We start from the raw sequence: 68,130 nt of genomic DNA, 5'->3' as shown, positions 1-68,130 counted from the left end.
AAAATTATGTTCTCAAAATAGGAAGAAAATTTTATAGGTTTCTCATTTCAGGGATAAATTGTTCTTGTAGGGGCGGTTTTTGGGGCCCAGGCCCAGCAAGTAAGTGGTTCTGGCTCAAAAGTCCCCAGACAATGAATTTGTAGAGAGCGGGTTATAGAACTAGGGCTAGACAAAGTGAACATCAATTAGATGTATGCCATGCAACATATTGAATGTGAGAATATTCCATTCTAGTTCACGGGATATCGATCCGAGGGGACGTATAAGTGCACCTCTTGCTCTGATTACAGATTACAGAATTCTTTCACCTTTCTCTCCTTTTTTTCCTAAATTCTCCGATCCCCACTTCATGGGGATTTCCTTCTCTTATATAGCACCCTCAAATTGATAAGGGCCTTACACTTGTTAACCATCTGGACTTTCACTTGAGTGCCTGTTCTATCGGATATCCACCTTATCTTTCCGTGAGTTGCATTGGCCAAGATAACACTATTCACCTGTCTTCTCTACATTAATGCGGCTGGAAAAGTAGCTTTCTTGCATTTAATGCGGCAGCTGTGGTTGCCTCCTGGACGTCTAACATTTTCCTCTTGCTTGGGATGGTTCCTCACTGTGTGCAGGGTGTATGTTGGACTCCCATTTGGTGTGTCCGAGGAGGCACTCCTCCTCGGACGCCCCTTAAATAAGTCCGGCCCAACAGGATTGGGCTGGAAATCTTCTGGCCCCGTTTCCCCTTCTTGTCATGGCTAGACTCCGCGCGGGGCCTAAAGCCCACTGTTGACTTGTAAATTTCACCCCTACAATAGCCCCTCAAAATTCCGGCTCCTTCTTTCTTGTCCGAGGAGGAAAGGCGGGATTTTGACATTCATAGGACGATTTACTGTGGATTCCTGCTTCACCCGTGCGGCGGTATGCTTCTCACGTGACTCATTAATGACGGAGGCGTTTAATGACCCAGGAGGCGCTAATTATTGCTTTTAGTGGTTTTATATCTTTTAAATCTGATGGCTGGATGTTAGATCAACGGTTGGGATCATTTCCGTTTCCCTAGGCGGGAGTATGTCTGTCTAGCTTCTCCCGGATACATAAGATTTTCGAAGGCATTTCCTTCTCATTTTTGGACAAGCATCCAAGCACTCTGCGCACTCCCGCACTTTCCCTTTCAAAGCGTTCAAGCCTTCGCAGTCGTCCCCTTGAAGATTTCCTGCAAGTTCCTCACCCGTAAGTGCGCACTCCTTTTTCCATTGCCTTTTCCGGCGTTATTCCTTAAGTAAATCGTCTTCACGTCACCTAGGATTAGGGGATGGGTAAGCTTGACAAATTGGTAGATTCCCCGGCCGGTATGGAAGGCTTCAGGGCCAAATACCGTATTCCGCCGGAGGTAGGTCTAGAGTATTGTTCTCTGGAGGAGGTTTTAATCAAGAGAAGAACGGGGTAGGTTGCCATTCCAGTGATAGCCTTTGTGGAAGGAGGAATGACCATCCCTATGGGGAGGATAACTAGGGATTATTTGCGTGGTCATAGGTTGGCCCCTCACCAATGCGTCGCAAATATGTTTCGGATCCTGGGGTGCATAGAGGTCCTGAACAGTCAGATGAACCTCGGCCTTACATGGCATGACGTGGTTCATCTATATGAACTGCACAGCCTCGGCGACTCATATTACTTGAAGTCCAGGTCCGATGAGGTGAGGTTGATATCCTGCCTTCCCAAGTCCAACAAAGGCTTGAAGGACGACCTTTTGATCGTCTCCGGACAGTGGCACGACGGTCTTCACTGGCCAGTCAAGGCAGGAAAACTAGGTGGGGCACCATAGAGTTAGATCCCTTGGAAAGGATCTTAGTTTTGATCTTTCCCCCCTTTTTTTTTATTGTTTCGATTCTGACTTTGCTTGTTTGCCTCCTCGGATTAACATAACCCTCTCTTTGGACCTTGCAGACAAGGTGCATACGACTCCTCGGCTAAGTTTGGTCAATGTCCAGGCACTTAATTTCCTTCTAAGGTCTGAGATTTACGTGAGTGCAGACGGGCAATTGCGAGCTGCGCCTCTGATTTTGGACTACGTGCCCCTTACTCGTGCTCTAGTGGAGCCCGGCCAAGCAATCAGGGCTGGTAGTCCGCGATTGGCACGGATCGACGTCTTCGTACCTGGTTTTCTTGCCTCGAGAGATTTACCTCCCGTCCAGCTGCCCGCTTAGTGTGCCTTTCCCGCAGTAGTTGTCCCAGCAGAAGAAGCTGGCTCCTCGCACTCGTCTTTGGAGGATCAGATAGACCAGTTCCACTTCGCCGAGGAGGGAGAGGTGTCGGCCAGGCCATTAGAGCTCTCGGATTCTGATTCAGACTTAGATCGCGCCTCGGCAGCCCCTGAACTTGGTTTAGTAACCGCACAAGTTGGTACCAGCCAAGAGCTTGAAGAAGAAGGAATGGACCTGAAACAAAGATCTGGTCTCAGGGGTCTCATTGGCAATAGGAACAAAGGGCAGTCCTCCAAGGATGTCCCGAAGGAGCAGCCGACCTCCAAGGCTCCTCCTCCTCCTCCTCCCACATCGGATGCGGCACTGCAGCCTATGCCCAATTTAAGGCGAAAAAGGCCTGTGGGAGAGTTGGAGGAGGGTGAGGTTGGCCAAGAAAAAACCAAACCTCAGAAGAAAGGCAAAGAGACCAAGGAGCCCAAAGAGAAGAGGACCAAGTCCATTGATAGCCGAGACGAGGCAGCTATTCGGAGGGAACAACGAATATGGTCGCCGCGGCTCGAATTGGATGGCGCTCCAATTTCTTGGGATGCAACCCTGTGGGAATCCCAACGACGGGAGGCGTCATTCTTGGCTGAGGCCCTGCAGCAGCCTCTTCTTTTGCCTCGCGACATGAACGGGCTCCGGGATACTCGGCAACCAGAACTCTTCATGTCGCTGAAGAGGGACATGGTAATGGTAAGTGAAAACTTTTACTATCTCGTTCTCTTGTTACGCATCCATTTATTCATCATTCTCTTTAATTAAGCCTTTACTTTTCTGGTGCAGGTCACTCAGCAAATCTTCGTTGCTGAGGAGTGGGCCAAAAAGGCATGTGAGGACCTTCATAATAAGGCTCAGTCCCGCTGTGCTGCCGAGAGGACTGCTGGCGACCTCAAGAAGGAAAAAGATGGCCTAAGCCATGAAGTAAAGGAGGCAAAGAAGGGTCGGGCGAGCGCGGAGGCCGGCCTTAAAAACGCTACTAAGCAGGCTGAGGATCTGCGCCTACAGCTCCGCCAGTCCGAGGAAAATCTCGTGACAGAGAAGCAGGCAGTTTCAGATCTCAAGGCTGAGCTTGCGAAGGTCAAGAGGGAGGCCTGTCTGGCTAGGGAGGCGGCCGAGAAAGCAGTAGCAACCTCTTATGATCGCGGGGTCAAGGACACGGAGGTCAGGCTGGCCGAGGAGGTGGCTGCTGTATGCAGGGAATACATTACCCTGTCTTGGGGTGTAGCCTTGGACCGGGCTGCAGTCCCAGCGGATTCCGATCTCAAGAAAGCTGAGAATGTCTTTTTTCCTGAGGACATTCGCGAGATCCCTGACGTGGTTGCGCCTGAAGAGCCTCTCCCAACGAAGGCTTTAACCTCGGACTCTGCTATGCCTGAAGCTGAGGATGCGCAGCCGGCCGTAAAAGACAAGTTGCTCGAGGATAGTCTTTAAATCAGGGAGGTTGTTGCACAGGCTAAGGAGACTGTTCCGAGGCCCCAACCAGCAGACGACCAACCCGGGCCTGCTCAGGGATCAGATTTAGGAAAATAGCGTAGGATTTCACTTGTTAAACCCTTCATATTTTGTTCTGTTTAATGGTTGTAAAAGAATCACTTTTGGGGATTTTAATGAAAGGTGTTGTTTCCTTTTATTCTTGTTGTCTTACTTTCTCTTTTGTTTTCATCATGAATGGATGTTTATTCTGCCATTAACTGTTGAAAACCAAGCATGAGTGAATGAATGTGTAAAAAATGATAGTCGATAATTAGACAAAATGGCAGCGATGCTAATTTCCCCCAAGTCTGTGGTCCGAGGAGTCAGGCAGAACTTGGGTTCTGTTTAACACTTAGTGAAAATCGCTGCGAGGTTAGTTTCCTCCAAGTCTGTGGTCCGAGGAGCCAGACAGGACTTAGATTCTGTTTAACACTTAGTGAAAATGGCTGCGAGGTTAATTTCCCCCAAGTCTGTGGTCCGAGGAGCCAGGCAGGACTTGGGTTCTGTTTAACACTTAGTGAAAATCGCTTCAAGGTTAATTTCCCCCAAGTCTGTGGTCCGAGGAGCCAGGTAGGACTTGGGTTCTGTTTAACACTTAGTGAAAATGGCTGCGAGGTTAATTTCCCCCAAGTCTGTGGTCCGAGGAACCAGGCAGGACTTGGGTTCTGTTTAACACTTAATGAAAATGGCTTCGAGGTTAATTTCCCCCCAGTCTGTGGTCCGAGGAGCCAGGCAGGACTTGGGTTCTGTTTAACACTTAGTGAAAATGGCTGCGAGGTTAATTTCCCCTAAGTCTGTGGTCCGAGGAGCCAGGCAGGACTTGGGTTCTGTTTAACACTTAGTGAAAATCACTTCGAGGTTAATTTCCCCCAAGTCTGTGGTCCGAGGAGCCAGGCAGGACTTGGGTTCTGTTTAACACTTAACCCAAGTAGCTGTACAGTAATACGGTGTCAAGGATGGTGTCTTTCATTAATAACAGTACCTTTTCATGTTATTTACATTCCATGGGCGTGGTACTACATGTTCATCCAAATCTTCCAAAAAGTATGCCCCTATGCCGGCTATGGAAGTGATACGGTATGGGCCTTCCCTGTTTGGTCCAAGCTTTCCCCATGCAGGGTTCCTCGCGGTGCCCAGGACTTTCCTCAGCACTAGATCCCCGGGCGCCAATGGCTTTGACTTCACCTTGGCGTCGTAGCCCTGTTTGAGCTTTTGCTGATAGTATGCTAGGTGGACCATTGCCCTTTCCCTTTTTTCTTCGAGGAGATCTAAGCTTTTTTCCAGAAGGCTGTTATTAGCAATAGGGTTGAAGGCAATAGTCCTCTGTGTTGGGAAGTTTATCTCCAGTGGGATGACAGCCTCGGCTCCATAGGTCAATGAAAAAGGGGTTTCTCCCGTGGACCTGCGAGGCGTGGTGCGGTATGTCCACAAGACGTGGGCTAATTCTTCAACCCACCTCCCTTTCGCGTCATCCAACCTCTTTTTCAGTCCATTCACTATGGTTTTATTGATGGCTTCCGCCTGTCCATTACCCTGTGGGTAGGCCGGTGTGGAGTATCGATTGATAATTCCCAGCTCATTACAGTATTCTCTGAAGGTTTTACTGTCAAACTGGAGGCCGTTGTCCGAGATCAGGGTGTGCGGGGTCCCGAACCTAGTGATAATATTTTTCCAAACAAACTTCTTGACATCGACGTCCCTGATGTTTGCTAGCGCCTCAGCTTCGACCCACTTTGTGAAGTAATCGGTGCCGACGAGAAGAAATTTCTTGTTCCCAGCCGCTTTGGGAAACGGTCCTAGTATGTCTAGGCCCCATTGTGCGAATGGCCAAGGGCTGGACAGCGGGTTAAGTTCTCCGCCCGACTGATGTATGTTCGGGGCGAACCTTTGGCATTAGTCGCACTTCTTCACATATTCCAGAGCCTCTTTATGCATGCTCAGCCACCAGTAACCCAGCGTCATGGCCCTGTGGGAGAGGGACCTGCCCCCCGTATGGCTTCCACAAATCCCTTCATGTAACTCCTCCAGGGAGTTCTGTGGCCTCTGGGTGCACACACAGCAGGTATGGCCCTGAGAACGAGCGTCTGTAAAGTTTGGAGTCCTCGGACAGCCAGAATCGAGAAGCCTTCCTCTTGATTTTGTCAGCCTCAACCTTATCGTCCGGCAAGGTGTCGTGCTTTAAGAACAGCACCAGAGGGTCCATCCAGCTAGGTCCTGCCCCGATGTTGTGTACTCGAATTCCGTTGGCCTTCTCTGTTGTTGGGTGACAGAGATCTTCAACTAAAATTACCCGCGGAAGGGGCTGAGCCGAGGAGGTGGCCAGCGTTGCGAGAGAATCAGCATGGGTGTTCCCACTCCTAGGTATATGCGTTAAGCGGAAGTGATTGAAATGGGTCTGCAGGTGTTTAGCCCGGGCAAGGTACTCTTGCATTCTTTCATCCTTCGCCTCCAATTCCCCGTTCATTTGTCCCACGATGAGTCTCGAATCCGAGGATATACTTACGCACTTTCCACCCAATTTCTGGATCATTGCCATCCCCTCCAACAGCGCCTCAACGACTTTTCTATGGTTATCCCTTCAGGAGAGACTAGAACGAGCCCCACCCCTGAGCCCCTTTGGTTCGCTGCACCGTCGATGTGTGCTTTCCACCAATTATGTTCATGCTGAGAGACTGTGCTGATAAGTTTCTCATTAGGACTTGGTGATCCCGACATTTCCGTTCCTTCTAGGGTGGGCTCCGCAAATTCAGCTACTAGATCAGTGAGGACCTGACCTTTTATGGCGGTGCGAGGCATGTATCTAATGTCGAAGGCGCCCAGGATCGTTCCCCACTTAGCAATTCTACCTGTGTAGTCGGCGCTGTGGAGGACGGATTTTAGCGGAAGTTGAGTTAGCACAACTACTGTATGTGCCTGAAAATAGTAGAGGAGCTTCTGCATGGCTTGTACGACGGCCAAGATAGCTTTTTCAAGGGGGAGGTACTGGGTCTCTACCTCCTGCAGCGATTTGCTCACGTAATACACGGGTCGCTGCATGCCGTTGTCTTCTCGGATTAGCACTAAGCTCACCGCATGAGAGGCTACTGCGATGTATGCGAACAACACCTCGTCGGCATCGAGACTGGACATGATCGGTGGTCGGGCGAAGTATTCCTTGAGCTGTTGGAAAGCTAAAGCACACTCCTTAGTCCACTCGAAGCCCTTCCATTTGTGCAATAGGAGGAAGAAAGGTCTGCATCTGTCCGCTGAGCGGGAGATGAAACGGTTTAAAGCAGCTATCATGCCGGTAAGCTTCTGGACCTCTTTGGGATTCCGAGGGGGCTGCAGGCTATGAATGGCTCTTATTTGGTCAGGGTTGACTTTTATTCCCCTGTGGGTTACCATATAGCCTAAGAACTTTCTTGACCCCACCCCAAATGAACATTTGGATGCGTTCAGTCGTAGCTTGTACTTTCTCAGAATTTGAAAGACTTCACCGAGGTCTCTGATGTGGTCGGCCACCAACTTACTCTTTACTATCACGTCATCTATATACACTTCAACGTTCTTACCCATCTGCTGTTCAAACATCCTAGTCATCATCCTCTGATAGGTCGACCCGGCATTCTTCAAGCCGAAGGGCATCACCTTATAATGATAGTTTCCAACTGAGGTGACAAAAGCGGTTTTTTCTTGGTCTTCGACAGCCAGGGATATCTGATGGTAGCCCTGGAAAGCGTCCAAAAAACTCATTTGGGGGTGTCCGACAGTCGCATCTACCAATCGGTCTATCCGTGGCATTGGAAAAGGATCCTTCGGGCAGGCCTTGTTTAAGTCTGTGAAGTCTACACAGACACGCCATTTCCCGCTCTTCTTCTTTACCACGACTATGTTGGCTAACCATTCGGGGTAGAATACTTCCTTGATAGCCCCAGCTTTCTTCAATTTTGCGACCTCTTCTCCCATAACGTCTGCATGTTCTTTTGACGGCCGCCGAGGAGGTTGCTTCTTTGGTGTTATAGCCGGGTTAACATTAAGGTGATGGCATATGAGATTTGAGTCAACCCCGGGGGCCTCATAGGGATCCCAGGCGAATACGTCCTCATTCCGTCGAAGAAAATCAATTAGCATTAACTTCTTCTGTGGCGGTAATTCCGAGCCGATCTGAAAAAACCTTTCAGGGTCTGATCCGACGAGTACTTTCTCCAGCTCCTCACAGCTCACCTCCATGGCCGGTCTTCCACTACCCGCAGTTGGGACCGAGGTCATTGATTGCTATAAGCCGTTCTCGGCTGAAGTGGAAGGTTCACTATTTGGTCGTCGTGAGATTGCCGACACCATGCATTGTCTAGCCATTCCTTGGTTCCCTATTATTTCTTTGACTTGACCTCCTGATGGATACTTCACTTTTTGGTGCAAGGTTGATGGCACAGCCCCTAGTGCATGAAGCCACGGCCGGGCCACAGTAGCTGTGTAGGGGGAGTATGCATCTACGACAATGAAGTTCATCTCTACCACGTCTGAGTCTGTTTGCATAGGTAGCCTAATCATGCCTTTCGGGATGATGATTTTTCCTTCAAAGCTGACCAGAGGGGAATCGTATGGCGACAGGTCTTCCGGCTTCAAGTTCAACCCCTTATACAAATCAGGGTACATTACCTCCACGGCGCTGCCTTGATCAACTAACACCCTTTTCACGTCATAACCTCCTATTCTGAGCGTGACGACTAGGGCATCGTCGTGGGGTTAAAGGGTTCCTTGCTTGTCTTCCTCCGTGAACCCGATTAATGGCGTGGCACTCACTTCGGCTCTCTTGGATTCCCTTCCGTCTGGCTCAGTCGGGAACCTGCCCACTAACATTACTCTGAAAGGGCCGGAACCGGTCCTCCCAGGTGCGGCAAGAATGACATTTATTGTGCCAATGGGTGGCCTCAATGTGCCTTGTCTGGTTCCGACATTTGACTGTTCCTGCCATCCTTCAGGGCGATGTAATAGATGCCTCAACTTCCCTTCTTGGACAAGCCGATCCAAATGGTTTTTCAGATTCCTACAATCGTCAGTGGTGTGACCTGGCTCCTGGTGGTACGCACAGTACAGATTCTGATTGCGTTTTAAGAGGTCGCCCGCCATCCTGTTCGGCCATTGAAAAAAGGGTTCGCACTTCACCTTCTCCAGGATCTTATGTAATGGTTCTCGGAACACAGCATGGACTGCCTGAGCCCTAGTAGGTCCGGACTGTTCCACGTAGTCTCTCCTCGGCCTGTTATTGCTGTTAAAGTGGTCTGACCTGAAGTCCCTCCTCTCTTGAGGGACAACCTTCGCTTTACCCTTCCCCATCTGCTGGTCCTCCTCGACCCTTTTGTACTTGTCAATTCTGTCCATGAGTTGGCGCACGCTGGTGACTGGCTTCCCAGTGAGGGACTTTCTTAAGCCATGTTCTGTCAGCAAGCCCCTTTTGAACGTACTAATGGTGACGTCATCGTAATTTCCTTTTATCTCGTTATACATTTCCCAGTACCTGTCCGAGTAGGCCTTTAGCGTCTCTCCTTCCTGTATGGACAGGGATAGGAGGGAGTCGAGGGGCCGAGGGACTCTAGTGCTGGTGATGAAACGGGAACCAAAAGCCTGCGTCAGCTGTTTAAAGGAATCTATGGAATTCGGTTGGAGGGCATCAAACCATCTCATCGCCATGGGTCCCAAGCTGGATGTAAACACCTTACACATTAACGCCTCATCCCTGGAGTGGACGGCCATCCTCTGATTGAATTGACTTACATGCTCTACTGGGTCGGTCCGACCATTATATATGGCAAATGTTGGTTGATGGAAACGCCGAGGAAGCACTGTCCTCTCTATTCTATGCGTGAACGGCGATTGGGAGATGCGATCCAGGGCCTTGCTCATGGCATCGTTGGCCAGGCCTTGGTAAGATGGGCTTTTGTGGCTGCGTTTGCGAGGCCGCTCTTCCTCATAGGAAAAGGTCTCGCTCGGAGGGGTTCTTGATCTTCGCCGGTATTCGTTATCCTCATCACTGCTAGTGCCCGAGCCGGGTGAAGGTCGTTTCTGCTGCGCTCGGCGCAGCTTCTTCTTCAGATCATCAATCTCTTGTTGTAAAGCCTTTCGATCGTTTTGCTTATGGGATGCATGATCCTTCCCTTTTGAGCGGCTTCTACTTATGTGAGAGGTGTTCACACTGCCCTCTCGTTGATTATCTTGGTCCTTCCCTCGTTCGAGATTTAAAAAATTGTCCTGCCGTTGAGAATCTGCACGTCCGGTTTGGCGCGGACTTGATCCTTCCATTTCTTACTGTTTCACTTGTCGAGACACAAGTTCTCCCCACAGACGGTGCCAATTGTAGGGGCGGTTTTTGGGGCCCAGGCCCAGCAAGTAAGTGGTTCTGGCCCAAAAGTCCCCAGACAATGAATTTGTAGAAAGCGGGTTACAGAACTAGGGCTAGACGAAGTGAACGTCAGTTAGATGTATGCCATGCAACATATTGAACGTGAGAATATTCCATTCTAGTTCACAGGATATCGATCCGAGGGGACGTATAAGTGCACCTCTTGCTCTGGTTACAGATTACAGAATTCTTTCACCTTTCTCTCCTTTTTTTCCTAAATTCTCCGATCCCCACTTCATGGGGATTTCCTTCTCTTATATAGCACCCTCAAATTGATAAGGGCCTTACATTTGTTAACCATCTGGACTTTCACTTGAGTGCCTGTCCCATCGGACATCTACCTTATCTTTCCGTGAGTTGCACTGACCAAGATAACACTATTCACCTGTCTTCTCTATATTAATGCGGCTGGAAAAGTAGCTTCCTTGCATTTAATGCGGCAGCTGTGGTTGCCTCCTGGACGTCTAACATTTTCCTCTTGCTTGGGATGGTTCCTCACTGTGTGCAGGGTGTACGTTGGACTCCCATTTGGTGTGTCCGAGGAGGCACTCCTCCTCGGACGCCCTTTAAATAAGTCCGGCCCAACAGGATAGGGCTGGAAATCTTCTGGCCCCGTTTCCCCTTCTTGTCATGGCTAGACTCCGCGCGGGGCCCAAAACCCACTGTTGACTTGTAAATTTCACCCCTACAGTTCTAAAACCCATTTTTAGTTTAATATTTTTTAGAACCGCCCCAATAATTACAGGCAGTTGTTCTAAAACCAATTTTGTATTTCTGTTCAACAATTTTATAATCGCCCGGATTACAGATAAGTTACTATATATAAACCATTTATTTTTAATTATTTTTTTCAGAATCATCCCTTTCACGGATAAGCAATTCTAAACCATTTATTTTTAAAAAAAATTTTAGAGCCACCTCTTTATAAATTTATTATTATTTTTTTTTTAAATCAAACTCTTTGAATCCCCCAAGTTGAAAAGTTCAGAGATTACTTTTTTTTACTGATAAGGTAGCATGCAACAATTCAGAGATTACAAAATGCATGTTGCTTCACAAACGTTCCCTTTCATGAATAAGAAGTTTATTGACATTGGTGTTCACTTTTGCAAGCTCCATCAATAATAAGCATTATATTTTTCTCAAATAATAATAATAATAAGCATTATATAAACACCCCATTTTACAATTATCATTTAACCTAACACTAACCAAGACAATAACATCACTTTAAGTTAAACTAAAAGGTAAAATCGTCATTTTGACGGTTGGGTAAAGAAGTGCTTAAACACTTCAAGTACTTAAATCGAACCACCAGATTTCAAGATCAAGCCACATCAAACTTTTCAATGAACAACACAATAATATCAGAGTTGGGTACATTATATAGTCAAAATGCAATAATCACTCAAATTATCATTAAAACAAGAGGGAAAAAAATAAATCAAAAGGGCACATAAATAGGATAGGGATCCTATGTCACAATCCTGATTGGGAAACAAATTGATCTCATCAACACTATGTGCCTCCGACGTGAAATTTTCAATTTTTGTTTTTTCCCTGTAAGGTTGAATTTTATCAACCATCTTGTTGGCTTTATTTTGTGCCAAATTTGCTTGTATTTTAGCAATTAGTAACCCTGTATTTAGGTGGGAAACATGTAAAGGTAGTGTGTGAGAGAGTGTGAAGAAATGCTCAAGATTGTGTAAAGAAGCAGGGACTCCTGACTCGATCTTGCGGGTGGCTCGCGGCTTGAAAGCTGCCATAAGTTGCACACGTGCCAAGCATGCCAGAAGTTGAAGTGTTATGCCAGCTAGAGCACTACAGGACAAAAAATACAGACTAGCTGTTTAGTTACCTCACGGCTTGAACTCGCGGCTCAGTCAAGTCGCGAGACCAAGCCGCCAGCCAGCTCTATTTTGAAAAAACTGACTTTTCGCATTCCTCTCTCGCCCTAGTATATATACCCCTTATACCCACAAAATGTAAAGAGCTTCCAGAGAGAATTTTGAGAGTGAAACCCTAGAGAAAAACAAGATTGACTCATCCCCAATCTTCACATAGAGACTCTTCAAATTCCTCTACTCTCACCCTCTCCATTGTTACATCCTTGAGAGGTACATTACCAAAACCTTTTCTCACCATACCCATATCTGTGAGAAGGCTATTTGGTACTTTGGGAAGCAATTAAGAAGGGACCAATTTCATATTGGTTGATGTTATGATTTATAGCGGAATCCAGTAAGCTAAAGAAGAAATAGGTTCGGCGTAACCTCGTTGGAGTAGGAGCTTGGAGGGCTTAGGTACACTGGGTAGATTAGGCTTGGAGGGTCTTCTGCTGTTCATGTATCCCAACTACATTCTTTAATGGATTATTTACCGCTTGGAGGGTGACGGAGAGGTTTTACACCGAGAGTTTCGGTTTCCTCTTCAATAACACATCGTTGTGTTGTCCTTGTGTTTGCATCTCTCTTCCCTTAATCTTTGCCATTTAATTTCTGTTATGGATGTGATTTTATTTAGTTTATATTGTTTATCAATTTTGTTTTAAACTTATGTTCATGTTCCGCACATTAATTGTTTGATATTAAGCTTGAATTGGTAATTTGTAAATTGGAGGTCTAAACGTTCAAGGTGTTTTATACACTAATTGAACATTCAATTGGTATCAGAGCGGGTTCACTTATATTGGTTTCATTACCTGAGTGTGATCCTTGACCCCATATTGAGATGGACTGGTCTCAATCCCTAAATGCACCTCCATATTTTGATGGTAGCAATTATGCATTTTGGAAGGTGCGGATGAAAGCATTTTTGTGTTCTATAGATGAGGCTGTTTGGGATGCCGTTGAAATAGGTTGGACAAAACCGGAGGCAGCCAAATCCACATGGGATAAGGCAGCCCTCACGGTGTCAAATGCTAATAGCAAAGCATTTAACGCAATTTTTTACTGTGTGTCCCTAGATGAGTTCCATTGGATTTCTCATATCACCGTTGCCAAGGAAGCATGGCAGATTTTGGAGACCACTTATGAGGGTACAAAGAAAGTTATCGACACAAAGTTACAGATGCTGACTACCCGGTTTGAGGAGCTCAGGATGAGCGAGGATGAGTCCTTTGACTCTTTCTATAGTAAGTTAAATGAAGTGGTCATCGACAAGTTTAACTTGGAAGAGAAAACGATGGACTTGAAAGTTGTACGAAAAATTCTTCGTTCATTGCCGCAGGGCTTCTGTGTAAAGGTGACTGCAATTGAGAAGAGCAAGGACCTTGATGAAATCAAAGTCCAAGAGCTGATTGGTTCTCTCCAAACGTATGAGCTTTCATTACCAAATCAAAGAAAGAGCAAATCACTTGCTCTTAAGACGATAAATGAAAGGGTAGAAGCTCACGGTTCATCGGATGAGAATGTAGTAAAAAAGGATGTTGCCTACCTTGCAAAGAATTTTTGGAAATTTCTAAAGTTCAAGAATAGTGAGAAATTTGGTGATAAATGGAAATTCATATGTTCCGGAAAGGAGAAGAAGGACTTCAAAAGGAGAGAAGGGAAGGAGTCCTAATCTACTCAAGAAGTCACTTGTTTTGAGTGTAATGGACATGGTCATTTCAAAAAGGAATGTCCTAATTACTTAAGATCAAAGGGCAAGGCATATGCCACCACTCTCAGTGACTCAAATTCCTCCACCTCTGATTCGGAGGACAGTTGTGATGAAAAAGGGAATTTCTCAGCATTCATAACTGTTGCTCATGTTGAGTCTTCGAAGGACTTGAATTTGCTTGTGGAAGAGCTTGGGAAGCATAGTGATGAGGAATCCATGGGAATTATAGAAGAATCAGATGCTGAAGAAGATGAAGATACAACTGGTCTTCAAGAGAACTACAATTCACTCCTTGAGAAGTCAGGAGAATATGCAAGGGTGGCCAAGGTAGCTGTGAAAAAGATGAAGAAAGTTGAGGAGGACTATAGAAGTCTCCTAGGGAGATATAAGGAGGCCAAATGCGAGATAGAGACACTAAATGGCGAGCTAACCGAAGCTTACACCAAGGTGAAATTCCTTGAGCTTGAGGTGGTTTAAGCAAATGCCAAGGTAGAGCAAGTATCCACAAAGAAACTTGATGATGTCCTTTCCTCTCAAAAGACCTTCTTTGACAAAACCAGATTAGGATACACCAGAGAAAGTAGTTCAGTTGTGAACATCTCCAAAGAAGTGAAGTTTGTGAAGGCCAAAGAGCCAGTTGTAGTTGCCCTTATTGTGGAGAAGGCAAATGTTGAGAAAAAGAAGAATGTAGCTGACTAGCAGGTGTTGAAAAAGCCTCGTAATCAATCTGTGGTCAGGTCTGAAGTTAGAGCAAAATCTCTTCCACGATGGCAAAGAGGTCTTAGAATGAACCATGTGTGTCATCATTGCGGACTTCAAGGGCACACCCGACCCAATTGTTCTAAGCTGAGAGCATTGAGGAATGCAAGTGATCAAAGGTCAAGAAGACCAAGAAATGACAAGAGGACTTGGGCTGTTGAGTCATCAAGAGATCGAAATGGTGATCCCGGAATGATGGACGTGATGAAGATGATTGGTGCATTCACCAACTGCTTGGAAAGCTTCATTAGAAGGTTTGAAAGTCCTAACTCTCGTACCCAATCCTATAGGGATATCACCCCAAACGCACGTGACGTGTGGGTGAAGAAGGGTACTCATGCATAAGCATTACAACATATCAATGCATTAATACTTCCTATGCTTTGTGATTATGCTTGATGGTTTGCTTATTGATTATGTGAATTGAAAATTGTTTGTTTGTTTTTGCATTCTTTTATTTAAAATGTTTTTACATTGTTGCTTTTGATCAATCTTTTCCTTCTTGTGTGTCAAAAATCCAAACACCACATAAAAAGTAGAAAATCCAAAAAAATTTGATCGATATTGTTGAGGTTTGTCTCAAAATATGTTTTACCTTGTACCTTTGTGCAAATGGCTTTGTGCATCTACGGGCATAGCTTGTTTCCTATGCACTCATATCATTGTGGGAGAAATTTTGAAATCTATATGACTGTTGTAAATAGATCTTCAACCTTGTCATAAATGACTAGTGAATGATTTTGTTGATCTTGAGACATGCATAAACTTATGCCTATATATCTTCTCACTCATTTATTTTATTGTTTTTACTTAAAAGAGCTCTCAAATGTAAATCTCCAAATGAAAAGAAATAATGAGCTGCAAAAGCTTGTCACACATACTAGTATTTGACTAGGAAAAAGGGAAAGCGACAAAAAATAAAATTGTATGATGCCCAAAAAGCCAAAAGCTAACTCATCAAAGTGAAATATCAAAAATTTCAGGCATCGATCTCACAATGAGATGTGTTGATTCCAAAAGATCAAATGATATGTTGAAGATGGAGCCAAATGAAAAGTTTCAAAGATATTATACTCAAGTTTATGTGGGAGGTCATATATGTATATTTCTATAATTGAGATGGGTCACATTATCTAGTGCTAGTTGTGTATGTCTTGATTGAATTGATCATTGAAGTTTCATATTAGACTAAGGACTATCTCATTTTTGACATTCTCACACAACACACATGTCTATGTTCAATGAATACCATATTCATTCGTGTGATTGTACTTGATTAAATGTATTTTCACATGCTTAATCTTTGTTGGTCAAACATAAAAAGATTTTTGAGTGTTTTAGTTGTTTTTGGAAAGTACTTTGTTTTTACAAAAACTATCAAAATTTTCAAAACCAGTGTTGCCCTGTTTTGGCGACTCAGTCGTGGGTTGGCCCAGTCGCGAGTCCATACAGAGATATTTCGCGACTCACTGGCAGGTAAATGCCCCAGTCATGAAAAATACTTAGAATATTTTTCAAAAATCTGGATTTTCATGTTTTTTGTGACTCATGTTGGCAACTTGTTCGCGGGTGGAAGGTCCAGTTGCGAGGGGTATATGGAGATTTTCACAGTTCAGCGCGCGACTTCCTCACGGGTAGACCTTCCAGTTGCGAAAAACGCTTAGAAAAATTTTCAAGAATCTTGTTTTCAAAGTGTTTCACGGCTTACCCTAGCAACTGGCTAGCGACTTAACTCAGTCGCGAAAATCGCGTGTTTTGCACAAATAGGTCAATTTTTAAATGTTTTCAGTTTTCCCTCGAACATTTCTGACTGTTCATTGTCTTCTCCATTTAAACTCTCTCTCAAACTCCTCGTATTATTCTCGAAAAACCTCCATTTTTGCATCATTTCATTCTCAAATCTTCAAGGAAAAGGTATGGGCTTTCTCTTTCTCACTTCATATTTCATGATTATGGTTTTGTTTTCTTGATTTGTGAGTTATTTTTTGTGATTTGAGTAATATAGTGTTCGAACATGGGTTTGGTTTATTTGGTTGAGTAAGTTTGATTGAGTGTTGGTGATATTGATTGAGATGTTTTCCTCAATTTTTTTCTGATGTTGTTTGGGTTCTGTGTTGTGCCTCATGACTGTGTTGCTCTGTACATATCATGTTCATGGTAGAGTGTCACAATGACAGTTATTTGTGACTATGTGATGCTCATTGATTACTTTGTTCTGAGTTGTAATTGATCAACCATCATCTTTGAACACCTACAAACTTCTTAAATATACAATCCATAAGTGTTGCTTATGATTACTTGATGCTGACTTGGTTCAAGTTCTGTGATTGTTTGAGTGAGTTCTCTCTCCGAATTTCATTTGGTTTACATGAATCTAATCAAGTTGATGTTTGTGTCTTCTGGTGTCGCATTTGGTTCTCTACTGTGTGTCTTGTCTTTTGCAGATGTCACACCGTTCATCTAAAGGAAAAGAGATTGAAATTGATGTTCCATCCTCTGTTGCTAAGCGGACTCGTCGCTCAACTCAGTCGTCTCAAGACTCAAACAATGAAAGATTCAAGACTCCTTTTGATTCACAAACCTACTCAAGCATTTTTATAGATGCTACTCCTATTGTGGAATGTGTAGTAAAATTTGATACCTTAGGAACAACATTTATTCCTAGGATTTTTGAAGCAAGAGATTGGGCTGATCTGGTCGGGAATTTCGAGGACCCAGTTGATGAATTAGTTAAGGAATTCTACTCTAATGCCAGATACACCGGAGTAGAGTTGAAATGTTGGGTAAGAGGAAACGAATTCTCCATTGACAACGCCCTAAAATGTATACTTGTTATATATTTATATGGGCGTTATCTCCTTATTACTATGCTTAATTTGTATAATTAAGCCATGATTTGCATTAGTCCCTATTATTTATCTTTACATAATTTCTTGAATAAGATGCTATTCATTGTGTGTAATTTTCTACTTTCAGGAAATCATGTGAAAAAGATGAATTTACAAGAATTTGTGAGAGAATGGAGGCCAAACTAAAATTAAAGTGGAGCTAAAGGACCATGCTTAAATGTTTAAGGTGGTACAGTTGGAGTGCTTGGATCGTCTACCATGATTAGAAGCTTCAAATAAGGAAAGAAATCAAAGAGGCAGAATCTGAAAAGGAAAAATCTGATTTGAGCACTGATCAGTATTTTGGGAGTATCTCTCTCCTCAAAAATCCAATTGATACAAGGCCAGATGGGTTGGAACCGTGACTTAAATATTTACAACTTTCCAGTTTTGAGTTTTTCGAAATTCTCAAGTTTTGAAGGCCGAAATTAACTCACAATTTACTGCTGTAAACCTGGGTGGAAATTAAAATAGAAAAAGTTTTATTTTCTTTGGACACTTAGACATTAGGGTTTTGAGAAGGGAGGCTGGGTGAGAACGAATTTTGGGGAGAAAACCTTGTATTTTCCTTTCTCTAATGGCAGTCTAAACTCTTTGCTAGGGCTAGGGGTTATGTTTTTTCTATACGGTATGAATATTCAATGTGATTCTTTCTAAGATTTTATCTACAACATATTTGATTGTTCAATTAGATTTCTTTTGATGTATTAGTTCTTCCATGCTTTCAATAAGTTCAATAATGTTTTTCTTATTGTTTAGATGAATTTCTAATAGTTTCAAATAGAAATCAGGTTTTAAAGTGAATGAGTTTTTTTGAAAACTTTTCTAACCGTATTATCAATCAAGGTTATCATGCGTTCTTGAATTGTCTTAGTTCAACCGAATCATAAGTTTTTAATTGTATAAGAACAATCAATTATGAAATAGATATTTTCTTAGATCACAAAGAATTTCATATCGATATAGGGAAACACCCCGATGCCCTAGTATTTACATTATTGATTTAAATCAGTTATTATTATTATTCTTGTTAACAATAACCAAGCAAAAATATTTTTCTTATTCACCCAAATTGTTATTTAATTACATTGTCTTTGAATTTACCCCGCTCCTTGTGATTCGACCTCGGTACTCCGAGAATTATATTGCTACGATCTCCTGCACTTGGGAGTAAGCAAGCATCCATCAATACAGAATACATTGCAAAGGTTCTTCGCATCACCAAACCAGCAAATGTGGACCTCACTCCGTATGATGACAAATTACTTCAAGTACAAGACATTCTCCAAATTCTTGGGCCTGATCATGAGATTAGAAGCAAAGAATCATCTATAGGCACTGCACAGTTTTCACCTGAACTGACGACTCTAAAACTGATCATGTTCTCCAACCTCTATCCACTGTCTAACACCGCTTTCATAAATCTTGGAAGAGCACAATTTCTGTGTGATCTCATTACCGAAGTTCCAATTGACATTTGTGCCCACATCTTTCAGACAATTGCGAAAACAGTGGCTCGATCGGCAGCACAAACTAGTATTCCTTTTCGTAGTCTCATCATGAAAATCATGCTTCTTGAAGGTGTCCGTCCACCAACAAATGGAACAATTATTTCACGTCCTCGACCAATTTCCATGATAACTTTCCATGCAAGCAAGAGTCACTCCTCTAAAACACCTAAGAGTGAGCCATTCTCCCATGCTACTCTATCTGGCCAAGATTTAGCTACACCTATGCATACCACAACTGTTTCCCCCATTCCTTCTGAGAAGCAAATAACTGGCACTCCATCTGCACCTAGCTCTCAAGATGATATATAAGCACTTTAATCGAGGGGCTATATCAGCGTATTTCCAAATTAGAAAGATCTCTCTACTCCACCAACAATCACGTTCAAATGCGTCTCACTGCAATTGAGACACAGTTAGATGCTATTCAACAAAAGCTCGAGGAAAGCCTTTAGCTATTCGTGCCAAAAAGGGGAGAGATAGCATATAGCAAGGGGGAGATAATGTTAGGTTTTAAAGTCTTAGGATTTTATGTATTTAGAACTCTAATTTGTATTGTTGGCAAACCATGATCAAAACAATGTGTTTAGAAGTGTTTTAGTCTAGCTCAAAGTTATGCTTTTATGTAAAGTTGGAATGGAGTTAAAGCAGGAAAGCATTGTGCCTTTCGGCCTGGCTCGATCGATCGAAAGACAGGCTCGATCGATCGAAGCTTGGGCAAAATGATTTTCTGCAGAATTTTCCGACTCAGCCCTAGTTGTTTTAAAACGTTTTTAGGGTTTCTTATTTGTCTTAAGTATAAAAGGAAAACCCTAGCCACGTTTTAGTGTTGCTCATAATTGCAGTTTGTGTAAATCTCTTGTGAGATCTAAAGGAGCTTTCCTTTACACAAACTTAGGGTTTTCAAGGAGAAGATTTATCTACGTCTTAATGATTAACTCAGTTGCTGCCATTGAAACTTAAAGAAAACACAAGCGGGTGTGCTTGTATCTGGTGGTGAATCCAAGAAAGAAGGAGTCCGTAGATTCGGAGCTTGCACGTGGTCGTATCATTAAGTTCTACTGGTTGGTAGCAATAAGAAGTCGAGCGTAGGGGCTTGTAAGTCTTATTGTATGAACTTCGATTCTTTCAAGATAGTGGATTCAAGTTTACTTTGAGGATAGTTAGGTCAAATCCTCCCCAGGTTTTTACCGGTTTGGTTCCTAAGTGATCATATCTTGTGTTATTTATTTTCCGCTGCTTTGCATGATATGATTTTTATTATTGTGATAACCTAGATTTGTTAAATTGGACTAAGTAACAACTTGGCTAATTACCTAGGTTAAATCAATTGTTTAAGGGGTCTAAAAACTATCAAGTGGTATAAGAACGGGTAGCTTTTTTGTTGTTGATCTTTTGATCACTGAGCTGATCCTTGACCCATCTTGTCATGGAACACAGACACTCTCTAGTTATTCCTCCTCACTTTGATGGGAATAATTATGCTTATTGAAAAGTAAGGATGAAAGCATTCCTGAAATCCATTGATGAGAGGGTGTGGAACTCCGTTGAATACGGATGGGAGAAGCCTACTACTCCTGTTAGTGAGTGGGAAACTTCTCAAAAAGAAGCAGCTACATTTAATAGCAAGGCTATGAATGCGATCTTTAACGCTGTTTCTATGGAGGAATTTAAGAGAATTTATAATGTTGAGGTTGCTCATACTGCTTGGAATATCCTCCAGATTGTGCATGAAGGCACAAAGGCTATCAAAATCAATAAATTGCAGCAATTGACTTCTAAATCTGAAAGCATTAGGATGTTTGATGATGAATCTTTTGATGAATTCTATGCTAAATTGAATGATATTGTTAATTCTGCTTTTAACTTGGGTGAAATCTATGATCAACCTAAAATTGTTAGGAAGATTCTTAGATCTTTAACTGAAGACTTTAGACCCAAGATGACTGCCATTACTGAAAGCAAGGATGTGAACTCCATCCCTGTTGATGAACTTGTAGGATCTCTTCAATCTTATGAGTTGGATCTACCCAAAACTACCAAATCCAAATCAATGGCTCTTAAGTCAGTTGATGATGTTGAAGGTGGTGGATTTGATGATGAGCTCTCTGCTACAGAGATTGCCTACCTTGCCAAGAACTTTAGAAACTTTCTCAGGAATAGTAATAGAAAGGCAAGAGGCACAAACACTGCTGAACCTAGAAATTTTAGGAAGCATGATCCCACTAAGGTTAACAACAATGATAAACCTAGAGAAAAAGTAGGTAAATCTTCCAATAATTCCTTGGGCTCTCAGTGTTTTGGATGTCAAGGGTATGGACACATGAAATCTAAATGTCCTACCTATTTGAAGTCTAAGGGTAAGGCTATGGCTGTAACTCTTAGTGATGGTGAAGTTTCTGATAATGAGTCTAATTGTGATGAAGATGGAAACTTCATTGCTTTCACCGCTACTGCTGTAGTCGATGAGAGCATATCTGTTGAAGAGAACCCTTCTGATGGGGAACTCTCTGAAGATGCAGATCTTCAAAAGGCCTATAATAAATTTTGCAAAGTTGCTGCAAAGGATGCTATGAATGTTGAACTTGGCCTGAAGAAAATTGAATCTCTTGAGCTTGAAAAGAAGAATTTGCTTGTTAAACTGTTTGATGCTAATGAACTTTTGAACAATGTGAAAACTGAAAACATGCTTTTACTTGATAAAGTTAAATCTTTGGAACTTGATTTATCTGTTGCTAGATCTGCTAGTTCTAAACTTGATCAAATGCTGAGTGTTCAAAAGTCATCTTCTGACAAAACTGTTTTAGGTTATGTTGAAAGCATCTCTGTGTCTGCTCCTCATTCCACAAAATTTGTTCCTTCATCTTCTTCTTCTGAACCTTCCATGAGTGAAACTGTCAAACCCCTGTGAGTGAGGTTGTTAAACCCTTAGAAGGTTCATCATCTAGGAAGATTAGGGTTGATCTGAAAGAGTCTAAGTCTAAGAAGCCTACCCTATCTAAGGACAAGACACATGATAAGCCTGCATGAGTTTGTCACTTTTGTGGAAAGTTTGGACACATCCGTCCAAATTGTTACAAGCTACAAGTTGCAAAGAGAGCAAACAAACCAAAAGTACCTGTGCCTCAAGCACTTGATCCTATGGTACTTATTGGTGATTTGGTAAAGGTTTTAAACCTTTATTCCAATCTTGGAGTTGGTAATCATTCTCATGTGAATAAGAACTCCAATGCTCATGGTGCATCTAAAAGGTTTTGGATGCAAAAGACTCGAACTAACTTGAGTCTTTTTGACATGGTCCTTGTGCTTCATTGCTCTACCCTTTGTGACCATTGTTCTTTGGTTGTGTTTTTTTTTTTTTTTTTTTTTTTTTTTTTTTTTTTTTTCTAGGATTTGTATAGCATAACATTCATGCATTTCATTCTAGGTGTTTTTTTTTTTAATAAAATAAAAATAAAAAAAAAAAGGAAGAAAAAGGAAGCAATTTTGTTTTGTACTATTCTTCTTGGTTTTTGAGAACAAGGTTGGTCAATTTATTTTCACATAACATGTCTTTTGTACCTTGTTTAGCTTTGATGAGCTTACTTATTGCACTTTACTAGTTGAAACTTTGTAGTGCATGTTGTGTGGGAAAGATGTTTATGGTTTTTGATTATTCTGTCTTAATCTTGAAGTCACATGTTTTTAAATGTTTGACTTGAACTTTTAGAGAAAGGCATAAATAACCATCTCACCACTGTTCACTAGCCAATCATGAACACCTTAGTGCATATCATAAGATTTTGTGCTCGAGAAAGTGTAGCACATGCACAAAAAGAATATAAGGTGAAGCCTCGGTTTAAATTGCTTAATACTTAAAATTGGTGTGTACTATTAGACTTGATGCCAAACTCACATGACTTAAAATTGGTATGTATATTATGAGGCATAATTCAAGAAACTTACATGATTGCAAGCTTATGATCTAAGAGATGTGGGAGTTATATGATGTAACTCTTTAGGTGATAGTCTCTTTTAAATTCTTTGTGATGAATTTTGTAGACTTTGTGATTAATTGCTATTCACATATGACCTCACATGTATCTCAAGCTTTTGCTAGTTGCACACACTACACAAGTTACTCTTTGCTAAACTTTGTACATGTTATTGTGTGTGTTTATGGTCTGATCAACCAAGTTTTGCAAATACTTTGAATTTTGTGCAAAATTAAGTTGTTGCTTGAAAATTTGTGGAGAATGCAAGAAATTTTGTTTTAGGGATTTTGGGCTTAAAATTCTTGTTTTGAAAATCATATCATCACATACTCATGCATTTTGTTCTTAAATTTCAATGCTTTGAGTTGATTCTAAATGTTTTTCAAAAAAACTATGTTTTTTCTCAAATTTGGTGAGCCTCTGCCCATTTCGATCGATCTATTCTATTTTTCGATCGATCGAAAATTTTTAAATATGTTTGTGAGTGTCTCTGCCTGTTTCGATCGATCGAGGTTGTCTTTCGATCGATCGAAACTCGTGAAACATGTTTTTTAAAAAGGTCAAATTGTCTTTTTCAAAAGGACTTTATCAAAAAGTTTTTCAACTTTTCTCTCTCTCTGACTTGGCTAAGGCTCCACCATAGATTTTTTGTCGTTTTCCTCCAAGTTTTTTGCAAGGTTTTTTGTCCTTGAAGGCTGGTAAGTCTCTTTTGCCCTTCCTTTTGCATTTTATTTCATGTTTTCATGCATTTTTCATGCATTGTTGTGGGTATTTTCGGCACTTTCTATATATTGGGGTTTTTGATGATTCAAACCGGTTTTGGTGAAATTGATCAATGGGTTTTTGTTCTCGGATGCTATAATGATGATTCTTGTAGTTTAATTTGATCAATTTTGTGGTTTTTGAAAAATTGGAAATTCTAGGGTTTGAATTTGATCCGAATTGGGGACTTTTGTCTAATTAGGTTAAATTGATGAAATTGGTTTGTCAAATTGATGTATTTGGTCATTATTTTTTGAATTCTATCATGTGTGATGATCAATTCATCAATATTTTTCAAATTAATCAAGTGGTTTTTCAAATTTTGGGGTTTTTGTGTTAATACTCAATGTTCAAGCCAATTTTGTGAATTTGAACTTTTTGGACTTAATTCATTGCATTAGAACATGCATCATTCCATTTAAAATTTGTCATGCATCATATAGATTTTAATTCTATATTTTTTCTGTGCTAACTTGCAGTCTGCCCTTGGTTTTGTGTTTTTGTTCTTTTGCTCTGTTTTTTTGGTCCTTATCTTAGCACCATGCCTAGGAAAACTAGAGCCAATAGGACCCCTTCCACTTCCTCTGTGTCTCCCTCTAGGGTTGAGGAGTTTAGGAATGATAAGTGCAGAGAGGCCTTTGAGACTTTGAACCGTAAGCGTAAGATTTGGGCTGAGCAGGCTGTTGTCTTAGATGAGCTTGATCTGGCCATTAGGGCCAATTTTGAGTCTAGAGGTTGGTTGCCTCTCTTAAAGATAGATCATCCACCCCCGACCGCCCTGATTAGAGAGTTCTTCTCGAACCTCTCTTGCCACGTCTATGATTCCAACACCCTTGTTAGGAGTTGGATACGAGGTGTTGAGTTCACCATTACCCCTAGGGTAGTGGCTGAGGCTCTTGGGGTTCCGGTTGTTCGGGAGCTTGACTATCCCTATGATGAATCACCCTTATTAGATGTAGTCATGTCATACATCACTGGGTCATCTACCTAGTGGGGTTCTGATCCTCGGATCACGTTCGCTGAGCTTACTGAGACAGCCTATCTTTTCTTTAGGATGGCGTGTCATTCATTGTTGCCTATTTCTCACTTCCACACCATCCCTTTAGAGAGATGTGTGTTTTCATATGCCTTTGTTTCTGGAGCGTCTATCAGTTTTCCTCACTTGTTCCTTCGTTCTTTGAACGAGGTTCATAGGAGTTTCGCCGTAGGGCATGCGCTGATTCATCCTATTTTCATTCATAGGATTTTGCTCTTTTTAGGTCTAGATGGTGTTAGGTTCTAAAGTGTAGGACTTTATGTATTTAGAACTCTAATTTGTATTGTTGGCAAACCATGATCAAAACAATGTGTTTAGAAGTGTTTAAAGCTAGCTCAAAGTTGTATGTCAATGTAAAGTTGGAATCGAGTGTAAAGCAGAAAGCACTGTGGCTTTCGGCCTGGCTCGATCGATCGAAGCTCGGGCAGATCGCTTTTCTGCAGAATTTTCCAACTCAGCCCTAGTTGTTTTAAAATGTTTTTAGGGTTTCTTATTTGTCCTAAGTATAAAAGGCAAACCCTAGCCACGTTTTAGTGTTGCTCATATTGCGGTTTGTGTAAATCTCTTATGAGTTCTAGAGGAGCTTTCCTTTACACAAACTTAGGGTTTTCAAGGAGGAGATATTCTCTACACCTTGATGATCAAAACAGTTGCTGTCATTAAAGCTTAAAGAATACACAAGCGGGGGTGCTTGTAGCTGGTGGGAATCCAAGAAAGAAGGAGTCCGTGGATTCGAAGCTTGCACGTGGTCGTGTCAGTAAGTTCTACTGGTTGGTAGCATTAGGAAGTCAAGCGGGGGTGCTTGTAAGTCCTTTTGTATGAACTTCGATTCTTTCAAGATAGTGGATTCAAGTTTACCTTGAGGATAGCTAGGTCAAATCCTCCCCAGGTTTTACCGGTTTGGTTTCCTGGGTGATCATATTGTGTGTTATTTATTTTCCGCTGCTTTGCATGATTTGATCTTTATTATTGTGATAACCTAGACTTGTTTAATTGGACTAAGTAATAACTTGGCTAATTACCTAGGTTTAACCAATTGTGTTTTAAGGGGTCTAAAAACTATCAAGTGGTATCAGAACGGGTAGCTCTTTTGTTTTAGATCTTTTGATTTAAGAGCTGATCCTTGACCCCTGTTGTCATGGATAATTTGAAGTGTCTTTCTGATCATGTTTCTGCTCATGCTTCTGTTGATTTTATTGATGCCTGTGAAACTCTTCGTAAGGAATTATTGAAATCTATGAAAATTGTTAAGAAATTCAAGGAAGAGTTAAATTTGGCTAATCTTGAAAAAGAGGAATTGATTGTTAGATTAGATGAATCAAATAAAAAGAATGAATTTTTGAGAAATCAAATTTCCTTTCAAGATGAGAAGATGAAAAGCTTGGAACAAGAGTTAGTTGAATCTAAAGCTAAAATTGAAAATTTGACTAGTACCAAGTCTGCTGTTGATAACAGAAGTGTTTCTGTTTCTCTTAAGCCTAAAACTGAGAAAGTTTATATCCCTCCTTTTAAGAGGAATAATAAAGAAAAGGCTTATTTTGCTAGGTTAGACAACGGTAAAAGTTCTGATGTAGACGCTGAAGTTTCTAAACCTATGTCTAAACCTACTGTTAGAGAGCATAATAAATCTGTTTTTGTGCCTACCTGTCACCTTTGTGGTGTTGTTGGTCATATTAGACCAAATTGTTCTTTGTTGAGGCAAGAACCAAAGCCTGTGACCGGAAACCCCACTAGGAATACTGATGTTCCTAAATTTGTTCCTGTTTGCCACTTTTGTGGTGTCCATGGTCACATTCGTCCTAATTGTCATAAACTGAAATTTAAACATTCTATGTTTCAGTTTAGGATTTGTGATGATATTTCTCCTGCCATAAGTCCATATAAATTGTTTCATATTTTTTTGAAAAATTTGAGCTTGTTGGCTTGTGAAAGGAATTTGCAGGATTTTAGTCTTTCTCATAAGATTGGTGTATTTCCTCAAATACACTCTGCTTCACACGAATTTTCACCTACAAAGCTGAAGACTCGTGCTAGATGGGTGAGAAAAGATTCTCCAAGGTGAGTGTTGCTAACTTGTCCCTAATTTATTTCTTTCAATTAATTGTGGACATGTTTTGTTTCTGTTTTTGGTCGTGTTTTTTTAGGTTGTTTTTTATTTAAAAAAAATCCAAAAACATTGAAAAATTTCAAAAAGACAAATATTTTATTTTGTGTCTAGTTTTTCTTTTTGAGGATTACATGAATTATGATATCTCTCTTTTGATTTAGAACATGCTTGACATTGTGGAGAAACTTGAATAGTATGTGTTAAATAAGTGCTAAGCTATTTCTGATTTTTTGTGAGTATGTACTAGTTTGTACATATACTCATGGGTTAATTAAGAAATTGATATTTCTTGTTTGTGTACCCTCTATAGCTTAGTTAAGCACTGTCATGCATTGCATTTGCATTGTTCATTTAGCATAATATGTGTTTTTTTGTTTTTGGTCATAAATTTTTTTAAACCAAAAAGATTTTTGTGTTTTGTATTTCACATCTTGGATTTATAATCAAGGATTGGCCATATTATTTTTACATAACAAGTTTATGTACCTTGTTTAGCTTTGATGAGCTTATTTATTGCACTTGACTAGTTGAAGATTTGTAGTGCATGTTGTGTGGGAAAGATGTGTATGGTTTTTTGATTACTATGTCTTAATCTTGAAGTCACATGTTTTTAAATGTTGGACTTGAACTTTTAGAGAAAGGCATAAATAACCATTTCACCACTGTTCTCTAGCCAATCATGAACACCTTAGTGCATATCATACGATTTTGTGCTCGAGAAAGTGTAGCACATGCACAAAAAGAACATAAGGTGAAGCCTCAATTAAAGTGCTTAATTCTTAAAATCTAATTAGTGTGTACTATTAGGCTTGATGCCAAACTCACATAACTTAAAATTGGAATGTACATTATGAGGCATAAATACAAGAAACTTACATGATTGCAAGCTTATGATCTAGGAGATGTGGGAGTTATATGATGTAACCCTTTAGGTGATAGTCTCTTTTAAATTCTTTGTGATGAATTTTATAGACTTTGTGATTGATTGCTATTCACATATCACCTCACATGTATCTCAAATTTTTGCTAGTTACACACACTACACAAGTTACTCTTTATTAAACTTGGTACATTATATTGTGTGTGATCTTGTTGTGGCCATCCAAGATTGAAAATTCCTTGATTTTGATGCAAAATATGTTTAAAGTTTGAGAATTAAGGACAATTTGATTGAAAAATTTTTAATCTCATACTCATGCATTTCATTCATAAAATATTGTGCTTTGAGGAGGTTTTGCATTAAATTGCTCTGTTCTTCAAAAAAATTTGATTTTTCCATGCATCATTTATGTTTAGGATTCACATGAATTGCATTGTTTTTGTATCCATCTTGCAGTTTTGCAGTCATATCTCTCATTGTTTTTCACACATAACATGCATACACTTTGCTACATTGGGTACTCAACTTGATCAAAATATTGATTGATTAATTTTTGAGTTATGTACTTTCTAGTATATGCTATTTTTATTTGTGAACTGTAGAAAATATTTTTCTTAAGAGATATGATGGATAATCAATGTGCAAATATTTTCTCTACTCATGCAACTGTTTATGGGTCACATAGTGCCATGTTTGCATTTTATTGAAAGAGAGAATATTTTTCTTCATGTGTATCCTCAACTTAGTTTTTTTTTAAAAACTTGGTTTGTGTCTTTTTCTTTATCTCTAACCCCTTTATTTTTCCCCAAAACTGTTTTTCCCAAAACTTGTTTTGTTTTTCCTATTTTTATAGGGGGAGAATTTTTTTTTAACCTTTGTGGTTCTTAGGGGGAGTTGTTGCTCTTCATAGGGGGAGTTGTCTCTATTTTCTCTTACTCTGTTGCGTATATTTTCTGTCTATCTTCTGATTAGGTAGTCTTTGTTAATACGTGACAAAAAGGGGGAGACATAGATGACCTGTTTGTTCTGTTTAGAGGGAGTTAACATTGTTTTTGATGTATCTAACTTAGGAGGAGAGTTAGATTGCATATTTGTTGATTTACTGTTTTTGTTTTTCTGTCACACATGCGTTTATGCGTTTGTTGAGTGTTTCAGGAAATATACAGGTTGATTCAATTGAGTTGCTGTCTACACTTGCAACTGATGGATAGTAGTTAGGATTGAATTTGGTTTATGAGCATTATTTTGTAAAGGGCTTTTCATTTTGTAAAGTTTGAGCTTCTAAGTTGTGTTTTGTCACGGATTGCCAAAGGGGGAGTTTGTTAGGTTCTAGAGTGTAGGAATTTATGTATTTAGAACTCTAATTTGTATTGTTGGCAAACCATGATCAAAACAATGTGTTTAGAAGTGTTTAAAGCTAGCTCAAAGTTGTATGTCAATGTAAAGTTGGAATCGAGTGTAAAGCAGAAAGCACTGTGGCTTTCGGCCTGGCTCGATCGATCGAAGCTTAGGCTCGACCGATCGAAGCTTGGGCAGAATTTTCCAACTCAGCCCTAATTGTTTTAAAACGTTTTTAGGGTTTCTTATTTGTCCTAAGTATAAAAGGCAAACCCTAGCCACGTTTTAGTGTTGCTCATATTGCGGTTTGTGTAAATCTCTTGTGAGATCTAGAGGAGCTTTCCTTTACACAAACTTAGGGTTTTCAAGGAGGAGATATTCTCTACACCTTGATGATCAAAACAGTTGCTGCCATTAAAGCTTAAAGAATACACAAGCGGGGGTGCCTGTAGCTGGTGGGAATCCAAGAAAGAAAGAGTCCGTGGATTCGGAGCTTGCACGTGGTCGTGTCAGTAAGTTCTACTGGTTGGTAGCATTAGGAAGTCAAGCGAGGGTGCTTGTAAGTCCTTTTGTATGAACTTCGATTCTTTCAAGATAGTGGATTCAAGTTTACCTTGAGGATAGCTAGGTCAAATCCTCCCTAGGTTTTTACCGGTTTGGTTTCCTGGGTGATCATATCGTGTGTTATTTATTTTCCGCTGCTTTACATGATTTGATCTTTATTATTGTGATAACCTAGACTTGTTTAATTGGACTAAGTAACAACTTGGCTAATTACCTAGGTTTAACCAATTGTGTTTTAAGGGGTCTAAAAACTATTAGATGGTTTTCCGTCTAGAGAGCCTGTTCATGTTGTTGCTCCCATAGGTGCCACCTTTCTTCGTCAGAGGGCTGCTCACTTGCGAGTTGCTCCTTCTCGTCCTAGAGGTGCGTCATCTAGTGGTGTTCCCCCTCCTCCCTCTTCTATAGGTGTTGATGCTGCTGAGACATCAGGTGCTGCTGCTGATGATGATGTTCCTCCACCGACTGCTTTGGATAATTCAGACATTTGTCGCACGTTGGATCATGTCTTGACCGTTCAGGCGGCTCATAGACAGATTTTGGTGGACATGCTCGATGAGATCTGTGCCTTGCGTGCGGAGTTGGCACAGTTTAGACCACCTCCCTTTTGATGATGGATTCTGTTTGCCCTTTGGCATTCCGTCACAAAAAGGGGGGAGTACTTTGTAGAGTTTTTGCTTTCAGGGGAAGTTTTATTTATTTTGGTTGGAGCTTGTGGAGTTTAGATTGTATCTAGGTGCTTCACTTTGTACTTTACATTTTTAGCTCTTGCCATGTTTTTGATGGGATATTCATGTTAGGAGGAGTTTTATGTTTTGTTGGTACTTTATATGTTTCTTGTTTCAAACTGCTTATTGATTTATATTTATGAGTTATTCATTGATATTTGTCTTTATTTGTGTGTTGTTTGAAATCAAGAAGTTAATTTGTTTACTTGTATTGTTTCCACACATGCGGTTATGCATGTTGTTTAGTGTTTCAGAAAATATACAGATTGATTCAATTGAGTTGCTGTTTACACTTGCAACTGATGGATAGTAGTTAGGATTGAATTTGTTTTATGAGCATTATTTTGTAAAAGGTATTTTATTTTGTAAACTTTGAGCTTCTAGTTGTGTTTTGTCACGGATTGCCAAAGGGAGAGTTTGTTAGGTTCTAAAGTTTTAGGATTTTATGTATTTAGAACTCTAATTTGTATTGTTGGCAAACCATGATCAAAACAATGTGTTTAGAAGTGTTTTAGTCTAGCTCAAAGTTGTGCTTTTATGTAAAGTTGGAATCGAGTTAAAGCAGGAAAGCATTGTGCCTTTCGGCCTGGCTCGATCGATCGAAAGTCGGGCAGAATGATTTTCTACAGAATTTTCCAACTCAGTCCTAGTTGTTTTAAAACGTTTTTAGGGTTTCTTATTTATCCTAAGTATAAAAGGCAAACCCTAGCCACGTTTTAGTGTTACTCATAATTGCAGTTTGTGTTGCTCATAATTGCGGTTTGTGTAAATCTCTTGTGAGATCTAGAGGAGCTTTCCTTTACACAAACTTAGGGTTTTCAAGGAGAAGATTTATCTACGCCTTGATGATCAACTCAGTTGCTGCCATTGAAGTTTAAAGAAAACACAAACGGGTGTGCTTGTATCTGGTGGTGAATCCAAGAAAGAAGGAGTCCGTGGATTCGGAGCTTGCACATGGTCGTGTCAGTAAGTTCTACTGGTTGGTAGCAATAAGAAGTCGAGCGTGGGGGCTTGTAAGTCTTATTGTATAAACTTCGATTCTTTCAAGATAGTGGATTCAAGTTTACCTTGAGGATAGCTAGGTTAAATCATCCCCAGTTTTTTATCGGTTTGGTTTCCTGGGTGATCATATCTTGTGTTATTTATTTTCCGCTACTTTGCATGATATGATCTTTATTATTGTGATAACCTAGATTTGTTAAATTGGACTAAGTAACAACTTGGCTAATTACCTAGGTTAAATCAATTGTTTAAGTGGTCTAAAAACTATTAGATAACAATGTGCACACTGAAAGGGGGACACTGAAAAGGGGAGTTGTATGCTCAAGAAGAGGAATCTGATACATATACACTCACATATACTTTTTTTTTTTTTAAAGTCTAATTTTTTTCGTTTTACTTGTTTATAGGTATTTGCTTGCTGTTTATATAAACTCTACTTTTGTGTGGATATGGTTCTAATAGTTTAGTTTAAACTCATGGTTGTTTTTATTAAAACTCTTGAATCTTATGGTACTTGTTTTTGGTACATTTTGTACCCATGCTTATATAGCTTATAATTTGTACCCATGTTGTTTTTGTAAGTTTTTAGGGTTTGTTTCCTTGTGATTTGTAGGCTTTTATGGTTTGTACCATGCTTATACAGCCTTTATACTTTGTAGCCTAGTACTTCTAGCTAAATGTTATGCATTTTCTTTAAGTACTTTTGCTCTTGTGCCCTAGTAGGATTTTGTTCCTAGATGCATATACTTTCTGTATTGTGCATTGGTTGAGTATTGGACATGCAAGTGATTTGTATTGAGCTTGTTAGTTTGTATGTCCGGATGTTCATTCCAAGTGTGAATGAGCATTGTGGTCACTATTTTATAGTGATTGCTTGTATGGTCAAGCCATAGTTTATTACTTAATTTCATTTTGCTTGATCGCATTGTGTTTGCCTCATATGCATTACAAGTTTTTCTACATACAATAATCATATTGTGTTATTGTGTTTTAGGAGATTCTTGTTCATATGATTCAAGAGCTACACAGATTCTAGAGTTAGGTGTGAGTGAGTTTTGTTCAACTGTTCCCAACTCACATGTTAAGTCTAGAGTTTGTTTTAGGGTTTTGTTACAAAATAGCCAAAGGAGGAGATTGTAAGGTTGAATTTTATTAACCATCTTGTTGGCTTTATTGTGTACCAAATTTGCTTGTATTTTAGTAATTAGTAACCCTGTATTTAGGTGGGAATCATGTAAGGGTAGTGTGTGAGAGAGTGTGAAGAAATGCTCAAGATTGTGCAAAAAAGTAGAGACTCGCGATTGGATCTCTCGGGTGGCTCGCGGCTTGCAAGCCGCCAGAAGTTGCACATGTGCCAAGCATGCTAGAAGTTGCACACGTGCCAAGCATGCCAGAAGTTGAAGCGTCGTGCCAACTGGAGCACTACAGGACAAAAAGTACAGACTGACCGTTTAGTTACCTCGCGGCTTGAACTTGCAGCTCAGTCAAGTTGCGAGGCCAAGCCGCCAGCTAGCTCTATTTTGAAAAAACTAACTTTTCGCATTCCTCTCTCACCCTGGTATATATACCCCTTATACCCACGAAATGTAGAGAGCTTCCAGAGAGAATTTTGAGAGAGAAACCCTAGAGAAAAACAAGATTGACTCTTCCCCAATCTTCACATAGAGACTCTTCAAATTCCTCTACTCTCATCCTATCCATTGTTACATCCTTAAGAGGTACATTACCAAAACCTTTTCTCACCATACCCATATCTGTGAGAAGGCTGTTTGGTGCTTTGGAAAGCAGTTAAGAAGGGATCAATTTCATATTGGTTGATGCTATGGTTTATAGCAGAATCCGGTAAGTTAAAGAAGAAATAGGTTCGGTGTAATCTCGTTGGAATAGGAGCTTTGAGAGCTTAGGTACACTGGATAGATTAGGCTTGGAGGGTCTTTTGTTGTTCATGTATCCCAACTATATTCTTTAGTGGATTATTTACCACTTGGAGGGCGGCAGAGAGGTTTTACGCCGAGGGCTTCGGTTTCCTCTTTGATAACACATCGTTGTGTTGTCCTTGTATTTGCATCTCTCTTCCCTTAATCTTTGCCATTTAATTTCTGCTGTGGATGTGATTTTATTTGGTTTAGATTGTTTATCATTTCTGTTTTAAGTTTTTGTTCATATTCCACACATTAATTGTTTGATATTAAACTTGAATTGGTAATTTGTAAATTGGGGGTCTAAACGTTCAAGGTGTTTTATACACTAATTGAACATTTATTCCCTAATGTGCTTGCTTCTCCAATCAACTTGAGTGAGAGCTTTGAGTTAAGATAGCTATGGAAACACGTAGTATGATTCAAAACTCCACTACCTTGAGCTCTCACCTCAATAATTGAGGGGTATCCCAACACAAAATGCACTACTATCCTCCTTACAGCACTCTCTAAAGGGTAGCTTTGTGACGAGACATTTGGTTGTTTGCATCTCTTTGCCATCGACAGTAGCACTCTCTACAAGAGCCATAGAATTTTGTGATCCAAATCCCTCTTTATTCATTCGAAATAATGACAGACTATCTTTATATTCTAAACGGAATATCCTATTTCAACCATCAAAAAAAGAAAAAGCACATCCTATTTTAAAGTCCTATTTCAGCAAATCAATCACATGCAATTTTAGTCACATGATCTTCTCAATAGTCATGTAACTTGTGTAAATGATTTAATGAATCATGTAATTTAGGATATGCGAACAATATCTTATAAATTTTCATGTAAAGGAATTGAGAATACCATTTAACCCAATTTAGGGAAAAGGTTTTCCTAAAAATAATGATCTAACATGATAGGATTCCGTCATATAACTTATGGTAATTTTTCATATTTTTCTTAACTATTCCATTTTTTAATTTTGATAAAATTTATGATTTATTTCTTAAAATTTTGAATATGAATTTCAATTATTCCATGAATTGTATGGTATATTAGAAAGCTTAATAAGATACAATTCCTAATTAAACTCAAATACATGGTTGATCATCTTATCCTTTTTCAAGGACAATTCAATGTATATAAATCTTTGAATTTAATTAGACAAGTCTTTGAATCTATTTGAACAACTTAATGTACTGTAATTAAGGAATTGTATCTAAGTTTTATTCTATTACATTTTTTTTTTTTAATGTCTACCTTATTACCCCCTTTTCTTTTTTTTTCTTTTTTTGAGATAACTGATAGAAATATTTTATTCATAGTAAGACCATTGTATACAAAGTAAAGAGGGAAAGAGAAATACTAGTCCCAGATACTGTGAAGTATCGCTAGTGAGATCAAGCCACTGTCTCTTCTAAACAATAAGTTTATGCTCATAGAACAGTGTACCGAATTTTTCATACATAACCTTTTCTTTTTTGCTAGATAAATGCGGGGGCTTGAACCTCCAAGCAATAGGTCTCTATATAGGCTGGGTACCAACTCACCTACATGGGGCGGTGGTTTCATACATACCTTTTGTGTTTGAGAAAATTCAGGAATACAATTTCTATCACAATTCTCATGCGATTGAAAAATGAAGAGTCTTTTCAATAGCTAAACAATGAGTTAGGTGAAAATGATCAAATCGATTTAGAAAATAACTTGCAAAATCCAAAATGGTGAGGCCCAAAATCCAAATAAAATCTGTTCTAAAATGTCTCGTGTAAAGTGAAAGGTACTACGTACATTTTCTCTTTGCGCTGGAAAGTGACAGGTATCTTTAACACGAGACAATTGTGCTAAAATGTATGTAGTACATCATCATTATTAAGCCTGCTAGTTCCATCAAATAAGAGATAAGTGCCAACCTAAGATGGAACGTGAAAACTCCTCCCAGTAAATGGCGCGGTCGGAAAAACGGAATTAGTCAGAATGTCCACCTGCCCTACATCTAACTATCGTTAGCTCACCCAATACGACAGCCCAGCGCAAAGAGAAAACCCGACCATTTCCTCCTCATACCCTATAAATATATCGCACACAATTTAGGACCTTATTCATTAGCAATTCTATCCCTCTCTAGTCTCTAGTTACTCTTTCAGCTTTTCTCTTTCTGCCTTCTTAGTTTCTTTCTACTTGTGACAAAAGAGAGAAATGGCAAAATCACTAGAGGTTGAGCACCCCAAGAAGGCCTTTGGCTGGGCTGCCAAGGATACTTCTGGGCACCTCTCGCCCTTCCAATTCTCAAGAAGGTTCTCTCTCTCTCTCTCTCCCCTACTACTACTCTTGTTTGTTTCATTTTTCATTTCAATCTATAATTTCGATTCTCAAAAAGTACTAAGAAAATGGAAAATAAAGTATTTTGTATTTTGTAATTAGGCTTTGATTTTTTTTTTTTTTTTTTGGTAGAGACTGTAATATGGGCTCCCTATGATTAATCTAAAAATAGGTATGTGAGTTGCAATTTTAAATGCGGTAAAAGATTTGAGTTTATCTTTCTCATCATTAATTGGTTTTAAGGTAGAATAACATAACTCATACTCCAACAAGTGTGTTTTCTTTATCACAAATTTATTTTGAGGTTAAGGGTCACAACTCAAAGTCCGACAATTTCACATTTAACCGTGTTCACACTTTTTTATTTTATGGATTAATTATGTACATCTCATATAAGACTATGAACATTATGTGAAACATTTTACTTCACATTAAGATTGTGAAGCAAGTTTCTATCTTTTATCTATATATATATATATATATATATATATAAAGAGTGTAAAACAATAATGAAATGTTAACAGATGTTCTATATAAAGTATTAGTTTAGGAAATTTTTTTAAAAACTTTTAATAGAAAAAAAAATTAACTTTTTTGATAGTATAAAAATAATATCAAAACTTTCCTAAATGATTTAATAACAACTATCCTGAAGCACGTCTTAACTATATAAACTCAAAAAAGGCACATCCTGTACGCTGTAGTCATTATTTTCTATCATACTTTATAAGGTAGCATGCCTGGGTCAAACTATAAACTCAGCCACAAACATGAACTTTCGAAGAAAATAGCGTAGTCTTCTTTTAATCTTTTTAAAGAGCCAGTCAAAATTAAACAGGATTATTTTATCTTAAAATTCATATAAAAATAGCACCCAAGTGCGAGATTATTCCGAAAGCTCATCTTATTTTATTCTTATTATCATTTCATGTTATTTGATAGTTGGGAGATTTTAGAGACGATATAACCAAAAAATCAATGAATTTATTTGATCAATTAAACATGGTGTGCATGGAGATATGTCCCCCCTTTTTTTTAGTTGAATTGGTGCTTATGCTTATGGTGATTGGTCAATAATTAACCAATAGTCTCCTATTGGTTTTATGGTTTTTTTTTTTTTGGGAATTTTATTTTATGAAGGTTTCATGGTATATATGTACTAAATTGATATTTTGGAACTGGCAGGGCAACAGGAGAGAAGGACGTAACATTTAAAATTCTATATTGTGGAATATGTCACTCTGACCTCCACATGGCCAAAAATGAATGGGGCATGTCTACCTACCCACTAGTTCCTGGGTAAGTTTTCCATGACTTTTAGTATTTCTTATTTTATATATATATTCTCAAAAATAAGGAGTTGAAAATATTTTGACGTATGTGTTCAGTAGATAAAAAAGTAAAAGATAAAATTAATTTTTATTACATAAAAAAAATTAATTTGGGTAAGATTTAAATTTCTTCTACTCTTGTATAAGAAAAAAAATCAAATTAGTAGAATGAAAACGGCTCAATCATTATTTCATTTTATTTCTTTACCTATCCATTTTATAAAAATAAACAGATCACAAAAAAGTAAAATTTTTATACCAATCATACAAAAAAGTAAATTTTTTATACCAATCATACAAAAATAATAATTTTTTCTACCAATCATAATTATTATACTAGACCTAATATTAGGCCTTATATATATATATATAGGCATTTAGCAAGGTCTCTTAGACGATATTAGTTATCTAGAGACTTTGGCTTTATCCATTCCCAAGTTTAATCAATCAATCATCATCTGGTGCTTTTATAGCCATACAAAATACATATGACCCATTTTGTTAGCGCACCACTTATTTGACTATTCTACAAATCCAAGTTTCTGTAGCCTCCACATTATCCGTGTAAGATTAGTCTACTACAAATGAAATGCACAACCAGATTTTTAATTTATATAGAAGCTGTGTGCTGCGGTTCTAGGATTGCAGTGAATAATAGAAAATTGTTAGTATTGAATTTACAGTTGGAGACGACTTGAAACTCATAAAATCATGGAATCAATTGCGGATGAATTAGCACTTATATTGCACTTCTCTCAAATCTTTCAATTCAACATACCAAAACATGCCAAGTTGGATGCTATTTCCTATGTGTCTGTTGGATGAAATCAGTGAATGGATTTTACTTAATTTCTAATTTTTTTTATTATCCCATATGGAAATCATGTGAACTGAATTCGACAATTCAGGCATGAGATTGTGGGTGTAGTGACAGAAGTGGGAAGCAAGGTACAAAAGTTCAGAGTTGGAGACAAAGTTGGTGTTGGCTGCATGGTTGGAGCATGTCACTCTTGCGATAGCTGTGCCAACGAACTTGAGAATTACTGCCCCGATATGATCCTCACCTATGGCGCCAAGTACTTTGATGGAACCATCACACAAGGAGGCTACTCAGACATCATGGTTGCCGATGAGCACTATGTGGTCCGTATTCCAGACAACCTTCCACTTGATTCTGGTGCCCCTCTCCTTTGTGCTGGGATCACAGTGTACAGTCCCTTGAGATACTATGGGCTTGACAAACCTGGTATGCATGTGGGTGTGGTTGGTCTTGGTGGTCTAGGCCATGTTGCAGTGAAGTTTGCCAAAGCTATGGGGGTTAAGGTGACAGTGATCAGTACTTCAGTTAACAAGAAGAAGGAAGCTTTGGAACATCTTGGTGCCGATTCGTTTTTGGTTAGCAAAGACCAAGATGAGATGCAGGTACTAATCATTGACAATTATATGTGAATGTAAGTTACTGTAATAATGTAATTTGTATCAAAGATTCTAACTTTATCGACCATATTAGGCTGCCCAAGGCACAATGGATGGTATCATTGATACAGTCTCTGCTATGCATCCCCTCCTGCCTCTAATTGGTCTGTTGAAGTTACAAGGAAAGCTCGTTATGGTTGGTGCACCAGAGAAGCCGCTTGAATTACCAGTCTTTCCTTTACTCATGGGTAAGAATGTGGCTTTTAACATTTTCTATATTCGAAAAGAAAAGGGCATATGGTATTGTTAATATAATAAGCATATAAGAAATTAAGAATCTATGTATAATTTATGACTGTGTTGTACAAGCCTAATTGCTGGCTTTAGTGCTTACTGATTGGAATTCATGTGGTGCTGTCATTTCATATTTTTTCATCAGCCCTCGTATGGCTGCTATATCTGTAGTTCCACTGAGAATTTTGTATTAATAAGTGTTATGGAATAACAGGAAGGAAGCTAGTTGGTGGTAGTTGCTTTGGGAGCATGAAGGAGACACAAGAGATGATTGATTTTGCAGCCAAACACAACATAACTGCTGACATTGAGGTTATACCAATTGATTATGTGAATACTGCCATGGAGCGTCTTGCGAAAGCGGATGTCAGATATCGATTTGTCATTGACATCGCGAACACATTGAAGTCAAGCTCTTGACTTTTTGCTGCCTAGCTTTTGAGTATGGCTCACTGACAAGTTGATGATATGTATTCAGTTGTCTCAGTTCCATTATTTCCCTGTCTTGCTTTTCTGTTTTTTGAACAAGGGATCAATGTATTAAGTCTCATTTCTACATAGATAATAATAAATTTGATTTGCTTGTTTGCGTTTTAAATAACAGGACGTTATTGTGTCCCTTGAAATCTCTTTCCCCATTTTTAGATCAAGAATATGATTTTATTTTATTTTTTGCGTGATCATTATGGATACATAAATTCTGAAATTCTGTAAAAGTGAAAGTTTTGTATGCCGAGTAAGAACAAAAACAACAACAAAGGGAGAACCAAACAAAACAAAATTCGTAGCCTAGATTTACTCATTTGAAAAGGACTCCTACCATTGAGTTAATATATTATTGTTGTTAAAACTGATGAAGTTTGCTCAAGGCTTAAGGATTTATCTGCTGAGACTAGTGCAGAACAGCAGTCTAATAGTGGTGCAGGACAACAGAGCAAAGAGTTGTGGTTTGTAGCATTACTGATGCTAGTACAAACATAGCAGCATCATCACTAGCAGTCAGCCACAGCAATAGTTCTAAGCAATTGTGCAGCAACCATTCAGCAGAGATATCTGATGCAGAGCACCAGTGGGCTTGCAAGGATGTACTAGAGACTATTGAGGCACTACCTTATCATGAGGTCTTCATACACAGCTTTGGAGACTACGATACACGTGGCTTATAATGATTAGACTGTCATGTAATTCGTAGCCTAGATTTACTCATTTGAAAAGGACTCCTACAATTGAGTTAATATATTATTGTTGATGACTCAATTTGTTTTCCCCGCGCTTTATGACACACAAACAAACAAAGTCCGAACGCATGGATTAAACTCATTTGTATCTTTTCTTGGTGAAGATAAAGCAGTTCAGGTTTGGAGGGCCTAAAAGGCATTTTGACACCCAACTTTGGGCTTCATGAGTAGCCTTCCAATAAGACTTGGAATGCTTGCAATCCCACGAGGGGTACAAGTGTATAAACTAAGTACAAGGAGAATCTCACTGACATATTAAATAAAATGATTTTTCTCATCAATCTTAAGACATTTAAAATATTGCAAATGGCCATAACCCCCAAGAATAAGACACCATGCAAAAACCAAACATTGCATCTATTGGGCGTGCATTCATCACTGTCAAACCTTGAAACTTTATTTGGTTGCAACTAAGGGAAAAGAAAAACTAACACTATGACTTAAAACTTTATTTGGTTGCAACTAAGGGGAAGAAAAACTAACACTTTGACTTTTCATGGCATGAAATTTACTATTTTGTTCAAGATTTTAAATTCATCTCTTTCAAATTCACGTGGATATAGAAGTAAAAAAGCATATGTATATATATATATATATATATATATATATATATCTTTTCATGTCCTTTCCCCTTAGAGCATTTGCAGCAGTAGAGCTAAAATTTTATCTTTTTAGCTCCACAAAAAGTTACTTTATCTATTTTACCTACATACATACTGCAGCAGTAGATCTATTTTAGCTTTTAACACAATAAAATAATATAAACATCACAATAAAATAATATATCCACTATAATAAACAACAATTACAACCACCTGTAACTACCACCGCTACCGTCGCCACCGCCACTGCTGCCGCTACCACCACTGTCGCCGCCGCCACCACCATTGTCGCCACCGCCGACTCTTCTACCGCCATCATTGCCACAGAAAATTCTAAAATACCGCTGCCGACTCTTCTAAAATTCCATACACACAGAAAATTCCCAAACTTACATTTATATCATAACTTAAAATACTTAGAATTATATTAATAGAACATGATTATGCATATCAAAACTCAAAACTTCCCTGCACACAGAAAATTCCCAAACGTACATTTATATCAAAACTCAAAACCAAACTAACAATTTCTCATTAAAATGACCACAAGAAATGTGTGCTCTATTTCTAGTTTTGTGCAACAGAACATATCCAACAAAATCCACCCAAATCAGAGCACACCATCTTACAAAATCCATATCACAAAATCCATAATCATCATCATCATCAATGAGAAACTACCGTATTCATCCATTAAGAACATTAATCATCATCATCATCACTCACACTTACCAAACCATAATCATCATCAATCTACCAAAATACCAAGCCAATAATCCAGAACAACAATAAAAAATCATATATCAAAAATAAAAACAAAGACATCCACATGAAGTGGATCCAAATCAAAAACCCAAAGTGGATCAGCGGATCAGCGGAAGAGTATACCCAAATCAAAAACCCAAAGCATCCACATGAAGATGACAGAGACTGACCTGAAGTGGATCGGCAGAAGAGAAGTGCGTTGAGGCAGATCGGCGGTGTGGGTCTAAACTTGACGATGGTCGAGCCGGTGACGTTGAGAGAGTGAGCTTGAGAGGCTTGAGATGAGAGCTGACAGTGAAATAGAGAGAGTGAATGAGACCGGATTTGAAAAAAAAAAGAAAAAAAAAAGAAAAAAAAGAAAAGCAAGTTGTACCGAAGTGAGCTTGAGGTGGACGGGCCGACGATGACAGTGAGCTTAAGAGGAGAGATGACAATGAGCTTGAAAGAGTGAATGAGTGCTCTGATCGAGAGAGAGTGAAATGAAAAAAAAAAAAAATGATGTACCGGCTGTGAATAAATTTTTTTTTTTTTTTTGCTCCAAGCTACTGTGCACATCTATAGATAGATGTGCACTGTAGCCATTCATCTAAAATTTTTAAGTATGGCTCCATTGTTGTAGGAGTTTTTTTGTGTTTTGGTGGAGCTAAAATATCATTATAGCTATTTAGCTCCACTGCTGCGAATGCTCTACAAACCAAACTTACGAAAGCATATTAATTATGTTATTTTCTTTTCTTATTTTCTTCTTTCCATTCTGAATGTTTAAAATGTGTATAAAATACCTTGAATGTTTAGACCCCCAAATTATAAATTACCAATTCAAGTTTGTTATCAAACAATATATGTGCGGAACATAAACATAAGCTAAAACAGAATTGATAAACAATCTAAACCAAATAAAATCACAACCACAGTAGAAATTAAATAGCAAAGATTAAGGGAAGAGAGATGCAAATACAAGGACAACACAACGATGTGTTATCGAAACGGAAACTGAAGGCCTCGGAGTAAAACCTCTCTACCGCCCTCCAAGCAGTCAATAATCCACTAAAGAATGAAGTTGGGATATATGAACAGCAGAAGACCCTCCAAGCCTAATCTACCCAGTGTACCTAAACCCTCCAAGCTTCTTGCTCCAACGAGGTTATGCCGAACCTTTATCTTCTTTAGCTTACCGGATCTGCTATAACCCATAACATTAACCAATATCAATTGGTCCCTTCTTAACTGCTTCCCAAGCACCAAATAGCCTCCTCATAATTATGGGTATGGTGATAAAAGGTTTTGACTAATGTACCTCTCAAGGATTTAATAATGGAGAGGGTAAGAGTTGAGGAATTTGGAGAATCAAAGGATGAAGATTGTGGATGAATCAATCTTGTTTTTCTTTAGGGTTTCTCTCTCAAAATTCTCTCTGGAAGCTGTCTATATTTCGTGGGTATAAGGGGTATTTATACGGAGTTAGAAAGGAATGCAAAGAGTCAGTTTTTCCATAACAGAGTGGACTGGCGACTTGGTCTCGCGACTTGACTGAGTTGCGAGTCCAAGCTGTGAGCTAACTGAATGGCCTGTCTAGACTTTTTGTCCTGTAGTGTTACAGCTAGCATGATGGTTCAGCTTCTCTGCATGCTTCACTCGTGTGCATCTTCGGGTAGCTTGGCTTCACTGCACAGTCTTGAGCATTTCTTCACACTCTCTCACACACTACCCTTACATGATTCCCACCTAAACACAGGGTTACTAATTGCTAAATTACAAGCAAATTTGGCATGGAATAAAGCCAACAAGATGGTCGATTAAATTCAACCTTACACATTCTTTTACCTTTATTAATTTCTTCTTTTCTTTCCCCTTAGTTGCAACCAAACAAAGTTTTAGTAGATCCAAAAGCCACAATTCCCCTTTTATAGTTTTATTAACAAACCAAATTGAGCTAGTTTAACCCGATTGTCTAGTTTGGTGCAAAATTAGATTAGTCCGTTCTCCCGAAAGTCCCTACTTGAGTTTAAAATATTCTTAATTCATCGAGACTCTCCAAGTGCTCTCTCATTTCTTAAACTGATCTCTTTTCATCTTTTATATTTCACTTTTTTCTTTTTTTTCTTTTTTTTTTTCTTTTTGAGAAGGAAGATGTTGAACTTTTATTAAGTAATTCCAGCTAAATCAGCTTGGAAGACAGGAAAACAATATGGTGGAATACTCTCCATCCACACAACAAAGTCAGAGATATGCTTAGCATACTTAGCTAGACTATGAGCAATCTTATTACCTTCTCTCTTCACATGAGAGTAACGTAATTGATTAAAAAACCTAGAACAATGACGCACATCCTTAAGTAGGACTCCACTATAGGACAGCACCTCTAAATTGTCAACCAACCTTTTCATTAAAATTTGCAAATCCCCGTCTAGGATAGCAACTCTAAAACCAATATTAGAAGCAAACTGAAGGGCTTTACACGCAGCTAATGTTTCAACCTCCTCTGCTGAATACTCCTGATTGATTTGCTACAACATTGAAGTGAGAACCTGGCCAGCACTGTCATGAACAACAACACCAATTCCCAATTTTTTCAGCTCTAAAAAATTAGCTCCGTCGAAGTTTATCTTCATCGCATCTGCCTGTGAAGGTTGCCAATGAGCTTGAGGTTGCGAAGGACGAGGTCAAGGCAAAGGATTTATGTCAAGGAACTCAGCCAAGTGGGCTTCACACTCTTGCGCCAGCTGCTACAGATTACAGCAAGGCTGTTGCAGTCGGGTTTTGTTCCTTTGAGTCCATATTGCCCAGACCATAAATGCAAACAAATCAAGCTTGTGGTGCTCCTTCATAATCCAAGAAAGTAACTCCTTAAAATCCAGAAATTGTGTGGACGTACGACATGCCTACAACTCAGAGTCCGACCATACTACATCAAGCGTTGGGCACAACCAAAGAGCGTGGAGAGTATGTTCATCAGTTTCACGGCATCTGTTACAGTGGGGGTCTTCAATGATTGTTCGGCGCATTAAGTTCAGCTTAGTTGGCAATGAGTTTCGGCAAGCTCTCCAAATCATTCTTAACCTTGTTTGGAACATGTAGCGACCAAATTACTTTCCATAGACTCGTGTCCAGCCCCTCGCCTTCATCCGAAACTACTAGCTCTGTCTCTTCCTTAAGGAAATGATATTTGGATTTACATGTGTAACTTCCATCCCTCGCCCAAGGCCAAAAACTGATATCCTCAGATTCAGCTTGTGCAAAAGGGAGTGATTTTATTAATTTAGCTTCTTGTGGAGCAAAAAAACCATCAACCATCCCATGATCCCACTGCCTTTTCTCTGCATCTATCAAAATGTCCACTGTTGCATCCTCCATTGAAGGGATTGGAGGTGATGACAGCAAAGGTGGATGTTTTCTTGGCAACCAATGATGCTGCCAAATTTTGACAGATTTCCCATTCCCTATCCACCACCTTGAACCTCTGAGAAGCACATCTTTACCCTGCAAAATGCTTCTCCAAGCATAGGAACCCGATCTTGAATGCTTCGCCTCCATGATTGAGCATGTGGGGAAGAATTTTGTCTTAAACACCTTATTAAAAAGAGAGTTTGTATTTTTTTTAACAATCTCCAAGCTTGTTTTGCCAACAAATAGTCATTAAATAAAGCCAAATCTCTAAACCCCATACCACCCACTAATTTTGAGTTTGTCAACACTTCCCACTTCACCCAATGAATTTTTCTCTGATCTCCATGGTGGCCCCAAAAATTTTTTTTGATCAAAGCTTCAATTTCATTGCATAACCCTAATGGGAGCTTGAAACAACCCATGGTAAAAGTCAGAATAGCCTGAATGACTGATTTTAAGAGCACTTCCCTACCTGCCTGAGAAAATAGTTTCCTTTCCCAACTGTGCAGCTTCCTCCAAATTTTTTCTTTTATAAAATTAAAGCTCTCTTTTTTTCTCCTCACCACTAGAGAAGGCAAGCCAAAGTATTTTTCATACTCAGTGATTTCTTGAAGTCCCAAAGCTGTTTTGATTGCTTGCTTTACAGAATCTGGTATGGCTTTGCTAAAAAGAATGGCTGTCTTATTTCTGTTAACTTTCTGACCCAAGGCTTGCTCATAGGATTCCAAGATTTGGAGAACCGTTTCACATTCTTTAGAGGCCCTGCAAAATAGAAGACTATCATCTACAAATAACAGATGGGTTAGTTCAAGTCCTTCTCTACACAACGAAAAACCTTTTATATCACCCCTCCTTGCTGCACTATTAATAAGACCATGCAGCCCCTCCATGCATAGAAGAGAAAGTGAGTCTCCTTGCCTGATTCCTTGCGAAGGATACACCATCCCCTTTGGTTCCCCATTGATTAAGACTGAATAAGATACTGTCCTAATGCACACCATTATTAGGCCAATCCAATTTTCACAAAAACCCATTTTCCTCATCAAGATTTCAAGAAAAGACCATTCCACCCAATTATTGGCTTTGGTCATATCAAGTTTGAAAGCCATAAAGCCATTATCTCCAAATTTATATTTTTTCATACTATAGAGGGTCTCAAAAGCCACTAGGATATTATTAGTAATAAGAAGATCTTTTGTAAAAGCAAATTGGTGTTCAGTGATGATTGTAGGCAACAACTTCTTTAATCTATTAGCAAGGACTTTTGAAAATATCTTATACAACACATTGCACAGGCTAATAGGGCGATACTCAGTAATATACTCTGGATTTTTTATTTTTGGAATGAGTGCAATAAAGGTATGGTTAACAAGATGAGGCAATGTACTTGAATTTAGCCAGGAAAGGATTGAATTGATAATATTCTGATTCACCATTTGCCAAAAGTGTTGGTAAAACAATGGAGGCATGCCATCAGGACTAGGGGCCTTAAGCGGTGCCATTTGTTTCAAAGCTACTACAACTTCATGTTCCATGAATTCTCTAGTTAGCGATTGATTCATCTCTTCAGTTATGACTTGTGGTATTTGATCCCATGTAGCGGCCTGATTTTCTGGAGTGGAGGTGAAGAACAAATTTTGGTAGTAATTTCGAATAATGGATTCAATATCTTCGGGGTTTTGTTTCCAAGAATTATGTTCATCCCTTATTCCTCCAATAGTATTTTTCCTATGTCTCTGGGTTGCTTTGGTATGAAAGAATTTTGTGTTGCTGTCACCATTAGACAACCAAAGGACATGAGACCACTGCTTCCACATCTGTGCTTCTCTATCTAGGAGAATGTTTATCTCATGCTTGAGTTCTCTAACTCAAAAATTTAGGCCACTACTCACTGCTTCCAATTCAGCTTAAACCAACATCTTCCTCTTCCTTTCTAATTCCAATTTGACATTCCCGAAAATATTCCTGTTCCACCAAGCCAAATCTTTCCCACACCTTTCCACCTTTTTAATAATGGCATCTTCACCTACTTTACTGATTGAGGAACACCAAGAAGCTACAACTGTTTCCCCACAACGATTGTCTGAAAGCCACATCTCCTCAAATCTGAAGCTCTTTTTCCTTGGTGGAGGTTCCAGGCTTGACAAATTTAGGAATAAAGGAACATGATCCAATGAATCACATCAGAGGTGGTGGACACGTTACCCAGAAATTTTTGGAACCAAGCATTATTCCCCAAACCTCTATCAATTCTTTCCCAGATTGAACGTCCATCTTCAAAGTGTCTACTCCAAGTGAATTTAGGACTGACAAATCCAAGGTCCATAAATCCACACTCATCTATCACATCTCTAAATAGCTGCATTTGATTACTGGATCGGATAGCCCCTCCCAATTTTTCATCTTGCCTTACTAATTCATTAAAATCCCCCGCACAAAGCCTTGGGGTATTTGGGTGGTGGTTTAAATTGCGTAAACTATCCCAAGCCTCACTTCTTCTTGTTGTTTTTGGTTCGCCATAAAAACCTGTAAATCTCCATTCTTGCACAGTATTCTTATCGATACATACATCAATATAATAGTTAGACAAATCTTCAATTGTTAAATTAATTGATGATTTCCAAAAAAGAGCAAGACCACCCCCACAGCCTTCCTTGGGAACCACCTTTTTTTTTTTTTTTTTTTTTTAATTTATTTATCAAAATCAATATCTTGTATCACTTTGTCTAGCCTTGTTTCGTCTGTAAGGGTACGTTTGGTACACTGAATGTGGATTACAACAGGAATGGTAATCTTTATTACTAGGAATAAAGGGTATTGTAATGGAATAACTAAACATATTCATTAGTTTGGTTGTGACTTGTAACATTAAAATAAAACTTATGATCTATTTTAGGAAATATCACATTCATACAAATATATTTCCTAGAAAATAATATATTTTAAATTTTAGAGAGATGAGTTACTTTTTGATGATTTTTTATTTCCACAATTGTTAGGTGGATATGGAAAGTTTATTTATTTGGAAATATATTAATGTTAAAAATTATTACATCTACTAAGAAATAGCTATTACAACCCTTTTAGAGAGGAATAGTTATTCCTCATTTTAAAGAATAGTTATTCATAAGGAATGACTATTCCCTGTAATAAAAACATAACCAAACTATTGAATAGCTAAACCATAGGAATAACTATTATATTACAGTGGCTATTACAGTCTACCAAACATGCCCTAAGTGTTTCAGCTATAAACACTACAGAGGGATCTTTTGCCTGGATGATGTCTCCAAGCTCCTTCCTTGTACGTAGGTTCTCAAGCCCATGACAGTTCCAAACAATAAGATTCATGAGTCTTGGCAGGGCTGGTTGCCAGCCTTCGCCAATGAAAAAAAATAATACTTCATCCTCCCTTAAAACCCACTTCTTCTTGCAAGGTAATTCAGAAGGATCACCAATCTGTGAAAAGGCTCTCTTCTCTGCACTTACTTTGTCTACTTTGCCCACCCCTCTGTTTTCTACGTTTTCATGTTTAACATTCTCCGTGTCTTTCCTTACCAATCGGGTCCACTTTCGTTGAAATTGTTCTAACTTAACTTACTCATGCTTCTCACGTGATTGACTAATGGCAACTTGGGAAATATTTCCTAATTTGGTTGGGTCATTAATGGGATCAAATTTACTCAGCGCCGAATCAATCTCATTAATTTTGACATCAAATAAATCGGATAAGGATACGGTCCCTTGAATCTTGGAGCAATGAATTCCCGAAATTAATGGGCTGATTAAAGAATCATTGATTGGACTTTCACTACATTCCCTTACGTTATGCGTTACTGTTGTGGAGTCCATAGTAACGGCTTCCTCCCTTAATTGATGGTGAGTAACGCGACCTGACTTCTCAGGTTTGTTTACCGCCACTAGATCAGAGTCAAGGATTGGGGATTCCTTGTTCATTATCATCAATTTTGCCTTCCCCTCAGTTTCCCGATGAACATTCTTCATAGGTGAGCTCAATTTGGATTTATAAAATCCTGGCACAGAGATAACAGTTTTCCATGACAGAACAAAAGGCGTAACTTGAAGAGTTGGACTGAACTGTTTTTGACCGTTAGTTAAACTGCCTTCGCTCTCCAACCAGAGGTCGCAGTCCCTATCATCATGTTCTAAATGTCCACACTAGTAGCAAATATTGGGAAGACGCTCATATTTGAACGATTTCCACATGGTTTTACCGCTCTCCATAGAAATCATCCAACCATGACACAGAGGTAGTGAGACATCCATCAGCACCCTTATCCTCATGAAGTTGCCTCCTTCAATTTCTGTAGGATCAGAGGAATGAATTACCTGACTGAGAACTTCATATATTTTTTCAGCAGCTTTGATATTCATGAAATGATACGGCAATCCATGAACTTGCACCCAAAACAATGTCTTACTGAACCTGAGTTCTTCCATCGCCTTACTTTTATCATAACGCTACATGATCACAAGGTGTTTGTCGAAACTCCAAGGTTCAGCCTTTAGCACCTTATCAACATCAGCGGCATTCTCAAAGATAAACATAACTTTATGTTCTCTGACATTGCGAACCTGGAGCCCATTTCGTAACCACCACAGAGGAGTAAACGTTCTAGCTATTGAATCAATGTTGAGGGCCCTCTTCGTCAGAAACTTTGCTGCAATGATGTGGTCTTGAGAACTAAGATCATTATCTAAACAACACCTTGGTCCCTCCCTCTCTGACAACATAAGTTTAGTCCAATTTTGTGTTAAGTCCTCCATTGCAAATGTATCAAGCTTGTAATCTCAGATCAAATAGGAGAAATTCAAAAAGAAATAAAAACTGTTTCCCAAAACCCTTGAAAAAAAACCCAACTAGTCCATGGATTAACACTGTTAATACGTGGAAAAACAACAAGCCTTCAAAGTGAAGGAACCACAATTCTACTACCTAAGAGAAGTTAGAGAACTTTCTTAGTGATAGAGAAACAGTTATATTTCACTTAATATCTCACAAGAGACAAACTCATGTTTATTATCTTTATTGAAGTTTCTTTAATTCTTTTGCACATTACTAATGTGACAATGACCAAGATCTAATTATAGTTGTTTTTAAACCAAGGAAGTCAATACCATACCGATACCAGATGTACTGAGGAGATATACCATACAAGCCATTAAATTGGTACTGATACTCCTCCAAAATGTACCGAAAAAAATACCGAGTTATACTAGCCTATTTTGGCTGTACTGACCTATACCAGCTAGTATTTGGCGTTTTGGCTAGTACAAAAAATATATTATTTAATCTAATATATTCGTAAATATACTTAAGCTAATATGTAGGCTTATAAAATATGTGGATTTTAAATTTTATGTTGATAATACATAAAAATTAATAACTTCTTACTCACATAAATAATAAAAATATGTATTTATGTATAGAAATATATAAATAGCAGTAAACTCGAAATAGTACAGCAGTATCAACCGGCACCGAAATATTTCGTTCATCTGGCCAAATCAAAATAACTTACATGATGAAATTGACTCCTTATGTCAAACACATTTGTTGGTATGAATCCTTAAGCTTGACATCTCGTCTCTATTTCTCGCATTTGTTTTTACAAAAGAAAGAAAGATGAATTATTCCTTATCCTTATCGGCACATGCAAGTAAAATAATTTTATCTCCCTTTCTATTTCACTTTTTTTATTTATTTCTTGATATCTTTGTTTATTACATAATATTGACTTTGATTTATTATTGAATATGCTTATCTATGCATTACCTAACACATTTTTTAAATCTTACTAATTGTATTTGTTTGGTCATCATGATAATACACTAGCATATATCTTCACCTCTATTTATATGTTTAAGAACCTAAATAACATTTTTTTTTTAATTTTAGCCAAAATAAATAAATAAGAAAATCCATATAACATTGACTTGAAAAAAAATCTCTTTTTCTTATAAATATTTTTTTTCCCTAGTTTATTGTTAAAGGGAAACAAAATAGTAACTGTCAACACACAACCCATTGGACTTAATTACCCAAAAAACTTAGGTCAAGCCCCTAACCAAAATGTGACATATGTCACAGCCGAAAAAAAAACATCAATTATTGAGCGAAAAGAAACACAATAGTAACTGTCAACAAACAACCCATTGGACTTAATTACCCAAAAAACTTAGGTCAAGCTCCTAACCAAAATGTGACATATGTCACAGCCGAAAAGAAAAAACATCAATTATTGAGCAAAAAGTTGTTTTCTTTGATGAGGCATCTGTATGGTGAGGCATCTGTACCTCATCTATAAAGACATTAGTTTTTTTTGATGTTATGAAAGTGGTAGTTGCTTAATAAGTTAAAATACTTAATACTAGAGAAAAAAGTTGATTTACTTAATATTAAGGGCAAACGTTTAATTAACACGGGGGATGGAAGAGGATCATTTATTTTTTTGGGGACAAATGTGGGTGTTCAGATTTCTTCGAGTAGTTGACTATTTTCTTGAGTGTATACAGTTCTTCCATTTCACACACACCGATTTATAATAAGGAGGAATTTCCTGAAGGAGATCCTAGAAGTTTCGAACTCAAGATCTCATAGATATCATGAGACCTTAAAAATCACTAAGGGTGTGTTTGTTTTGGGTGAAAATCACTTTCAGAAATGCTTTTCCGGAAATGCGGGTGTTTGGTTGATCCGGAAAATTCTATTTTCCGGAAATTGATTTCCGTTGACCCAAAAAAAAAGGCTTTGACTACGGAAATGAATTTCTGTTCCAATTTTCACTTCAAATGAATTCCGGAGAGAGAGAGAGAGAGAGAGAGAGAGAGAGAGAGAGAGGAAGAAGACCGAGCTCCAGTCCAGTCCGACGATCACCGGCGAACCCTGAGCTCCAGTCCAGTCCGACCGCGCCGTCGATCGCGATCGACGCTTCGCGAGATCGCGCCGTTGATCGTGATCTCGCCTTCGCGAGATCGTGATCTCAGATCGCGATTGACGGCGCGGTCGTCGGACTGGAGCTCGCGAAGCACCGCGCCGTCAAACCCAGTCGAGCGTCGATTGCGATCTCGCCCCTCGTCGAACTAGCCAGTCGAGCGTCGATCGTTGATGATTTTTTTTTCTGGGTTTTGTCTGTGTTTTTCTGGGTTTGTCTTTTCCTTCTTCTTTTCCAAACACCAAAAAATATTTTTCGGAAAATTTTTTGAAATGCAACCAAACACATGAAAACATTTTCCTTTCCGGAAAATGGAATATTTTTTCGAAAATACTTTTACATGAACCAAACACAGCCTAAGGCATTCCCTTAAGGAAGAGGATCATTTTGATGATTGAAAAATAAATCAAGAGAAGCAAGTGGAGGGACCAGCCTTAATTATCCCTTGCAAAATCGAAAGGAACAAGTTCCTCAAAAAAAAAAAAAAAAAAAAAAAAAAAAAAAAAAAAAAAAAAAAAAAAATTCGAAAGGAACAATGAATCTTAGCTAGATGCTTCGGTTTGGGAGTTGGGACAATATTTAAAGGAATGTAACAATTGGTCTTTGTTGTCATGGTGGAGGCCCAAGTTAGTAGCAGCTCGATCAGGAAGAAATAATGGCTTTAAATCAAAGCCTCTTACACATGTGATTTCAAAAAACGTACAACCACCATTATAAACTTTTAAATACACCGTACGTCGTTAGACACGTTCTAAATCTTTAACGACAGACAAAATCTTCACAATCAAACAGTTAAACAGTTCATGCAACGTACACATGTCTGTTGTCGGTGGCCACAGCTTGTTCAACGCATTTAAGAGGCAAACCCAACATTCAACGTTTCGGATGCCTCGGGGACCAAACATTTAAAACCTTTTAGGAAAAGATTTAAGACAGTTGGGAAGAGAAGTTTAAATAATGTTATTTGTAATTTTTTGAAATATGGGTAAGTGAATAAGGGTTGGTTTGGTTATAGAGTTTAAAATTTGTTGTTTAAAAAGATATGAAAATTGTATGTGGGGACCGATCCAGAATAACAAGTTGGCTGGGCCTTGGGCCTGTCCGAGAACCATTCTGTCCGAGAAGACGTCGCGGCTCATAACCCCTGCCCAAGCAAACTGGGGCGAAGAAAACACGTCCGAAAAGTAATTCCTCCTCGGACATTCCAAAGTCTAGGTCAATGACGCATCCCAGTTACTGTAACCCTCACTCCAAACACGTAAAAAGAAAGGAGGCTCAAAATATCCCAACAAAGGCTGTCACCACCACATTAAATGCACCACAACTACTCTCCTGGCCGCATTAATGAAGAGAAGACCCCTGAACAGTGTTACCTTGGTCACTGCAACTCACAAAGAACTGATAAGGACGTCTGATAGGACAGGTGCTCAAGTGGGGGTTTGGATGATCAACAAGTATAGGACTCAGATGATAAAAGAGGGCCTATATAATATGTAAGAGTCCCTCAGAAGAGAGGGACGAAAAAAGAGAGAAGAAAGGGGAGGGGAGTAAGGATTCACTGTATGAATGCATAAGCCATGAATAAAACTTCCACTTTCATGTCCATTTTCTTCATTCACGCTATTACGTCCACTAAAGGCATGCAACGGACCGTCTAAGCCAACTGGAACCAAGTTCTTCAGCCCATACTCTACAAGATACATTGTGTGGGACCTTTTGGGCCAGGGCCTGACCGTCCAGGACCGGGTTAACTAAAATCGTGTCCCTACAATTGGCGCCGTCTGTGGGAAAGAACTAAGGTATCAGCTAGCACAACGATCGAGCATGGCAGAGCTAAGTCCACACCAGGAGAATCCTCACCAGGCTAACTCTCAACAGACACAACCCATTGAATCCCAGAGGCAAAATAACCCTGCCAACCCAAGCGGCAGAGGGAATCGTGAGGGAAGCGTGCATACTATCCAAACGAGCCAGAGTCACACCCAGATAGGTAGTCATGTATCCCAGAGGCGAAATAGTCATCAGGCCATGCAACGAGAGATAGATAACCTGAAAAGGAAGTTACGACGTGTGCAGCGAAAACGATCTCCCTCTAGCTCAGATGAGTCCTCTAATGGGGAGGATGTGAGTTACCGACGGAGGTCAAGGACCCCCCTAAGTGAAACCTTTTCTTACGAAGGGGAACCACGCCCTGTACGGAAATATGAGAGCCCATCCAGTAAGGGTTCGGGAAATGATGCTATGAAGAGGGCGCTAGACTAGATTTCAAGGTCACCCTTCATGTATAGAATCGAAGGGGCTAAGCTGCCTCGACACTTCAACCAACCAGCATTCGCCATCTATAACGGCTGAGCAGACCCGGTAGAGCACGTGAGTCAGTTTAACCAAAAAATGGCTATCTACTCGCAAAATGAGGCCCTAATATGCAAAGTCTTCCCATCCAGCTTGGGATCAATGATGATGAGGTGGTTCAATAGCCTGAAGACAAATTCCATAGGCTCATACAAGCAGCTCACTCAGGCTTTCTGCTCCCGCTTTATTACAAATACCAAAGTCCCTTGACCCCTCAGTTCGCTATTGTCCTTATCCATGCACGAGGGAGAGACCCTGAAAGCATATTCGGATAGATATTGGGAGGTGTATAACGAGTTAGATGACAACCATGATGATGTTGCTATCAGCACATTCAAAAGCGGTCTCCCCACCAAGCATGGCTTAAGGAAATCTCTCACTGGTAAACCAGTTGCTAACGTTCATCAGTTGATGGATAGGATCGACAAGTACAAAAGGGTGGAGGAAGATCAGCCGCAAGGAAGGGGAAAGGAGAAGATCATTCCCCCCAAAGCAAATGATTTTAGGTCGGAATGATATAACCATAACCAGCCGAGGAGAGATTTTTTGCGACAAGCTGGACAGAGTAACACGCAAACGGTGAATGTCGTGTTCAGGGAGTCAGTACAATAGGTGCTGGAGAAAGTAAGGAACGAGCCCTACTTCAGATGGCCGGGAAAGATGGCTGGAAACCCTTCCAAACGTAACCAGAATCTGTGCTGCCACTATCATCAGGACTATGGGCATACCACTGAGGATTGCAGGAATCTATGGAATCACCTAGATCAGTTGTTTCGAGAAGGAAAGCTACGTCATCTTCTGCACCCCTCGAGCGGCCATCCCGGTCAAGCAATGCAAGAGCCTCGAAAGGATGTGTCATTAAGAACCCCACCGGAACGATACATGTCATCTCGCCGCACCAGAAAGAACTGGGCCACCCCCTTCCAGGGTACTAGCTGTTGGTCGGCTCCCCTCCGAGGACAGGCAAAGGGAACCTAAAAGGTCTAAAAAGGGGAGCTCTTTGATACTAGGATTCTCAGACGAGGATAAGAGAGGAACTATCCAACCTCACGACGATGCCTTAGTGGTTACGTTAAGAATCGGAGGCTTCGATGTGAAAAGGGTGTTAGTAGACCCAGGAAGTGCAGTAGAGATAATGTACCCTGATCTATACAGGGGGCTGAACCTGAAGCCGGAGGATTTGACAACTTACGACTCCCCCCTTATCAACTTCAAAGGGAAGACTGTTACGCCAAAGGGGTAGATCAGACTACCCATACAGACTGGATCGGAGGTGGTGGAGGTAAATTTTATCGTGGTCGATGCTTACTCACCCTACACAGCGATAGTTGCCAAGCCATGGATCCACGCCCTGGAAGCCATATCCTCCACACTTCACCAAAAAGTAAAATACCCATCCAGAGGTCAAGTAGAAGAGATTCGTGGAGATCAGGCCATGGCCAGGTAGTGTATGGTGGCTGCCATCTTACATCGGTCTTATGCCGAGTCCTCGGCCCCTGGGAACTTATAGCAACCAGCCGCCTCGGCAGGGCAGGACAATGAGCTAGCCGAGGAGATAAGGTGTGAAAGTTTAGAAAAATTCACTGTCAACAACGACCCGGAGAAATTTTTCCAGGTTGGCTCCGAGTTGCCTTCTCAAGAAAAAGAGGAACTAGTCGGATTTCTCAGAAGAAATGTCGACGTGTTTGCGTGGGATGCCTACGACGCCCCAGGAGTTGATCCAAGCCTTATTTGTCACCACTTGAATGCTAACCCATCTTCCACTCCGAAGAAGCAACCACCCTGACGCCCCTTAAAGGAACATGCTAGTGCCGTAAGAGACGAAGTAGCAAAACTAAAAAAAATAGGGGCTATTAAAGAGGTCTTTTACCCCGAATGGTTGGCAAACACGGTGGTGGTAAGGGAGAAAACAGGGAAGTGGAGAGTCTGCGTGGACTTCACGGACCTAAACAAGGCGTGCCCGAAGGACCCATTTCCCTTACCTCGAATTGACCGATTGGTGGATGCAACCGTGGGCCACCCTCGAATGAGTTTCCTGGACGCCTTCCAGGGCTATCATCAGATACCCTTTGCGTTAGAAGATTAGGAGAAGACGGCTTTCATGACACCCATCGGAAATTATCACTATAAGGTGATGCCGTTCGGACTAAAGAACGCAGGGTCAACCTACCAAAGGATGATGACCAGGATGTTCGAGCCACAGCTGGGCAAAATCATTGAGGTTTACATAGACGATATGGTTGTAAAAAGTAAAATAGCGTCCGAGCACATGAAAGACCTTGAAATCATCTTTGCTATCTTAAGGGAGCACAAGTTGCGACTCAATGCTTCCAAATGTTCATTCGAGGTCGGGTCCGGGAAATTCTTAGGGTATATGGTAACCCACAGGGGAATAGAAGTAAGTCCCGATCAAATTAAAGCAATTAACAGCCTACAGGCTCCTCGGAATCCGAAAGAAGTACAGAAGCTCACTGGCATGATCGCAGCATTGAATAGGTTCATATCACGATCAGCGGATCGATGTCGACCTTTCTACCTCTTGATAAATAAGTGGAAAGGGTTTGAATGGTCGGAGGACTGTGTTCGGGCCTTCCAACAACTTAAGGAATACCTGTCCCGACCACCTATCATGTCCAGCCTTGAGGCAAACGAGGTGCTGTTTGCATACGTAGCTGTAGCTCCCCATGCTGTAAGCCTGGTACTGATACGGGATGATAATGAGGTGCAGCGACCAGTTTACTACGTGAGCAAATCATTACATGAGGCCGAAGTGCGATACCTACCTTTGGAAAAAGCAATCCTGGCGATAGTACACGCCACACGGAAGCTCCCTCACTACTTTCAGGCGCATATAGTCATCGTTCTAACCCAGCTTCCCCTTCGAGCGGTGCTTCGAAGTGCCGACTACACAGGAAGGATCGCCATGTGGAGTGCGCTTTTGGGGGCCTTTGATATTAAATATATGCCCAGATCCTCCATCAAAGGTCAGGTCCTCACAGACTTGGTCGCGGAGTTTGCTGAACCCTCTGTAGAAATAATAACCGAGAAGAAAGACATGGATGGAAAATCGGTTGGTACAATTTCAGCAGGGGGGACCTTGCATTGGAAGGTCTACGTGGATGGCACGGCCAACCAGAGAGGATCTGGAGTTAGGATAGTTTTAATATCGCCGGACGGTGCTGCCATTGAAAAATCACTGAGACTCGGGTTCTCGGCTACGAACAACGAGGCCGAGTACGAAGCCTTACTTCAAGGGATGACGATGGTTCAAAGATTGGGTGGAAGGGTAATAGAAGCATTCTCGGACTCTAAATTGATCGTCGGCCAAGTGATGGGTGAGCTGGAAGCTAGAGATGCTAGGATGCAAGAGTATCTAGGACGAGTCAAACGCCTACAGTCGAATTTTGAATCCTTCAATCTGACACACGTTTCCAGGAGTGTAAACACCCATGCAGACTCGCTGGCCACTCTCGCCACGTCCTCAGCGCATAATTTGCCGCGAATGATCCTTATCGAAGATCTAGTCCAAGCGAGTCCCATTAGAAGAGACCCAGCTCAGGTCCATCAGATTAGAAAGAATCCCAGCTGGATGGATCCTATAAGGAACTTCCTCCAAAACGATACCCTTCCTGAGGGAAAGTTGGAGGCCGAGAAGATACGGAGGAATGCTCCCCGGTTCTGGTTATCGGAGGACCACAAACTGTATTGGCGCTCCTACTTTGGGCCATACCTACTCTGCATACATCCAGAAGAATTCGAGTCCTTACTTGAAGAGTTACACGAGGGGATTTGTGGAAGTCACACCAGAGGGAGGTCGCTAGCACACAGGGCACTCACCCAAGGATACTGGTGGCCGAATATGCAAAGAGAGGCCCAAGAATACGCCAAGAAGTGTGATCAGTGCCAGAGATTCACCCCAAATATCCACCAACCCAGAGGGGTCCTCAACCCCCTCTCCAGCCCCTGGCCGTTTGCACAATGGGGTCTTGATATTGTCGGTCCTTTCTCCAAAGCTGCGGGGAACAAGCGATACATAATAGTTGGAACCAATTACTTCACCAAATGGGTGGAGGCTGAACCTTTGGCCAACATTAGGGACGTGGATGCCCATAAATTCATCTGGAAGAATATTATTACCCGCTTCGGAATTCCACACACACTCATTTCAGACAACGGTCTCCAATTTGACAGCAAGAACTTTAGGGAGTATTTCCGCGAGTTTGGGATCATTAACCGATACTCCACTCCCGCCTACCCCCAAGGAAATGGGCAGGTCGAGGCCATGAACAAGGTCATAGTGAATGGATTGAAGAAAAGGCTGGATGAGGCAAAGGGGAGATGGGTAGAAGAGCTCCCACACGTCTTGTGGACCTATCGGACAACGTCGCGACAGTCAACCGGCGAAACCCCCTTTTCGATGACTTATAGGGCTGAGGTCGTGCTCCCAATCGAGAACAACTTTCCCACACTGAGGTCTAACTCATTTACCCCAAACAACAACGACGAGTTATTGGGAAGAAGTTTAGACTTAGCTGAGGAAAGAAGGGAAAAAGCAACGATCCATATGGCCTATTATCATCAGAAGCTGAGACAAGGATATGATGCCAATGTTAAACTACGACCTTTAGGTCCGGGTGATCTCGTGATGAGAAAGATTCTCGGCAACGCAAAAAACCCCTCTTGGGGCAAGCTGGGGCTCAATTGGGAAGGACCGTATCGCACCACATCTGTGGCCGGGATAGGTGCTTATTATCTAGAAGATTTGGATGAAAAAACTATACCTTGACCATGGAATGTAAATAATCTAAGAAGATACTATTATTAATGAAAATGGCTTTGCCCATGTTTTGTTCCGTGATTATCCTGTGCCCACTGGATTATTTCCAACTATTCAAAGTTTAAAACAAAACCTAATTCCTGCATGGCTCCTCAGACCACACACTTAGGGGAAATTATTACTTATGCAATTTATCCAAGTTATAAACAGAACCTAAGTCCTGCCTGGTTCCTCGGACCACAGACTTAGGGGAAATTATCACTTAGGGCAACTATTTAAAGTTTTAAACAGAACCTAAGTCCTGCATGGCTCCTCAGACCACAGACTTAGGGGAAATTATTCCTTATGCAATTTATCCAAGTTATAAACAGAACTTAAGTCCTGCATGGCTCCTCGGACCACAGACTTAGGGGAAATTATCACTTATGACAACTATTCAAAGTTTTAAACAGAACCTAAGTCCTGCATAGCTCCTCGGACAACAGACTTAGGGGAAATTATTACTTATGCAATTTATCCAAGTTATAAACAGAACCTAAGTCCTGTCTGGTTCCTCGGACCACAGACTTAGGGGTAACTATCACTTAGGGCAACTATTCAAAGTTTTAAATAGAACCTAAATCCTGCATGGCTCTTCACCACAGACTTAGGGGAAATTATTACTTACGCAATTTATCCAAGTTATAAACAGAACCTAAGTCCTGCCTGGTTCCTCAGACCACAAACTTAGGGGAAATTATCACTTAGGGCAACTATTCAAAGTTTTAAACAGAACATAAGTCCTGCATGGCTCCTCGGACCACAGACTTAGGGAAAATTATTACTTATGCAATTTATCCAAGTTATAAACAGAACATAAGTCCTGCATGGCTCCTCGGACCACAGACTTAGACAAATTATCACTTATGGCATCTATTCAAAGTTTTAAACAGAACCTAAGTCCTACATGGCTCCTTAGACCACAGACTTAGGGAAAATTATTACTTATGCAATTTATCCAAGTTATAAACAGAACCTAAGTCCTGCATGGCTTCTCGGACCACAGACTTAGGGAAATTATCACTTAGGGCAACTATTCAAAGTTTTAAACAGAACCTAAGTCTTGCATGGCTCCTCGGACCAAAGACTTAGGGGAAATTATCACTTATGCAATTTATTCAAAGTTATAAACAGAACCTAAGTCCTGCATGGCTCCTCGGACCACAGACTTAGGGGAAATTATCACTTATGGCAACTATTCAAAGTTTTAAACAGAACCTAAGTCCTGCATGGCTCCTCGGACCACAGACTTAGGGGAAATTATTACTTATGCAATTTATTCAAAGTTTTAAACAGAACCTAAGTCCTGCATGGCTCCTCGGACCACAGACTTAGGGGAAATTATTACTTATGCAATTATCCAAGTTATAAACAGAACCTAAGTCCTGCCTGGTTCCTCGGACCACAGACTTGGGGGTAACTATCACTTAGGGCAACTATTCAAAGTTTTAAACAGAACCTAAATCCTGCATGGCTCTTCTCCACAGACTTAGGGGAAATTATTACTTAGGGCAACTATTTAAAGTTTTAAACAGAACCTAAGTCCTGCATGGCTCCTCAGACCACAGACTTAGGGGAAATTATTCCTTATGCAATTTATCCAAGTTATAAACAGAACTTAAGTCCTGCATGGCTCCTCGGACCACAGACTTAGGGGAAATTATCACTTATGACAACTATTCAAAGTTTTAAACAGAACCTAAGTCCTGCATGGCTCCTCGGACCACAGACTTAGGGGAAATTATTACTTATGCAATTTATCCAAGTTATAAACAGAACCTAAGTCCTGCCTGGTTCCTCGGACCACAGACTTAGGGGTAACTATCACTTAGGGCAACTATTCAAAGTTTTAAATAGAACCTAAATCCTGCATGGCTCTTCACCACAGACTTAGGGGAAATTATTACTTACGCAATTTATCCAAGTTATAAACAGAACCTAAGTCCTGCCTGGTTCATCAGACCACAAACTTAGGGGAAATTATCACTTAGGGCAACTATTCAAAGTTTTAAACAGAACATAAGTCCTGCATGGCTCCTCGGACCACAGACTTAGGGAAAATTATTACTTATGCAATTTATCCAAGTTATAAACAGAACATAAGTCCTGCATGGCTCCTCGGACCACAGACTTAGGGGAAATTATCACTTATGGCATCTATTCAAAGTTTTAAACAGAACCTAAGTCCTACATGGCTTCTTAGACCACAGACTTAGGGAAAATTATTACTTATGCAATTTATCCAAGTTATAAACAGAACCTAAGTCCTGCATGGCTTCTCAGACCACAGACTTAGGGAAAATTATCACTTATGGCAACTATTCAAAGTTTTAAACAGAACCTAAGTCCTGCATGGCTCCTCGGACCATAGACTTAAGGGAAATTATTACTTATGCAATTTATCCAAGTTATAAACAGAACCTAAGTCCTGCCTGGTTCCTCGGACCACAGACTTAGGGGAAATTATCACTTAGGGTAACTATTCAAAGTTTTAAACAGAACCTAAGTCCTGCATGGCTCCTCGGACCACAGACTTTGGGAAAATTACTACTTATGCAATTTATCCAAGTTATAAACAGAACCTAAGTCCTGCCCGGTTCCCTGGACCACAGACTTAGGGGAAATTATCACTTAGGGCAACTATTCAAAGTTTTAAACAGAACCTAAGTCTTGCATGGCTCCTCGGACCAAAGACTTAGGGGAAATTATCACTTATGCAATTTATTCAAAGTTATAAACAGAACATAAGTCCTGCATGGCTCCTCGGACCACAGACTTAGGGGAAATTATCACTTATGGCAACTATTCAAAGTTTTAAACAGAACCTAAGTCCTGCATGGCTCCTCAGACCACAGACTTAGGGAAAATTATTACTTATGCAATTTATCCAAGTTGTAAACAGAACCTAAGTCCTGCATGGCTCCTCGGACCACAGACTTAGGGGAAATTATCACTTATGGCAACTATTCAAAGTTTTAAACAGAACCTAAGTCCTGCATGGCTCCTCGGACCACAGACTTAGGGGAAATTATTACTTATGCAATTTATCCAAGTTATAAACAGAACCTAAGTCCTTCCTGGTTCCTCGGACCACAGACTTAGGGCAACTATTCAAAGTTTTAAATAGAACCTAAATCCTGCATGGCTCTTCTCCACAGACTTAGGGGAAATTATTACTTAGGGCAACTATTTAAAGTTTTAAACAGAACCTAAGTCCTGCATGGCTCCTCAGACCACAGACTTAGGGGAAATTATTCCTTATGCAATTTATCCAAGTTATAAACAGAACTTAAGTCCTGCATGGCTCCTCGGACCACAGACTTAGGGGAAATTATCACTTATGACAACTATTCAAAGTTTTAAACAGAACCTAAGTCCTGCATGGCTCCTCGGACCACAGACTTAGGGGAAATTATTACTTATGCAATTTATCCAAGTTATAAACAGAACCTAAGTCCTGCCTGGTTCCTCGGACCACAGACTTAGGGGTAACTATCACTTAGGGCAACTATTCAAAGTTTTAAATAGAACCTAAATCCTGCATGGCTCTTCACCACAGACTTAGGGGAAATTATTACTTACGCAATTTATCCAAGTTATAAACAGAACCTAAGTCCTGCCTGGTTCATCAGACCACAAACTTAGGGGAAATTATCACTTAGGGCAACTATTCAAAGTTTTAAACAGAACATAAGTCCTGCATGGCTCCTCGGACCACAGACTTAGGGAAAATTATTACTTATGCAATTTATCCAAGTTATAAACAGAACATAAGTCCTGCATGGCTCCTCGGACCACAGACTTAGGGGAAATTATCACTTATGGCATCTATTCAAAGTTTTAAACAGAACCTAAGTCCTACATGGCTTCTTAGACCACAGACTTAGGGAAAATTATTACTTATGCAATTTATCCAAGTTATAAACAGAACCTAAGTCCTGCATGGCTTCTCAGACCACAGACTTAGGGAAAATTATCACTTATGGCAACTATTCAAAGTTTTAAACAGAACCTAAGTCCTGCATGGCTCCTCGGACCATAGACTTAAGGGAAATTATTACTTATGCAATTTATCCAAGTTATAAACAGAACCTAAGTCCTGCCTGGTTCCTCGGACCACAGACTTAGGGGAAATTATCACTTAGGGTAACTATTCAAAGTTTTAAACAGAACCTAAGTCCTGCATGGCTCCTCGGACCACAGACTTTGGGAAAATTACTACTTATGCAATTTATCCAAGTTATAAACAGAACCTAAGTCCTGCCCGGTTCCCTGGACCACAGACTTAGGGGAAATTATCACTTAGGGCAACTATTCAAAGTTTTAAACAGAACCTAAGTCTTGCATGGCTCCTCGGACCAAAGACTTAGGGGAAATTATCACTTATGCAATTTATTCAAAGTTATAAACAGAACATAAGTCCTGCATGGCTCCTCGGACCACAGACTTAGGGGAAATTATCACTTATGGCAACTATTCAAAGTTTTAAACAGAACCTAAGTCCTGCATGGCTCCTCAGACCACAGACTTAGGGAAAATTATTACTTATGCAATTTATCCAAGTTGTAAACAGAACCTAAGTCCTGCATGGCTCCTCGGACCACAGACTTAGGGGAAATTATCACTTATGGCAACTATTCAAAGTTTTAAACAGAACCTAGGTCCTGCATGGCTCCTCGGACCACAGACTTAGGGGAAATTATTACTTATGCAATTTATCCAAGTTATAAACAGAACCTAAGTCCTTCCTGGTTCCTCGGACCACAGACTTAGGGGTAACTATCACTTAGGGCAACTATTCAAAGTTTTAAACAGAACCTAAATCCTGCATGGCTCTTCTCCACAGACTTAGGGGAAATTATTACTTAGGGCAACTATTTAAAGTTTTAAACAGAACCTAAGTCCTGCATGGCTCCTCAGACCACAGACTTAGGGGAAATTATTCCTTATGCAATTTATCCAAGTTATAAACAGAACTTAAGTCCTGCATGGCTCCTCGGACCACAGACTTAGGGGAAATTATCACTTATGACAACTATTCAAAGTTTTAAACAGAACATAAGTCCTGCATGGCTCCTCGGACCACAGACTTAGGGGAAATTATTACTTATGCAATTTATCCAAGTTATAAACAGAACCTAAGTCCTGCCTGGTTCCTCGGACCACAGACTTAGGGGTAACTATCACTTAGGGCAACTATTCAAAGTTTTAAACAGAACCTAAATCCTGCATGGCTCTTCACCACAGACTTAGGGGAAATTATTACTTACGCAATTTATCCAAGTTATAAACAGAACCTAAGTCCTGCCTGGTTCATCAGACCACAAACTTAGGGGAAATTATCACTTAGGGCAACTATTCAAAGTTTTAAACAGAACATAAGTCCTGCATGGCTCCTCGGACCACAGACTTAGGGAAAATTATTACTTATGCAATTTATCCAAGTTATAAACAGAACATAAGTCCTGCATGGCTCCTCGGACCACAGACTTAGGGGAAATTATCACTTATGGCATCTATTCAAAGTTTTAAACAGAACCTAAGTCCTACATGGCTTCTTAGACCACAGACTTAGGGAAAATTATTACTTATGCAATTTATCCAAGTTATAAACAGAACCTAAGTCCTGCATGGCTTCTCAGACCACAGACTTAGGGAAAATTATCACTTATGGCAACTATTCAAAGTTTTAAACAGAACCTAAGTCCTGCATGGCTCCTCGGACCATAGACTTAAGGGAAATTATTACTTATGCAATTTATCCAAGTTATAAACAGAACCTAAGTCCTGCCTGGTTCCTCGGACCACAGACTTAGGGGAAATTATCACTTAGGGTAACTATTCAAAGTTTTAAACAGAACCTAAGTCCTGCATGGCTCCTCGGACCACAGACTTTGGGAAAATTACTACTTATGCAATTTATCCAAGTTATAAACAGAACCTAAGTCCTGCCCGGTTCCCTGGACCACAGACTTAGGGGAAATTATCACTTAGGGCAACTATTCAAAGTTTTAAACAGAACCTAAGTCTTGCATGGCTCCTCGGACCAAAGACTTAGGGGAAATTATCACTTATGCAATTTATTCAAAGTTATAAACAGAACATAAGTCCTGCATGGCTCCTCGGACCACAGACTTAGGGGAAATTATCACTTATGGCAACTATTCAAAGTTTTAAACAGAACCTAAGTCCTGCATGGCTCCTCAGACCACAGACTTAGGGAAAATTATTACTTATGCAATTTATCCAAGTTGTAAACAGAACCTAAGTCCTGCATGGCTCCTCGGACCACAGACTTAGGGGAAATTATCACTTATGACAACTATTCAAAGTTTTAAACAGAACCTAGGTCCTGCATGGCTCCTCGGACCACAGACTTAGGGGAAATTATTACTTATGCAATTTATCCAAGTTATAAACAGAACCTAAGTCCTTCCTGGTTCCTCGGACCACAGACTTAGTGGAAATTATCACTTAGGATAACTATTCAAAGTTTTAAATAGAACCTAAGTCCTGCATGGCTCCTCGGACCACAGACTTAGGGGAAATTATTACTTATGCAATTTATCCAATTATAAACAGAAAACCTAAGTCCTGCCTGGTTCCTCGGACCACCAGGGACTGGGGTAACTATACTAGGGCAACTATTCAAAGTTTAAACATAACCTAAATACCTGCATGGCTTCTTCCTCCACAGGACTTAGGGAAAATTATACTTAGGGCAACTATTTTAAAGTGTTAAACAGAACCTAAGTTCCGCATGGCTCCTCAGACCACAGACTTAGGGGAAAATTATTCTTATGCAATTTATCCAAGTTATAAACAGAACTTAAGTCCTTGCATGGCTCCTCGGCACCCACAGACTTAGGGGGAATTATCAACTATGACAATATTCAAAGTTTTAAAACAGAACCTAAGTCCTTGCATGGCTCCTCGGACCACAGACTAGAAATTATTACTATGCAATTTATCAATTATTAAACAGAACCTAAGTCCTGTATGGCTCCTCGGACCACAAACTTAGGGGAAATTATTACTTATGACATCTATACAGGTTTTAAACAGAACCTAAATCCTGCATGGATCCTCGGACCACAGACTTAGGGGAAATTATTACTTATGCAATTTATCTAAGTTTTAAACAGAACCTAAGTCCTGCATGGCTCCTCGGACCACAAACTTAGGGGAAATTATCACTTATGGCAACTGTTCAAAGTTTTAAACAGAACCTAAGTCCTGCATGGCTCCTCGGACCACAGACTTAGGGGAAATTATTACTTATGCAATTTATTCCAAGTTAATAAACAGAACATAATTCCTGCATGGCTCCCTCGGACCACAGGACTTAGGGGAAAATTATCACTTATGGCATTATTCAAAGTTTTAAACAAGAGAACCAAGTCCTACATGCTTCTTTAGACCACAGACTAGGGAAAATTATTACTATGCAATTTATTCCAAAGTTATTAACAGAACCTAATCCTGCCAATGCTTCTCAGACCACAGCTTTAGGGAAAAATTATCACTTATATGGCAACTATTCAAAGTTTTAAACAGAACCTAAGTCCTGCATGGCTCCTCGGACCATAGACTTAAGGGAAATTATTACTTATGCAATTTATCCAAGTTATAAACAGAACCTAAGTCCTGCCTGGTTCCTCGGACCACAGACTTAGGGGAAATTATCACTTAGGGTAACTATTCAAAATTTTAAACAGAACCTAAGTCCTGCATGGCTCCTCGGACCACAGACTTTGGGAAAATTACTACTTATGCAATTTATCCAAGTTATGAACAGAACCTAAGTCCTGCCCGGTTCCCTGGACCACAGACTTAGGGGAAATTATCACTTAGGGCAACTATTCAAAGTTTTAAACAGAACCTAAGTCTTGCATGGCTCCTCGGACCAAAGACTTAGGGGAAATTATCACTTATGCAATTTATTCAAAGTTATAAACAGAACATAAGTCCTGCATGGCTCCTCGGACCACAGAATTAGGGGAAATTATCACTTATGGCAACTATTCAAAGTTTTAAACAGAACCTAAGTCCTGCATGGCTCCTCAGACCACAGACTTAGGGAAAATTATTACTTATGCAATTTATCCAAGTTGTAAACAGAACCTAAGTCCTGCATGGCTCCTCGGACCACAGACTTAGGGGAAATTATCACTTATGGCAACTATTCAAAGTTTTAAACAGAACCTAAGTCCTGCATGGCTCCTCGGACCACAGACTTAGGGGAAATTATTACTTATGCAATTTATCCAAGTTATAAACAGAACCTAAGTCCTTCCTGGTTCCTCGGACCACAGACTTAGGGGAAATTATCACTTAGGACAACTATTCAAAGTTTTAAACAGAAACCTAATCCTGCATTGGCTCCTCGGAACCACAGGACTTAGGGGAAATTATTACTTATGCAATTTATCCAAGTTATAAACAGAACCTAAGTCCTGCCTGGTTCCTCGGACCACAGACTTGGGGGTAACTATCACTTAGGGCAACTATTCAAAGTTTTAAACAGAACCTAAATCCTGCATGGCTCTTCTCCACAGACTTAGGGGAAATTATTACTTAGGGCAACTATTTAAAGTTTTAAACAGAACCTAAGTCCTGCATGGCTCCTCAGACCACAGACTTAGGGGAAATTATTCCTTATGCAATTTATCCAAGTTATAAACAGAACTTAAGTCCTGCATGGCTCCTCGGACCACAGACTTAGGGGAAATTATCACTTATGACAACTATTCAAAGTTTTAAACAGAACATAAGTCCTGCATGGCTCCTCGGACCACAGACTTAGGGGAAATTATTACTTATGCAATTTATCCAAGTTATAAACAGAACCTAAGTCCTGCCTGGTTCCTCGGACCACAGACTTAGGGGTAACTATCACTTAGGGCAACTATTCAAAGTTTTAAACAGAACCTAAATCCTGCATGACTCTTCACCACAGACTTAGGGGAAATTATTACTTACGCAATTTATCCAAGTTATAAACAGAACCTAAGTCCTGCCTGGTTCCTCAGACCACAAACTTAGGGGAAATTATCACTTAGGGCAACTATTCAAAGTTTTAAACAGAACATAAGTCCTGCATGGCTCCTCGGACCACAGACTTAGGGAAAATTATTACTTATGCAATTTATCCAAGTTATAAACAGAACATAAGTCCTGCATGGCTCCTCGGACCACAGACTTAGGGGAAATTATCACTTATGGCATCTATTCAAAGTTTTAAACAGAACCTAAGTCCTACATGGCTCCTTAGACCACAGACTTAGGGAAAATTATTACTTATGCAATTTATCCAAGTTATAAACAGAACCTAAGTCCTGCATGGCTTCTCAGACCACAGACTTAGGGAAAATTATCACTTATGGCAACTATTCAAAGTTTTAAACAGAACCTAAGTCCTGCATGGCTCCTCGGACCATAGACTTAAGGGAAATTATTACTTATGCAATTTATCCAAGTTATAAACAGAACCTAAGTCCTGCCTG

General features: G+C 39.9%; 2 protein-coding genes across 2 annotated transcripts; one reads left to right on the top strand and one right to left on the bottom strand.

Annotated features, from left to right (window-relative positions):
* Positions 1-7,964: 7,964 nt before the first annotated feature.
* LOC115950212 lies at positions 7,965-8,345 on the bottom strand. The gene has a single exon (XM_031067451.1). The coding sequence runs from the start codon at positions 8,343-8,345 to the stop codon at positions 7,965-7,967; it is 381 nt and encodes a 126-aa protein (XP_030923311.1).
* A 26,926-nt stretch (positions 8,346-35,271) lies between these two features.
* Positions 35,272-39,126, top strand: LOC115995220 (probable mannitol dehydrogenase). The gene is made up of 5 exons (XM_031119703.1): positions 35,272-35,442; positions 36,653-36,766; positions 37,707-38,220; positions 38,309-38,462; positions 38,723-39,126. Exons 1-5 carry the CDS (start codon positions 35,345-35,347, stop codon positions 38,926-38,928), a joined length of 1,086 nt encoding a protein of 361 aa, XP_030975563.1. The 5' UTR covers positions 35,272-35,344; the 3' UTR covers positions 38,929-39,126.
* Positions 39,127-68,130: the final 29,004 nt, after the last annotated feature.

Source organism: Quercus lobata, chromosome 6 (genome assembly GCF_001633185.2).
Source record: "Quercus lobata isolate SW786 chromosome 6, ValleyOak3.0 Primary Assembly, whole genome shotgun sequence".
Classification (NCBI taxonomy): Eukaryota; Viridiplantae; Streptophyta; class Magnoliopsida; order Fagales; family Fagaceae; genus Quercus; species Quercus lobata.
This window is presented reverse-complemented; position numbering and strand designations above follow the sequence as displayed.

What these genes read in the sequence shown, in the direction of transcription:
- LOC115950212 (XM_031067451.1), bottom strand. Translation starts at nt 8,345, where the DNA reads ATGTACCCTGATTTGTATAAGGGGTTGAACTTGAAGCCGGAAGACCTG.
- LOC115995220 (XM_031119703.1), top strand. Translation starts at nt 35,345, where the DNA reads ATGGCAAAATCACTAGAGGTTGAGCACCCCAAGAAGGCCTTTGGCTGG. An exon ending in ACCTACCCACTAGTTCCTGG is followed by an intron (nt 36,767 to 37,706) that starts GTAAGTTTTCCA and finishes TCGACAATTCAG; the next exon opens with GCATGAGATTGTGGGTGTAG. An exon ending in AAGACCAAGATGAGATGCAG is followed by an intron (nt 38,221 to 38,308) that starts GTACTAATCATT and finishes CGACCATATTAG; the next exon opens with GCTGCCCAAGGCACAATGGA.